Here is a 56,476-nt window from a genome sequence, read left to right as displayed (position 1 = left end):
AGGAAGCTTTACATGCTGTAGTTCCACCACAGCAAAAGGAACGGCAGCTGAGAAGACAAAGTGAAAAACCAGAGAGGAACAGAAAATGGGAAATGAAAGAAATAGAATTAATTTTTTCTGAGTTCAGCTAGCAGTGCAGCCTGGGAAAGTTGTCCTCACTCCATATGCAGAGTTCAAGCCAATTCTGCATCCTGAGTACAACTACGTCACTGGTATTGCAATATTCCTCTTAATTATGAAAAATCTATTACCCAGCACTGTCCTGAAGGTAGCTCTGGTCACCTAAATGTCACAACCACAAATTGACCTGCCCACAAAAAGTTTTCAGATGATCCCGGACGACATGGCTGCCCAGCCGACGTGGCACAGTGGTTGAGCATCGACCTATGAACCAGGAGGTCACAGGTTCGATTCCCGGTCAGGGCACATGCCCGGGTTGCGGGCTCAATCCCCAGTGGGGGGCGTGCAGAATGCAACCAATGCACGGTTCTCTCTTATGGATGTTTCTATCTCTTCCTCTCCCTTCCTTTCCGAAACCAATAATAAAAAAGTATATTATATATATATATATATATATATATATATATATATATATATATATGTATGTATATATATATATATATGTGTATATATATATATATATATATATATATATAAAATTTTCAGCTGAACACATTGGCACAGAAAAGGAAGTAACTTTGATGACATCATTTACAAAACTCGAGAACTATTTTAAAAGATTTACTCAAGAGGATTACACTCCAATAGAAAAAAATAGTGCACCTTACAATGTACCCAATATTACATGGGAAAGTATACACAATTGAAGTCCATATAATATGCAACAGCTCATAGATCTTTAAGGCAGAAACAATCATCCCCATGATTTCACACATACACCAGGAAGAACACATAACAGCTTCAAGTGATATGGGAGTAGAATAACATTAATATTTCCTTCTCAAAAGACTTCAAATGATTTCAATATGAGATAATATTCTAAGTAATTGTACATATGGAAACATCAATTCTTTTGGTATATTCAAGTATACAATTATTTCCTAACTACATTTAAAGTTTGCAATACACTGTGTGTATTAATTTAGAGCAATACCTCAAAGGCCTTTTGGCTACCTATCTAGTGTGAATTCAGTGATACTTTTAAAGTTCATAATCAATTACATACTTGGATAAAGTTTTTACGTCTTTAAATCACATTAACACATAAATTCCTTAGTTTTTTAAACTGTATATTTTAAACAAAAGTCCTTCCTCCTATATCATGAGTATAGAATTTCTAGCCAATTACATTCCCTGATAAGACTGGGGCTGTAGGTCCAACTATATGATTTCCCACATTCTTCACTTTTAAGGTTTCCCCCTAAAATAAATTCCAATGTGAGCAATAAGCTACAGATGCTGATTAAAGACTTCAGGACAATGTTAAACATTTGTATTGTTTCTCCCCAGTATGAATTCTAATGTCAGATAACGTTTGCATACTGGGTAAGCTTTGTCACATTCTTTTTTTTTTTTTTTAAATATATTTTATTGATTTTTCACAGAGAGGAAGAGAGAGGGATAGAGAGCTAGAAACATCGATGAGAGACATCGATCAGCCGCCTCCTGCACGCCCCCCACTGGGGATGTGCCCGCAACCCAGGCACATGCCCTTGGTTGGAATCGAACCTGGGACCCTTCAGTCCGCAGGCCGACGCTCTATCCACTGAGCCAAACCGGTTAGGGCTGTCACATTCTTTATAACTGCTGGACTTCAATCCAGTAATAATTATCACATGTTGTATGAGATATAAATGAGGATATACACTTTGAGATATGCCTGCTAATTTGTAAGACCTTATTTTATCATTCTCAATGTAGCTTCAACAATTGAAGCTTAAATCCTTAGATGAAAACTTTGTATTATTGCTGTTTCTCTTTACAATGATTCCTAAAAAGTTGAGTAGGTTAGATCAGAGGTTAAAGGCTTTCTCATATTTTCTACAGTGTAAGGCTTTCCTCCACTATAAAACATGTGATGTTCAGTAAATTTTGAGCTATGGGTTAAGGCTCCAGCCCATTCTCTACATATGTAAGGACTCTTTTTAGCATGAAGTCAGTCTCTCAGGTACAATAAGACATGAATGGTTTTTAAAGCTGTTCTACATTTTTCACATTCAGAAAGCTTCTCGGAAATATCAATTCTGTGATATTCAGAAAGTTCTCACAGCTGATGAAGTACTTAAAACAATCCTCACATCTGTAAGACTTCTATCAAGTATGAACTCAGCTGTACAGTAAGGCAGGAATATTGATGAAAGGCTGTGTTACATTCTCTACATTTATAAGGCTACTCTCTATGGTGAACTCTCTGATGAAAAGTAACAGATGAGGACTGGCTAAAGGCTTTGCCACATTCTCTACATTTATAAGGCTTGTCTCCAGAATGTATTCTCTGATGCTTAGTAAGGTCTGAGGACCAGCCAAAGGATTTGCCACATACTCCACATTTATATGGCTTCTCCCCAGTGTGAACACTCTGATGGTTAATAAGATATGAGGAGTAGCCAAAGGATTTTCCACATTCTCTACATTTATAAGGCTTCTCTCCAGTGTGAACTCTTTGATGAGAAGTAAGTGATGAGGACTGGCTAAAGGCTTTGCCACATTCATTACATTTATAAGGCTTCTCTCCAGTATGAACTCTCTGATGCTTAGTAAGTTCTGAGGAGCTGCCAAAGGATTTGCCACATTCTCTACATTTATAAGGCTTCTCTCCAGTGTGAACTCTCTGATGCTTAGTAAGTTCTGAGCAGCTGCCAAAGGATTTGCCACATTCTATACATTTATAAGGCTTATCTCCAGTGTGAACTCTCTCATGACAAGTAAGGGAAGAGGAGGTGCTGAAGGATTTGTCACATTCTCTGCATTTGTAAGGCTTCTCTCCAATATGAATACTCTGATGACGCTTAAGGGATGAGTAATGGGTAAAGGCTTTGCCACATTCATTACATTTATAAGGCTTCTCTCCAGTATGAATTCTCTGATGCTTAGCAAAGTATGAGATATCCCTAAAGTCTTTGCCACATTCATTACATTTATAAGGCTTCTCTCCAGTATGAATTCTCTGATGATAATTAAGGTATAATGCCAAACGGAATCCTTTACCACATTCTGTACATTCGAAAGATTTCTCACCAGTATGAACTCTCTGATGTTGCTTAAGGGATGAGGACTGACTGAAGGCTTTGCCACATTCTCTACATTTATAAGGCTTCTCTCCAGTATGTACTCTCTGATGCGTAGTAAGGTGTGAGAACCGTCTAAAGGATTTGTCACATTCTCTACATTTATAAGGCTTCTCTCCAGTATGAATACGCTGATGACGATTAAGGGATGAGTAATAGGGAAAGACTTTGCCACATTCATTACATTTATAAGGCTTCTCTCCTGTATGAATTCTCTGATGACAACTGAGAGATAATGCCAAAGTGAATTCTTTGCCACATTCTCTACATTTGAAAGACTTCTCTCCAGTATGAATTCTCTGATGTTGATTAAGTGATGAGGACTCGCTAAAGGCTATGCCACATTCTCTACATTTATAAGGCTTCTCTCCTGTATGAACTTTCTGATGTCTATTAAGAGAGGAGGAATCGCTAAAGGTTTTGCCACATTCTCTACAATTATAAGGCTTCTCTCCTGTATGAACTCTCTGATGTCTATTAAGAGAGGAGGAATCACTAAAGGCTCTGCCACATTCTCTACAATTATAAGGCTTCTCTCCTGTATGAACTCTCTGATGGATAGTAAGGTGTGAAAACCGTCTAAAGGCTTTGCCACATTCTCTACAATTGTAAGGCTTCTCTTCAGTATGAACTCTCTGATGATTAGTAAGGGATGAAGACTCGCTAAAGGCTTTGCCACATTCTCTACATTTATAAGGCTTCTCTCCTGTGTGAACTCTCTGATGCTTAGTAAGGGCTGATGATGCAGTGAAGGCTTTGCCACATTCTGTACATTTATAAGGATTCTCTCCAGTATGAACTCTCTGATGATAATTAAGGGATGATGCTGCACTGAATGCTTTGCCACATTCTCTACAATTATAAGGCTTCTCTCCAGTATGAACTCTCTGATGCGTAGTAAGGTGTGAGAAACGTCTAAAGGCTTTGCCACATTCTCTACATTTGTAAGGCTTCTCTTCAGTATGAACTCTCTGATGATTAGTAAGGGATGAGGAATTGCTAAAGGCTTTGCCACATTCTCTACATTTATACGGCTTCTCTGAAGAATGAATTCTCTGATGAATACTAAGTGTTGAGGGCCAGCTAAAGGCTTTGTCACATTCTGAACATTTATAAATCTTTTCTCCCATGTGATTTCTATGATGTTGAGTATGTCCTGAGGACTGACTAAAGCCTTTTCCATTTTCCCTGAGTTTGTTAAGTTCTGCAATAGTATGAATTCTTCCCTTATGTATAATAAGAGATGAATGACATTTAAAGGCTTTGTCACATGCTTTACATTTGTAAGGCTTCAAACCAGTATGTACTTTCTCATTTAACGTACAACCTGAAGGCCAATTAGATGTTTTACCAGAATCTTGACATTTATAAGGTTTTTGTCCACTATGGATTTTTTTCACGTTATTTGTATTGACTATTTGACTGGAGATTGTACCACAATGGTTCCACTTATAAGCTTCCTCCCCTGTATGAATATTCTCTTTTTCAGTGTCATTTGAAGACCAATGAAGAGACTGGACACATTTACTTCCTTTGTGTGTCTTCTCCACAATAGGAACAACTTCACGTATTTTCTGATTGGACCTTGGGTCACAGACTCTTACACTTTCATAATGGTCCTCTGCAAGTTGGCTTCTCCAAGGATTAAGATATGACTCTTGCTTAAAGGTTTTCCAATGTTCAATCCATTGATAACTTCTGTCTCCAATATGTGTTCTCTGGTAGTAATGGAAAATAGAAAGGCCTTACTGACAGTTATAATTTCTCTTTTTTTCTTCTTAAATTTGTTTTTAATTTTATTTTTTTTAATAATTTTAAAATATATTTTATTGATTTTTTACAGAGAGGAAGGGAGAGTCAGAAACATCGATGAGAGAAACATCGACCAGCTGCCTCCTGCACACTCCCCACTGGGCATGTGCCCGCAACCAAGGTACATGCCCTTGACCAGAATCGAACCTGGGACCCTTGAGTCTGCAGGACAACGCTCTATCCACTGAGCCAAATCGGTTAGGGCAATTTTATTTTTTAAATATATTTTTATTGATTTAAGAGGGGAAGGAAGAGGGAAAGATAGAAACATCAGAGATGAGAGAGAATCATTGATTGGCTGCCTCCTGCACACCCCCGCACTGGGCATTGATCCTGCAACTCAGGCATGTGCATTTGACCAGAATTGAACCTGGGACCCTTCAGTCCACAGGCTGACGCTCTACCCACCCAGCCAAACAAGGTAGGGCTGACAGTTATAATTTCATTAAACATGTACACTTGTTCCATTAAGAACCATTTTGTGATACTCACTAAACCAAGATGGTTGTATAACAAAAGCTCTCCTAATTTATTAAAATTATAGACAGATTAAATACAAACCAATAATAGTCAGGGGAAGAAGAATGAATCCGTGTTTAAAAGATTGCCAGCCCTGCCCTAACCAGTTTGGCTCAACAGATAGAGCATCGGCATGCAGACTGAAAGGTCCCAGGTTCGATTCCGGTCAAAGGTATGTACCTTGGTTGCGGGCATATCCCCAGTAGGAGGTGTGCAGGAGGCAGATGATTGATGTTTCTCTCTCATCAATGTTTCTAACTCTCTATCCTTATCCCTTCCACTCTTTAAAAAAGCAGTAAAATATATATTTTTAAAAAACAATACGAAAAATCAATAAAACTAAGACCTGTTACTTAAAACAATAAAATAAAATAAAAAATAGCCAGCCGTAACCAGTTTGGCTCAGTGGATAGAGCGTCGGCATGCGGACTGAAGGGTCCCAGGTTCCATTCTGGTCAAGGGCATGTACCTTGGTTGTGGGCACATCCTCAGTAGGGAGTGTGCAGGAGGCAGCTGATCAATATTTCCCTCTCATCAATGTTTCTAACTCTCTATCCATCTCCCTTCCTCTCTGTAAAAAAACAATAAAATATATTAACAACTACAAAAGAAGATTGTCAAATTGCCTAGTCAACATGGTTTGATGGTTGAGTCTCGAGTTGAACCAGAAGGTCGGTTCCATTCCCTATCAGAGCACAAACCCCAGCCTCAGAATCAGTCTCCATTGTGAGGAATGCAGAAGGCAGCCAGTCAATGATTCTCTCTCATCACTGATGTTTGCCTCTCTCTCTTCATCTCCCTGCCTCTCTGAATTAAAAAAATATATATTTTGAACAAAATAAATAATAAAAGCACTAGCTGGTTTGGCTCAGTCAATAGAGCTATTGCAAGAAGACTGAAGGGACCTGGGTTTGATTCCAGTGAAGGGCACATGCTCAGGTTGCGGTCTCCATCCTCAGTGGGGTGCATGTAGGAGGCATCCAATGATCCTCTCTCATCACTGATGTTTCCATCTCTCTCCCTCTCTGAATAAAAATATATTTAAAAGAGTTAATAACAATGATTGCCCAATTGAGCATATTTAAATTTATAGGTATACGAGAGGCCCAGTGCACAGATTTGTGCACCAGTGGAGTCCCTCGGCCTGGCCTGTGCCCTCTCACAATCCGGGACCACTCGGGGGATGTCACAGAGCCGACATCCCAATCTCTGCAGGCCAGGCCAAGGGACCCCACCGGTGCATGAATCCGTGCACCGAGACTCTAGTATGCATATAAGATCTTTGTTTAATCTCTTCCCGCTCTCCCCACTTCCCACTGAGATTCATCAGTCTGTTGCATGTTTCCATGCCTGTGGTTTCCATTCCTGCATTGAATGTCTGCCCTCTGGTGGTCAGTGCGTGTCACAGCTACCAGCCAGTTGGCCAGTCGCTTAGGCTTTTATATATATAGATCGTAAATCTCTACACTTTAGAAATGATTGCAAGTAAGATTAATCCCACCCTACATTTTATAAAATTCAAATGATTATTTACACTACAGACTGTGAATTCCTACTTTATCCAGATTTCCTTTCTAAGAATGCATACCATTAAAAGTTGTTTTCAGCCTTCACATGCAGAAACACACTGATCTGCCAATGTAACTGACTTTAATGACTTTAAAGTGGAAGGTTTCCCAAATGCATACTACACTTGACCTCTTTAGGTAAAAACAATTTTATTATGATAACTGCTCCAGATTAGTTCTATTTACATTAATAACCTCTGTTCTCCTCACTCTCTTCCTCAAATACCAAGACTTTCATTAAGTGTACATAATCAAAGCGACACCTTTTATATCTTACCAGTATTATTTCAGAGAATAAATCTTGTATTCCAGTATTCGGCATAAAGGCCTGGTCATCTTCAGATGACATAGCTGAAAGAAAACAAATTTTCAGTTTTGATAATCAGGTGAGTGCACTTTGAAGTTACCTGCAAGTACTGACCAAATGACATTTTTTTTATTAACGCACACTTTTTTTATTTATATTAAAATCAGGCAATGGTCTGACAATAAAAAGGCTGCTTATGTAATACTGTTATGTTAAACTTTACTTACAGAATGTTAAATCCTTACATCTAAGGTTTTCCCCAGAAAAAGATTAATGAAAACATCAATTGCTTTTCAGACTTGATAGTTGCTGCTTCGAAAGGTGCTTTTACACAAATACTAAATTACAACAACAAAAAATCCTTTATAACACAATGGATCACTTTTATTTCAGTATTCATCCACATCTCAGCAATTAGTGGTCCTGAACAGAAAAGTGGAAAAATGCAGCCATTTGCCAGGAAGTCAAGCCTGCCAATTTTGGGGTTCTGCCATGCACATCGAGTTCTTTCTTTCTTTCTTTCTTTTTTTAAAAATATATTTTATTGATATTTTACAGAGAGGAAGGGAGAGGGATAGAGAGCTAGAAACATCGATGAGAGAGAAACATCCATCAGCTGCCTCCTGCACACCTCCCACTGGGGATGTGCCCACAACCAAGGTACATGCCCTTGACCGGAATCGAACCCGGGACCCTTCAGTCCGCAGGCTGACGCTCTATCCACTGAGCCAAACCGGTTTCGGCTCGAGTTCTTTCTTAATCCATGCTGAGGACCATGAGAAGCTGTAACACCAAAACCAAAGTATGCACCAAATTCAAGGTTCTTTTTGTTCCAGTTGTCAGATTCCAAACTAGACGCAAATGGATTGCAAAGATGACCAAATGAGAGCTCTGTTTAAAACTTCAATTTGTAAAAGCAAAAGCAATGATAGGAACAACAACAACAAAATTCATTCAGAGGGATCATATGTGCTTACAAGTGTCTTCAGTGGCCTTCCTGAGCTTAAAAAACAAACATATCAGCTGATGATGACAGCAGAGTGGCAGGGCTGTGGACCCAATTTTCATTTCCTGGGCTGCTGGAGAATAAATGAATGTGGTTCCAAAACTAAACAAGGGAGGTCAGAGACTCTTTCCAACCTTACCTGATGGCTTCTGGCCAAAGCAAGGGAGTGTCATGGAAAGTGTTGGGTGGTAATGGTGCAAGAAAGGGACTTGAAGAGGAGGAAGGAGGAAGCAGCATCCCTCGATATAAAGGTGGTGGGGGAAGTTATGGGGAAAGCCCTGAATTCCTCACCAAAGGTCAATTTTGGAGGGGAGCAGAGAGGGTTACAATCTATGCTTTGGCCAAGGGTGGTAGTAGAGTGGGGAAAGGATGTTGGCTTGGAAGGAGGAGGGGCATCATTTAAGACTTAAAAAAAAGAAACCAGGGGTGCAAACGAAGCACCCACACACACCCAGCAGTAGTCCCACAGGCTGTGACCTGAAACCTTCACATCTACTCTAACAAGCCACCCCAAGTTGGAGGGCTATTGTGTGGAGGAGGGGCGGCGGGGAGAAGGCAGAGCCCCCAGGTCATGTAATCAGCAGCAAGGTGATTGTGTGATCTGTATTTTCAGTCGAGTTAGATGTATCCTACCAGTTATGATGGGAATCAATTTAAATATACTTTCTTGATCCCAGAAGTTCAACTAAGTGGACAGTGGTTACACTTGACAGGATGATTTGTTATAGCACAAGTTATATATTTCAAATGGACAAAAAATTAGTATCATTTACAGTATCCTTAAGATAATAAACTGCCTTTGAACGGGAGCTTCCTTTCTAGTACTTTGAGGTCTACAAGACGTGTCTAGAAAATTTACTACTGTGGAAGATGAAGACTGCTTAAATCGAATGGGGGAGGGGTGGGCCTATGCTTTTCTTTTTAATTAGTTGCTGTAACACTGTCCTTCAGGTGGCTGAGGGAGTTTCATATTTCCTTTAGACAACATTAGGCGCCAAAGCTCCTGCAGACAACTTTGATACTATATGAATTCTGCCATTTCACTAGCAGATATGGCTCTTGGGGCCATCACTCCATTAGAACTATTAACTCCATTCATATTAATTTGTGTTACAAATCTTACAAAGGGGGGTGCTTCTGGGTATTTAGGTCCACATTCTATTTTAAGGCTGTATATTTGGTTTTCATAAATTGTTCTTGGAGGCCCAATTATCATCCCTGCCCATCTTGTAAGTGTCAGGTCTTCATCTTCTAGACCCCAGCTAACTGTGCCATCTCCTACTGCTTTCTGGCCTTCTTCGAGTTCTTCCAACAGTCGAAAATTGCAAGCGACTTTTACGCCCAAGCCCGTGGTGGCTGCCATCTTGCGTCGCTGTTGCTCCCAAATGACATTTTTGAGTACTCCAAGACCCAGTGAAGGATTCAAGGAAAGCTCAAGATAGGTACAATGAGCAAAACTCACATCAAAGAGGGACAAAGAGTTGCTTATATTTGCAGATCATATCTGCTCAATTCCCCTGGCATACAATGGCAATATTATAAAAACAGTACCAATTCCCAGTTTCTTCACTGGAGAGAGATGAGTGAAGTGCATGTTCAATAATCTCCCTGTTTAGAAGCATCTTGAATAACAAGTGTCTGTTGTGCATGACACAGAGTACACGGTGAGTGCCCTATAGTGGCTGCTACAAAGAAATAATGAGAAATTGTTCGAGTACCACGAAGGCTGTGGTACTGAAGATGTCTATCAAGCCTGAAAGATGCCGTGTGCCTGAGAAAGAAAGACATTTCCAACTGGGAAATTAAAAAGACAACCAAGCCAAGAAAACAGATCCTGAAAACAGTGTTGACTGAAAGAAGAATTTGTTCCACAGATGGGTATTAGTTTCCTCCTACAGAAAGCATGTTCAAAAGCCTGCTACTTTACAATTCAGGAATCTCAACAAAAGATATCATGTCATGAAAAAAAAAAAAACACAGGAAAAGTGTACCATCAGGAAAACAAAATAAATGTAATCAAACTGGCACTACATTAATGGAACTACATTAATTAACTCAAAAACGAATGGAAAATCTTAAAGCCGAAAAGGAGAAAATAAAAAGAAAACTATACAAAATCACAAAATATTATGTAACCAAAATAAAAATACAATGAGAAAGTACTTTATAAATACCACACCGAAAGGGGAAATTGAAATACATAATACCTGAATTAAAAAATATAGAATCATGAATGAAAGACATAATCAACTCAAACTATCAAAGAATTTTCCTGGCAGTGGTGGCTCAGTGGTTGAACTTCAACCTATGAACTAGGAGGTCACAGTATGGATCCACATCAGGGCACAGGCCTGGGTTGAAGGCTTGATCCCCGATCATACAGGAAGCAGCCGATCGATGATTCTCTCTCTTCACTGATGTTTCTATCTCTCCCCCTCCCTCTCCTTTCCTCTCTGAAATCAATAAAGATACATTTAAAAAATAGTAACTAAATAATCAAAGAATTTGTACATAAATCATTAAAATTTTAATTCACTAACATTTTGATTCAGAGAAGCCAACAAACATGTGGAAATGTGAAGAGAATTTAAGGAACGCCTAAGATACTAACAAATAGACCACCAAGGGGACCCCATAGAGACAGAATAGTGAAAAGGAGAAGGTAGCTTATATAAAAAATTAATTGTTTAAGATCCTTACAATTAGAGAAAGTGACATACAAATGCAAGCAGCTCACTGAATTCTAAGTGGAATGAATATAAACATGAGAACAGATAAAAAACAATGAAAATATCACAAGTCCCAGAATACTATCTAAAAACATATAAAAAATAATTCCTCATGAAAAAGACAGCTCCTCTAAGATCATTAGGGGGTTTCTAAGCCGGAAAATATTGTGGGTAAAAAGGGCATGAAATAAAACTTGGAACTGATAAGTGAACAAAAAGTATCCAACAAGAATATTGACAGAACAGATGATAAACAATGGAGAGGAAAAAACTTTTCCAGCTCCAAAACTTTCTCATTAGACCATCTCATTAGTAGACCTGCCCTATAAAAAAATCTTTAAGAAATATACTTCTGGAGATAACTTAAAAATTCTACACAATGCTAACATATGAACATATAAAAATGCCTTGTATGTGGAAAAATATACAGAAATATAAAAATTTGTAGTGTTCTATTAAAGAAACACATATCACTTTGATTTCTCTTGTGGAACTTTAGAAAATAAAAGGAATCATCCCACCTGAGTGGCTCAGTAGTTAAGCGTCTATCTATGAACCAGGAGGTCACAGGTTGATTCCTGGTCAGGGCACATGTCTGTATTGTGGGCTCCTGCGCCAGATGGGGTGTGCAGGAGGTGGTCAATCAATGATTCTCTCTCATCATGGATGTTTCTATCTCTCTCCCCAACTCCATCTTCTCTAAAATAACATAAAAAATGTATTAATAAATAAAAAGAATAAAATCTTAAATCTCTTCTATAAGACAAACAACATTAAAGATAACGTGGTATCAACTTATGTGGACACATGGGTAGAAATGGCAATCAGCAGAGATTTTGTATGAAACTGACACTATGAGTTTAACATACACAGTTATAACCTTAAGATATTTTGAGTAGTTCCCATAGTGACAACAAAAAATAAAAAATAAATAAAACAATGTCTGCTAAGAGGTGACAGAATTCTGTATTGGAAATCGCAGACTCCATATTTCTTTTTTTTTTTTTTTAAATATATTTTATTGATATTTTACAGAGAGGAAGGGAGAGGGATAGAGAGCTAGAAACATCGATGAGAGAGAAACATCGATCAGCTGCCTCCTGCACACCTCCTACTGGGGATGTGCCCGCAACCAAGGTACATGCCCTTGACCGGAATCGAACCTGGGACCTCTCAGTCCGCAGGCCGACGCTCTATCCACTGAGCCAAACCGGTTTCGGCTCCATATTTCTTAAAAAATATATACATACGTATATAGAGATATATAAATATATATAATTCATTTCTCAAAATATGGTATATAAAACCAACCAATGAAGTTAGTTAGCTGTGTCCCTGTACAGGAACAAAAATCAATACAGAATAACAAATTAAATATGTGTTAATATGATTACCAGCATAATGGAAAATAAAATATTAACAGTTTACTTCCTAAGGTGCATGACTTGTATGCTATAAAGTATAAAATACTACTGGCTACCCTCTGCAGTGTGTCTCAGTGGTTAAGCATGGGGCCCTTCACCAAATGGTTGTAGGTTCGATTTCAATTCTGTTTGGGATGTGTGAGAAGCGAAACAAACAATATGTCTCTCTCACATCGATATTTTATTCTCTATCTCTGTTTCTACCTCTCTCCCGACCACTCTCCTTAAAACTCAATGGAAAAAAACCATTTTGTAAGGATTAACAAAAGAAAACATACACACACACACTGATGGCTGTAATTAAAGAACAAATCAATAAGTTGGAAAACACATTCCATGAGCTTACTTTGCAATGCTAACAATATCAGCTGTCATTAGTACCCAAAGTGACCTAAACAGTCAAAGCAATCCCTATCAAAGTCCCAGTGACACTTTTGCTGGAAACAGAAAAACTCTTTCTAAAATTAATGTGAAAGTCACAGGACTCCATGTAACCAAGTCAATCGTAAAAACAATGTATGAAATTAAAGGCTTCAGGCTTCCTAATTTTATTTTATTATTTTTTTAAATGTTTCTTTATTCATTTCAGAAAGAAAGAGAGAGGGAACAAGAGAGAGAAAAACATTAATGATGAAAGAGAATCACCGATTGCCTCCTGCACGCCTCCCACTGGGGACTGAGCCCACAAACAAAACATGTGCCTTTGGCCGGAATCGAACCTGGGACCCTTTAGTCCACAGGCTGATGCTCTATCCACTGAGCCAAATTGTCTAGGGCCAGGCTTCCTGATTTTAAAACATATTCAAAACTACTGTTATCAAAACACTAACAGAGCCCTAGCCGGTTTGGCTCAGTGGATAGAGCACCGAACTGTGAACTAGAAGGTCCAAGGTTCGATTCCTATTAAGGGCACATGTCTGGGTTGCAGAATTGATCCCCAGTTGGGGACATGTAAGAGGCAGCTTATCAATGATTCTCTCTCCTCATTAATGTTTCTAATAATCTCTCCCTCTCCCTTCCTCTCTGAAATCAATAAAAAAAAAATTATAAACAAAGAAAAAAAAAAACCCTGTGATACAGACATTACCAGAAATAATGAAGCAATATAGAATAAAAGGCCTACATAGAAATTCTCCTGGATGGGGTCTAAAGATTTTCAACAACGGTGCCTACACCACACATAAGAAAAGGACATTCTCACCTTGCCCGAGTAGCTCAGTTGTTTAGAGTGTGGTCCTCATACCAAAACATTGCAGCTTTGATATTTGCTCAGGGCACACTAAAAAAACCAATGAATGCATAACTAAGTGGGGAAATAAATGTACCTCTCCCTCTCTCTCTGTCTCTCCCCCTCTCCCCCCACATTGCTCTCTTCTTCTAAAATCAATAAAAATAAAGTAGTGCTGGCAGTAATTAAAGAACACAATAAATGAACTACACATGCAATGACCTTAAACTGGAATGCTAACAGTATAAGCTGTCATGGGTACCCAAGGTTGACATAAACATTCAAAGCAGTCATTATCCACGTCCCAATGACACTTTTCACAAACTTAGCAAACCTCATCCTAAAATTGATATGAAATGACACAGGAACCCAGGAAACCAAAACAAACATGGGAGAGATAATATAACCTTAAAGGCATCATGCTTTCTAATTTAAAAAAAATTTCAAAACTGGTGTTACCCAAAAGTATCATCTACACATTAAGACAGAGGTAAATAAAGGAGCATGGCAGGCCCTGGCCAGTGTGGCTCAGGGTCAGAGCATCATCCTGTGCACTTAAGGGTGGCGGGTTCAATTTCCCTTAAAGAGCACATACCTTGGTTGAAAATTCCCACCCGACCTGGGTTGAGGCACATGCAGAAGGGGGCCAGTTGGTATGTCTCTCTCACATAGATGTTTCCCTCTGTCCCCAGTCCCTGCTCCCACCCTTCCACTCTCTCTGAAAAGCAATGGACAAAATGTCCTCATGTGAGGATTAACAAGTACAAAAAAGAAGCACTGTAGAATAAAAAGTCTACTTACATGCATGTGGTAAAATAATCTTCTACAAGGGTGCCTATACTGACACATAGGCACTCCATCTTGCTACTGTAATCTCTATTCTGTAAAAACTGCTATTTGAAATTTTAACCCTGCTATTTTGGCTTCTATAAACGCTTGCTTACTTAATCGGGAAAATAAGTTCAACTATCTGACCTTGCAAGTCACTCTGTTGCCACTTCTTCCAGGTGTTGCTTAGTTATCTGAAATGTACTGTGCTCAAGGTTACAAGCTGCCTGCAAAAATAACTTACATAGAGCTCTTTGTAAAGTCTACAGAAGGTCCGGAAAAACCCTTATTTGGGAGACAAAGGGCTGTAAAGATATAACAAGGAGAAGCTTCCTCCATGTTTTTGCACAGATTTGGGAGGTTACTCCTCTGAGACCACTAGCGTAATAAAGGCTCCAAAATTCGGCTCACTAATTGATTAAGGCATCTTCTGTCTAGCTTGCTGATTTACAACATGACAATACCACCAACGAAGTAAAGGATATTCTCACATATGCGAATAGTGTTGACATACTTAGATGTCTGTGTGTAAAGGAATCAGTGAAGTTGGACTGTTATTAAACACCATACACAAATATTAAACCAAAATGAATAAAAGATTGAAACATACAGCTAATAATAACTCAATCTATTAAAAGAGGAGGTACAGAAAAGTTTTTGTTCTTGTTTTTAAATACATTTTTATTGATTTCAGAGAGGAAGGGAGGAGACAGAGATAGAAACATTAAGAGATTCACTGATTGGTTGCCTCCTGCATGGCACCTACTGGGGATGGAGCCTGAAACCTGCTCATGCAAGCTTTATCAGAATCAAACCCAGGACTCTTCAGTCCACAGGTTGACACTCTATCGACTGAGCCAATCCGGCTAGGTTATATAGAAAAGTTTTTATAATATTTCATTTTTTTATTATAGCACTAAATGGAAAGGCAAACAAAACAAAATAGTCAAAAGGCATTACACCCCATATATAAATAACTTCACATCAAAGCAAATTGTCAGTGTATTCAAAATACAAGGTGTGAAATGGGAAAAAATGTCTGCAAAGCATATTATCTGATAAGTCCTTAATATCTATAATATATACAGAACTTCTACAAGTCAAAACATGAAAAAAGAAGTAACAGAATTTTTAAAATGTCCAAAGCTATATGGGTAGCTAATCTATAAGATAGAAGGCAAAAATACACAATAGGTAAACAGAGATTCTTCACCAAGTAGAAGAATCTACTTGTGAGAAAAACAGAGCAGATACCATACAAAAATAATAAAACTAGAACCTGTTTATAGACCATGAACCAAAATGAACTCAGCATGGATTAACAACTAAAACAGAAGATCTGATACCATGAAAACACAGGAGGAAAGCATAGCCAATGGACCTTGCCTGCCATCACTCTTAAAAATGCTGGTTTGGATGTATCTCCCTAGGCCTAATAAAGAAGCCAAAAAATAAAGAAATGAGACTACAGAAGAGTAAGTTTGGCATACCAAATAAACCACCAAGTAATAACAACAACAAAAGCCCAGCAATGTTACATCCTCAAAAACTAAATATCCAAAATATATAAGGAACTCGCACAACTTTACAGGAAATAGACAGTATAATTGAAAAATGGGCAGGGGACCTCAATATACATTTTCCAAACAAGACAAAAAGATGCGCAATAGACATATTAAATGATGTTCAACTCATTCATCATCAGAGAAATGCAAATGGACACCACCATGAAATACCACCAAACACCTAACAGGATGCCAATCATCAGTAAATCAAAAAACGATATGTATTACCAATGAAGTGGAGAAAAGAGAACATTCATACACTGTCAGCATGATTATAAATACACTGGTGCAGCCACTAACAAAACACAATGGAGGGTTTTCCAATATTTACAAACAAGTACCAGATAACACAATGATTCCATATCCGGCGATTTATACAGAGAACACGAATTCAAAAAGTTATACCCACCCATATGGTCAGGGGACATACAAAATAATCAATTAATGCCCATTTGAAGTTTGTATGTCTCTCTCACACTCCCTTCCTCCCTGAAATCAACTAAATCTTAAAAAATAAAAAAATAAAAGAAAATAGAGTGTTAATTTTGAGAGAGGCTTTCCCATATCCAATCCAGTTTGTCCTCTGGCCAGAAGACATGGTAGAATGTTAGAATATTCTACAAAATTATTTTCCAAAATATTATTTCCTGATAGTACTTAATTAGTATAGACAATATGTAAAGTGTGCAAACACTGAGTTCCTAATTCATATACATCACAAAGTTTTCTACACACAAGGACCCCGAATTTGTTCCTTTTTAAAAATATATACTTTTTTATTGCATTCAGAGGGGAAGGGAGAGGAAGAGATAAAAAAATCAAATAATGAGAGAATCATTGATAGGATGTCTCCTGCACGCCCCCTACTGGGAAGTGAGCCAACAACTCCGGGAATTGGCCTTGACCAGAATTGAACAGGGACCTTTCAGTCTGCAAGCAAGTGATCTATCCAATGAGCCAAACCAACTCGTGCCCAATTTGTCCCTGGAGAGTAAGAATCTACCACAGGAAGCAGAAGCCCCTCCAAGATGTTAAAATAATAAAGGAAACGAAACACTGAGGATGGAGTAGGAACTCAGGAAGGAAGTCAACCTCACCCAGGGAGGCCAGGTTGCTGTAGTTCTCCACCATCACATCCAGGTACAATTTCCGCTGAGTTGGGTCCAGGCACTCCCACTCCTCCTGAGAGAAATCTATGGCCACATCCCTGAAGGTCAACAGTCCCTGAAAGATAAGACAGTAACCAAGAGGTCACCAGAGGAGTTCACAATGTCACCCAACATGAAAACAGTGTCAGGAGAAGACGTTTGGACTTAGGGGAGTATCCTGAATCACCCAATAAGATCACTTTGCCCCAGTAACATTCTCTGATGTGTTTTCTGACACTGACACATGCTCACAAATCCAGAGTAGAGATTTTACTTTAAAAGAAAATAAATTTTGCTGACTGGTTTGGCTCAGTGGATAGAGCGTCAGCCTGCAGACTGAGGGGTCCCAGGTTTGATACCAGTCAAGGGCATGTACCTTGGTTGTGGGCACATCCCCAGTGGAGCGTGTGCAGGGGGCAGCTGATCGATGTTTCTCTCTCATCGATGTATCTAACTTTTTGTCCTTCTCCCTTCCTCTCTGTGAAAAATCAATAAAATATATTTCAAAAAAATAAATAAAAGAAAATAAATTTTAAGATTAAGGCATGGCCCTAGCTGGTCTGGCTCAGTGGATAGCATGTCAGCCTGTAGACTGAAGAGTAGAGGCTTTGATTCCGGTCAAGGGCACATGTCTGGGTTGCAGGCTGGATCCTCAGTAGGGGGAGTGCAGGAGGCAGCCAATCAATGATGCTCTCTCATCATTGATGTTTCTCTCTCTCTCTCTCTCTCTCTCCCCCCCTTCCTCTCTGAAATCAATAAATATATATTTCAAACAATAAATAAAATTAAGGCATGGAAAGAGGCATATGGATTTCTGAGTACTGCATTTGCCTTGTTCAGAGTCAGTGGTATATATTTCTCAGCTGGCAATATCATGCTGCGTTGGAAGTATATGGACTTAGTCTCACGTGTAAACCAGACTACAACAAAAAAAACTTCTGTAAAGACACAGATTCTGATTCAGGTTCTGAGATGGGCCCTGTTTCCACATGTGTAACAAGCTCACTTCTTACTTGTGATGCCAATGTTTCCGCATCTTGCGCCACACTTCTGAACACACAGAAAAAGGAAACACAAGGGAAAATTCATACAGAACTTTGAACTAAAAGGGTTTGCTAATGGAATAGAGTTCTCATGGAATAGGACACATAGGAACCACAATTCTAGTTGGAACTTTACTATGAGCAATCGTAGAACAAGATTCTGTCTGGTCCAGCTGGTGTGGCTCAGTGGTTGAGCACTGACCCATGCACCAAGTGGTCACTGATTCAATTCCTGGTCCAGGCACACGAACAGATTGTGGGTTCAATCCCCAGGGTGGGGTGTGCAGGAGGCAGACAATCAATAATTCTCTCTCATCACTGACGTTTCTCTCTACCTCTCCCTTCCTCTCTGAAATCCATAAAAATATACTTGGGGAAAAAATAGCTAAAATGTTAACAGTTTAAGCAGGGACACATATTTTACTATGAAATCAAGTTGGTTTAGTGATTCCATAAATCTCATGAATCTATTTGTGTATGATCCCCTAGTGTTTTATAAGCAAAATAAGGATAGAAAACAAGGTAGACCTATTGTTTCCTTTGTGTGGTTGTAAATCCTCACCTGGGAAGATTTTTTCCATAGACTTTTCAAGAGTGGAAGGCAGGGAGGTAGAGGCACAAAGTGGGGGGGGGGGGGGGAAAGGAAGAGAGAGAGAGAGATCAACATGAATGAGACATAGAGACACATGGATTGGCTGCCTACCTCAGGTACCTAGGATCTACTTGCCCTGGACCAGGAATCAAACCCTCCACCACTGATCCACTCCAGCCTGGGGGAACTAATTTTTCTTAACTAGATTATTTCTTTCAAAGTTTTTATGTATCATTAGTGGGGAGCTATGTCGTAGAAATTTAATGAATTTGAACATACATTAATAACTTCAGTCTTGGAAACATTCTAGAAAACACAAAAAGTGATCATGTAGGAAGGGTATATCCATGATATGAGTACAGAATATAATGAAAATTGAAAGAATCAAGGCCTGATTGTTTAAAGTCCCATGAAAAAAACCAATGATCTGTAGGAAATAAAAGTCCTTCATTTTCCAAAGCAAACACAAACTAACAAGAAGGACATTTCCAGAAGTGAAGGGATGGTCTTTGCACAACTTTCATTAAATCCCTACTACACCCTTGTTACTAAGAAATGGAGACTATGAACTCTACAGTGAGGGGAGCACCTCTGCCACGTGAACATCAGGTGGACTGAACAATGGGTATCACCTGACTGAGGCACACGGAAGGTCAGGTCACCACTGCTGTGACATTCTTGGCAAAAATACCTCAATAAATAAAGAATTATGTGAAAATGCTCACAAATAAACATTAACTTTGCAAGTGTCAATCCACGTGTCTCTCTCATGTTCTGTAAGCTAACAGAATATTTACCTAGCAATTCTTTCATACTAATCTAGTGAGCAAGTCTTATTTTCTCTTCTTTCAGAAATTTGAGCTATTCCGAGCAGTCAAATGTGCATTTTCTCACCCCTGTTCAAGAGCTTCTGCTGCAGCCACTTGAACCTAAAACTTACATTTCCCTTCTTCAAGGCACAAGAGCCCCTGACCCCATCCCAATAGGAATGTTAGACATGGCTGCCTTCCCAGGTGGATCTGTCACAAAAGGAATGTTCTGAGGAGTTGCAAGTCATTAATTAAAGGTGGGAATGCTTCCTGACCTGTGGAACCTGCATAAAATGAAGGCAGAGAAGGCTCTGGGAAAAAGGAGAGAAGTATATTCCGGCCAGAGTGGCTCAGAGGTAGAGCGCTGACCTAAGAACCAGGAGGGCAGGTTTCCATTCCTGGTCAGGGCACACACCAGGTTTCAGACTCCATGCCCAGAGGGGGGTGTGCAGGAGGCAACTGATCAACAATGATTGTCTCTGCTCACTGATGTTTCTATATCTCTCTCTCCCTCTCCTTTCCATTCTGAAATCAATAAAACATATTTTAAAAAAAATATGTTTTATTGATTTTTTACAGAGAGGAAGGGAGAGAAGGATAGAGAGTTAGAAACATCGATGAGAGAGAAACATCGATCAGCCGCCTCCTGCACACCCCCTACTGGGGATGTGCCCGCAACTAAGGTACGTGCCCTTGACCAGAATGGAACTTGGGACCCTTCAGTCCACAGGCTGACGCTCTATCCACTGAGCCAAACCGGTTTCAGCTAAAACATATTTTTAAAAAGAGAAAGGGAAATTTAGAAACTGCTGACACTGACTATCATAAGAAACAAGGAAAAAAACCTAGAAAGGCAAGAACAGCAGAAGTAGAGAAATATGGAGGAGAGGAAGGAGCCCCAGAGAGATGAAGGGGAGCTGAGAGGAAGAGGAGTTCTGGTGAACAGAAGTGGGCCAACAAAGGGGGAGGTATTTCAGATAGAGAGACTGATTCAGAGGAGAAGAATTGGGGGAAGCGAGTGCAGGCACAGAAAGGGGGGTTTAGGGATGATGGAGCAGAGGGAGAAGCAGCACTGAGACAGCTGTGGGGAGCAGGACAGACTGTAACAGGAGCAGCAGAGGGGACACAGGCTTGGGAAGAAAATGAGAAATATATCAACAGATATTCAAGGAAAAGCTAACAGCCTCTGACCCAGGACACATCTTTTACCTGAGGAGCAGCCATGTGGTCCTGGTCCTGATGGGGTCTGGGTTGTTTCCTCAGGTGACAGTATGTTGAGGAGTCACAGAATGTGCCTTCAAAGACGTCAGCACAGCCTGTTAATCAGCTCCCCTCACACTCACAGTCAGAAGGACCTGGAAATGAAGAAAAGGCCACCCCTCTTGTCCTGGGTCACAGGAGAGACTCAGGAACAATGAGCTCCTACATGGAGACCACACTGGGAATTGTCTAGGGCAGTGGTTCTCAACCTTCCTAATGCCGCGACCCTTCAATACAGTTCCTCATGTTGTGGTGACCCCCAACCATAAAATTATTTTCGTTGCTACATCATAACTGTAATTTTGCTACCGTTCATGAATCGTAATGTAAATATCTGTGTTTTCTGATCGTCTTAGGTGACCCCTGTGAAAGGGTCATTCGACCCCCAAAGGGGTCGCAACCCACAGGTTGAGAACCGCCCGGCTAGTGTCTGTCTTCACCTGTCTCTCCTTCCAAAGGCTTCCACAAACTCCTACAGCAATGAGTGCATGTACTGCTTGGCTCCACGCCCAAACTCAACAAACACCCCTTACCTCCCCTGAAAAAGCCTGCACTGGGTCTTGTGACATAGCATCTTCAACTAGTTCCCTCCTGGGGCCTGCGAGACTCCCCAGAGCTGTTTCAGTAGCAGCTGTGTACCAGACATCACACCCAGCACACCTGAGACCTGTGGGTAGTGGCGGGGGGTAAAGCAGGAAGTTGTACACCTGCAGGTTTCCTAGGTGGATTTCCTTCCTCTTGTCCCAGGAAATTACGGAGAATAGATCTTCATGGTAAAGCCTTTGGGGAAAGTTAGCTACTGAAATATGCTCATCAAATGATTTCACCATGAATAGAGGGGCTCTGTGGGAACCCCGTTCCAGTTCAACCCAATCCATCTTTCTATATTTTGAGAGAATGGTCAAGCAGGACTTAGGGGAACAGCTCCTTTATGGCTCACAGACACTAAATAAACAAATCACATAAAGGGAAGGAAAGAGGTGCTGAACTTGAGGCCAACTCTGTTAAGATCATGGGCATCCTGCCCTATCTCATTTCACTCAATGGAGAGAGTGTCCACCTGCAGAGTGAAGGGTCTCTGGTTCAATTACGGTCAAGGGCACATGCAAGGGTTTCAGGCTCGATCCCCAGTAGGGGGCGTGCAGGAGGCATGTAATCAGTGATTCTCTCTCATCATTAAGGTTTCAATCTCTATCTCCCTCTCTCTTCCCCTCTCCAAAATCTATAAAAATCTATATTAAAAAAAAAATCACTGACATCCTTACCAAGTGCACACTGAGATCCCCTCATAGTGCCAATGGCTGTCCCCAGGTATGACAGACAGTAGGAAGGATGCGAGCTCAGAATCTGAACTACACACAATATATTTAAAACCAAAAACAATTAGGGTTGTTTCTTTTTAATGTAATTATTTCCAGGTTTAAAGCTTTAAAGAGGTGGAGACCACATTATACTAAGAAAAGAATTATAAGAGGTGAGTGTGAGATGTCACCAATGCTGATTTCAGAAATTAACGACCATTTACATGAATTAAATATCAGAAATAGAAAAAGCAAATCCAAGGGTCAGAAAAAAAGATTGATGCTTCTAATATTCCTTGATAAAGCACCATATGGGGCCTGACTCAGTCATTTCTTGCCCCAGGTCACCTCCTTCTTGCCATCCCATGAAATGACAAGGGACCCATCAGGAACATACCAGTTCCTCCCTCTGTGAGAATAAAGGTTGCAAATGGAAGCAAATAATTATACAATTTGCAAGCCTTATGAACTGGAGATTTGTAATTCTCATTCAAATCTGTTTAAACAATTCCGTTGTTAAATTAAACATATAGAGCCACAAGCGAATATATCAAACTTAACCACCCACATCCCATCAGCTCACCTCTCACCCAGACCAGGGTTCCCCTCCTCCCACTGCTGTGTATTTCTGTCTATGGATCTGTCTCTGTCTCCCTGTTCCCTTTCTCTCCACTGCGGTCCTTTCCTGTGTCCCCCTCTTCCCTCCCTGCTCTTTCCCCCCTTTTCTCTCTGTCTGTCCCTACACCTGGACCATGAACCTCCTGAAACCCATTTCCCTTCAGGTGCTCTTTCTCCTGGTCTCTGATTGCTCCCATCTCCACACACGTCTGCGTCTTTCCCTCCCCACGCCCGTGGCCCCGCTGCTGCCTGTTACAGTCTGTCCTGCTCCCCACAGCTGGCTGACTCCGTGCTGCTCCCCCCTCTGCCCCCTCATCCCTGAGCCCCCCTTTCTGTCCCTGCACTCGCTCCCCCAACTCTTCTCCTCTGAACCAGTGTCTGTCTGACCTGCCTCCTCCTGTGTGGCCCCCACTTCTGCTCACCAGGACCCTCTCCCTCTCAGCTCCCCTTCCTCTCTCTGGGCTCCCCCTCCTCCCTATTTCCCCACTTCCTTCCTCCTCAGGCTCCTTTCCCGAGTTACCCCCTCACTCCTACCATCACCGTCCAGTCCCTCCCACACCCCCGATGGGCCCCTCTCTGTGGGCCCCTCACTGCCCTTTTTCCCTCCCACGTGTCTGTCTCTCTCACTCCCTCTCCTGACCCCCCAGCCCGGTTCCCCGCCCCCCGCAGTCACCGCTCCCACAAAGCCCCCCCCCTGCGGGCAGGTCACCTCTTCTGGGGGCACCGCGTTCTTCCCCCTGAGCCCCACCCCATGGGAACTGTGCTCCCCTGGCATTCAGACCCCTTATTAATGGGGGTGGGCCTAGGAAGGCGGGGTGCAGACCCCCAGGCCGGGAGCCATCCGGGCTCTTTGGGCGGAAAGCTCCGGGAGGGGGGAGGGGCCCAAAGGACGGGAACCCCCTGACCCAGACTCTCAGCCCCGCGGGGAGGACCGGCGGCCCCGGGAATGGTTTTCAGCAGGAAAACCCCGCGGCAGGCGGTGGCCCACAGCCAAAGGCGGACAGACCGCGGGCCGGGGCCTCAGTTTCCTCCCGAAGGAACGCGGCGCCTCCACTGCGCAGCCTCCCGGGACGCGGACTCACCGCCGTGAGGGGCTCCGGGGCGGGGACCTCAACAAGGACTTCAGCGCCTGCAGCGCCCCTCAGCCTTCCCTGCTGGGAGGAGGACGGAGAGCAGCAGCTTTAAAGCACAAACACCTCCTCAGGGGGAACCGCCACCTTCCCCTCCACAGCCGCTTCCGCGTCTGCCAGAAACTGCGCATGCTCCTCCCTGCGGGATGGGCGGGGCCAGAGCCTGAGCAGAGCGACTCCGCGATGGGGGCGGGGCCGAGCTGCAGGGACAGAGGGAGGGAGGGCGGGGCAGGAGCAAGGGGGCAGCCCTGGTTCCCTCACCTCCTCCCACAGGGACAGCCCTTCCTGGTGGAGTTTCCACGTCATTGTTGGGGGTTTGGCTGGTGACACGGCTGTGAAAGGATTCACAAGGGAGAGAAGAGACAGGAGCAGAGAGAGGGCGTTTATTTTACTTCTTTAAAGGGAGGAAAGGGCCAGGTGCCCTTTGATGGCACAAGGCTCCCCAGGTTGAGGGGCTGCTCTTTTATTAGGGTGCTAGCGAGTAAATGGCAGCTGTGGGAAATCATAAAGAGGGGAGGAGGAATCTGGAATTCACACAGAAGTTTCCAGATCCCAGAGGCTGTGCTTAGAGCTACTGGCTGGCCTGCCCTTCAGCTGCAGATGTCCCAGGAGGAGTCTTTCCCAGGATCTTCACAGGCCGGTAACACATTCTTACAGTGAAGGTACAGAGAATTCAAAAGGCGGGCAGATTGGGTTTGAAACCAGAAACTTCCTGCATCCGATTTCCCTGGATCCTTAAACCCTCAGTGAGGAGGGGGGAGGGGAAGGGCAGCCTGCTCTCTCAGTCCCTCCCTGTCCCCCCATCTGAATGGAGAGGCAGCTTGAGTTAGGGAAGCAGATGGATAGGGTGTCAGAGACAGACCCAGATATCCATTCATTGTTAGGCACCTGATGAGATAAGGTCCCATCCATCACAGTGGGAACAGATTTTAATTTATGTATTTTTCAAGGGATAAAAATTTTCCGGTTGTAATTTGTGGTCTTTGAAGTCTTTGTGTTCTGGGAATGCATTTTTAAATGAATATTTTGACTTTAGCAGTCCCTATAACCCATTAATGGGACTTTGATATTAATGTAGAATGTCTCCTGTTACTTTTCCTTATATTTGGGAAACAAAACAATTTAAAAATCAACATTTAAAACAGTTATCAGAATCATAACTATTATAACTTTACTTAGTCCCATCACCATTTTTAAAATTTTATTTTCCAGTATTTTCATGAATATAGGTATTTCTTTGAGTTTTATACATCTTTTTTAAAAAATTTAATAAATCTTTATTGTTCAGATTATTACAATTGTTTCTCCTTTTCCCCCCCATAGCTCCCCTCCACCCAGTTCCCACCCCACCCTCTGCCCTTACCTCCCCCGCACTGTCCTCATCCATAGGTGTACGATTTTTGTCCAATCTCTTCCTGCACCCCCCCTACCCATTCCCCCTGAGAATTATCAGTCCACTCCCTTTCTATGCCCCTAATTCTATTATTTTCACCAGTTTATTTTGTTCCTCAGATTTTTAATTCACTTGATTTTTAGGTTCACTTGTTAATACATATGTATTTGTTGTTCATAATTTTTATCTTTACTTTTTTCTTCTTTCTCTTCTTAAAGAATACCTTTCAGCATTTCATATAATATTGGTTTGGTGGTGATGAACTCCTTTAGCTTTTTCTTATCTGTGAAGCTCTTTATCTGACCTTCCATTCTGAATGATAACTTTGCTGGGTAGAATAATCTTGGTTGTAGGTTCTGTTTGTTCATCACTTTGAATATTTCTTGCCACTCTTGTCTGGCCTGCATAGTTTCTGTTGAGAAATCAGCTGACAGTCATATGGGTGCACCCTTGTAGGTAATCAACTGTTTTTCTCTTGCTGCTTTTAATATTCTCTCTTTGTCTTTTGCTCTTGGCATTTTAATTATGATGTGTCTTGGTGTGGTCCTATTTGGATTCCTCTTGTTTGGGGTTCTGTGTGCTTCCTGGAATTGTAAGTCTATTTCTTTCACCAGGTGGGGGAAGTTTTCAGTCATTATTTCTTCAAATAGGTTTTCAGTATCTTGCTCTCTCTCTTCTTCTGGCACCCCCATAATTCAGATGTTGGTACGCTTGAAGTTGTCCCAGAGGCTTCTTACACTATCTTCAACTTTTTGGATTCTTTTTTCTTTCTGCTTTTCCAGTTGAGTGTTTTTTACTTCTTTGTTTTTCAAATCTTTGACTTGATTCTTGCATTCCTCTAGTCTGCTGTTGGGTCTCTGTATATTTTTTATCTCAGTCAGTGTATGTTTAATTTCTAGTTGGTCCTTTTTCATATCCTCGAGGGTCTCGCTAAATTTATCGGCCTTTTCTAGGATATTCTTGAAAAGCCTTATAACCGTGGTTTTGAATTCTATATCCAGTTGTTTGTTTTCCTCCATTTCTTTCATTTGTGATCTGTTTCTTTGCCTCTGCATTTTCGTTGCTTCCCTGAGTTGGTAGGGTAGCTTTGTGGGCTAGGTTTTCTATATGGCCCAGTGGGTCGGCCTCCCCAGTTAACATGAGGTGGACACTCTTGGTGCACCCCTTTGTGGACTCTGTGTACAGCCCTGTTGTACTTAAGTCTTGATTGTTGTTGGTATCACTGGGAGGAATAGACCTCCAAGCCAGTTGGCTGTGAGGATCAGCTGTGTCTACGCTGGGAGAAGTTTGGTGCTGGAGACAGCCTTATAGGATCAGAGTTGCAAAATTGCAAAAGCCTCCGTGCTCAGCTTGGATGGGGTGGAGTCTCAGGGCGGAGCAGACAGTCTTGGCTTCCTGTCAGCCCTGCCCTTGAGTGCGCGCCCCCAGACCTCTGCCTTCCGCGACTCCCCTGAGTTTCCGCCTGACAGTCCAGATTCCCCCTGTAAGAGCGTGGGTCCCCAGGGGCTCACCCGGAACTGGGGTTCAGTGCAGTCGGAACTAGGGTTCAGTGCAGTCAGGAGCTTCCGACACCCTTCCACTAGGGAATGCCTGCGGCAACATCTGCATTCAGCTTTCTCTGAGAGCACTCGCGTGCGCGCCTCCAGACCCGCCGCAGCTCCTCCGGGTCTCCAAGTCTCCGTGTGCCTTTCTCTCTACCTGACAGTCCACACTCCCCCTGTATGAGCCTGGGTCCACGGGGTTTCGCCTGGAACTGGGGTTCAGTGCCGTCGGGGGCTTCCTCTTCCCTCCCACCAGAGAAATTCAGCCAGGCACTCAATCGCCCTTCCTCTCTGCACGCGTCTCCGTACCTCAGCCCTTTGCCGCTCCTCTGATTCTCCGTGAGCTTTCCTCTTCCCTTCTAGTTGTAGAATTTCCACTCAGCCAGACTTCCTGTGGTTCTGGATGATGTCCATTCTGTCTTTTAGTTGTAGTTTTGAAATTGTTGTGCAAGGCAGCAGTTTAGGTGCTTACCTATGCCGCCATCTTGGTTTCTCTCGAGTTTTATAAATATTTACTTCAAAGATATGACCTGTTTAGAAACCTCTCATTTACAATAAGTCAGACCAGAGGATTATGTTTAACCTATATAAGTATTTAATTGCTTTAGGCCAGTAAAATATCACATCTTAGTATTGTCACCCAAAGTCAGAAAACACACCACATATAGTAAGCAGATAAACACAAAGACAATCCATTGTACTAAGACGATGAAAGACATACTGAAAATGACACAACAACGCTAAAGAAAGGAGATACAAATAATCTGAAAGACATTCCTTAATATGTCCAAGTGTCTACACAATAGATTCCCTATAGAAATTCCAAGACAGTTTTGGCTGTAATTTAAGCAAAAGAGATTCAGGAGAGGTGAAATTCTTCAAATGTAGGAAAGTTGGAAGATTTGCTTTTTTTACATTGAAAAACATTTTACAAAGCAAGAGTAACCAAGTGGGTGTGATCCTGGATTAACACAGATCCATACACCAATGGAACGGAGGGGAATGCCCTGACAGAAACCCCGATGAAGCCTCACCTGCATCAAACAGGAGCCTTCTCTGTGGCAGAGGATACAATCCACAGGAGCAAATGCAACCTCCAGAAATGACGTGGTAAATATGCTCTCCAACTTTCCGACATTCCTCTGAATTTCCTCCTTAAAACTGATTATGGAATGAAACACCCTCTGGTGGTAAGGTCTGCTGTCCACATCCTTCTCCATTCCCAATGGTGAAATTTGCAAGTCAGTGACTCACACATTTAGCTTCAAATCTCTAATAAAGAAAGTGTAATATGCTAAATAGACCGGAAGTCCTTCCAGGACAAAGTCAGAAGAAGCCAGGGCTATGAGAGCAGAGGAAGCCGAGCCCTTGCACTAATTTCATGCATCGGGCCTTTAGTATATTATAAAAACATTCAGAAAGACTTCCATTGGGTGTTGGAAACTAACAGTTGAAAAGGGTTATATCAGGAGCTAATTTGCCCCCCCCACTCCCTACCACCCACCATGCGGGCAGATGCTAGTACTGAGGCTGAAGCAACTCTGTAGGAAGTGGGATCTCAGTGAGGGGTTGGAAGTGGGGAGGGGCTTGAACCCAGGAACATGACTGCAATTGGAATTCATGTAAGCACTTTCATTAAACAAAGAGTTGCAATGGTCTGTGTGAGGATGAAGAACTAGAAGGTGAAACCACAACTCTCGCTGGGTAGATGGGCAATTTCATGCTCATACCAGCAGCCTTTCCTGCTCCCTTCCTCATTCCCTGGGAGACCAAGACTCAACATGGCTGAGTTCCAGAGTCCTTCAGAGAAACATGATTTGGGATATGAGACTTGGAGGACTAAAATATGTGATCATTTAGGACAATAGCATTGCTTAAAAATAAACCTTTTAAATAACATTGTTATAAACTGCATTACTAAAACAAATGTTGTGTCCAACACTTGAATTAAATTACCTTAAATACTGTTATTTCATGAAGCATTTGAATGTAACACCTGCTCCAAAATTAAGTAAACACATAAAAATAAACATTTCCAATTCAGTTCAGAAAAAGGCACTGAACTATCCTTCCTTGGCAATATTATCTCTATAAAAATCCAAGAATATGTAAAGACAGGTTATTCTATCTCCTTTTATAAGGACCCCACTTCTATCAGATTAGAACCCCCTGACCTCATATAACCTTAATGACTTCCCTAAACTCCCTATCTATTGAAGGTTAGGGCTTTAAAATACCTATTTTGAGGCGAAACAATTCATTCCTTAAGAGTCTCAAGTTCATTATCTGTTATATAAAACCACCTCAAAAACGGATTCTCTTAATGCAACAATATTCAATATTTCTTATGAGTCTATGGGTTGCCCAGGTGGTTCTTCTCCTTCATGTGCTATCGGCAAAGGTTTGTCCACCTTTTCCCTAGATCAGAACATGATTTCCCAAATCAAAACAAAACAAAACAAAAAAACAGATGATTTCCTGCCCCTCCAGACTTCCATCCTATTTCCTTCGCTTGCAACATCCACTAACAGTCTCCTTCCAGCTTCTTTCCACCAGTCAGTCCCAAGGCCATGTCACATGCGTTAGGTTTTTATTACGGGGCACCTCAATCTCAGGAACTCTTCCTCTTACAACTAGTCTTTGTTGTGGAACAAAACACCCCAAAGTTTAGTGGCTTAAATCAACCAACACTCATCCTTGCACGTAATTCCGGGTGGCTGAGCCCTTCTCTGCTGCTTTCCCTTAGGCTCATACATGCAGGTGCCTCCAGCTGGGAGAACAGCTGTCTGGGGCCTCAGGGAGCTGGGAAATACTTTGGTTTGAAGATTTTTTTAAAATATATATTTTATTGATTTTCCACAGAGAGGAAGGGAGAGGGATAGCGAATTAGAAACATCAATGAGAGAGAAACATCGATCAGCTGCCTCCTGCACACCCCCTACCGGGGATGTGCCCGCAACCAAGGTACACGCCCTTGACCGGAATCGAACCTGGGACCCTTCAGTCCACAGGCCAACGCTCTATCCACTGAGCCAAACCGGCTAGGGCTGAAAGTATTTTTAAAGGTTTTTTTTAAAAAAGTGAATTTAGAGGAAGGCAGAGATGGAGAGAAACATCCATGTGCAAGACAAACATCCATTGGTTGCCTCTCGAAAGCGCCCTGAGGAACTCTGGAATCACACCCCCAGTCCGGGTATTTGCTGGACCAGGAATCAAACCTGCAACCTTTTGGTGGAGGGCACTGCATGCAGACAGATGAACCAAAGGGGACAGGGCTGAAATACCTCCAAGACAAACTTCCTTACATCATGACATGTTTATGTCAATCATACCTCATAAAATGTAACTTCAAATTTATTATATGTCCCTTCAAAGAGAATCTATAGCTCAGCAGGTGTGGCTCAATGGGTTAGAGTGTCCTCCCTCACACCAGAAGGTCACAGATTGGATTCCCATTCAGGACTGGTACCTGGGGGGAAGGTTTGGTCTTCACCCTGCCCTATGTGCCTGAGGGAGAAACCAATTGATGTGTCCCTCATATCAATGTTTCTTTCTCTCCTTACCCACTATCCCTCCCACTCTCTCTAAGATCAATGGAAATAATATCCTTGGATAAGGATTTTATTTTATTTTATTTTATTTTAAACATCAATGTATCATTGGTTGCCTCTGGCACGCACCCTGAGCCAAGCCGGCCAGGGCTGTTTTTTTTTTTGAGAATTTTTTCTTTTTAAAATATTTTTTTGATATTTTACAGAGAGGAAGGGAGAGGGATAGAGAGTTAGAAACATCGATGAGAGAGAAACACCGATCAGCTGCCTCCTGCACACCTCCCACTGGGGATGTGCCCGCAACCAAGGTACATGCCCTTGACCGGAATCAAACCTGGGACCTTTCAGTCTGCAGGCCGACGCTCTATCCACTGAGCCAAACCGGTTTTGGCATTGGATAAGGATTTTAAAGAAAGATAAACTACATTTGTTTTTTGAATATTTTACTGATTTCAGAGAGGTAGGGAGAAAAAAATCATTAATGATGAGAGACAATCAATGTTCCATTGACTCCGGCATGCCCCCTATTAGGGACTGAAGGGGAAACCCGGGCATGTGCCCTGACCAGGAATCTAATCTCACCTCCTGGTTCATAGGCCCATGCTCATCCATTAAGCAACACAGGCCAGGCCACAATGTTTAGTTCTTACATTATACTAGAATCCTGGTGGTGTCCCTCCGGCTGGCCTGCGGGGATCTGGCCAAAACCGGCTCTCCTACATTCCCCGAGGTGGCCCGGAGTGTGAGAGGGTGCAGGCCAGATCAAGGGATGCCACCATGCACAATCAGGTCCTGGGAGGAACAGCGGGAGGGCTAAAGGGCGTGTTCACCCATCTTGCCCAGTCCCCATCAGCTGGACCCCAGCACCAAGCTAACCTACCAGAGCGTCAGAGTGTCTGCCCCTTGGAGGTCAATGCGTGTTATAGCGACCCGTCAAATAATTGGTTGCGCCAAAACCGGTTTGGCTCAGTGGATAGAGCGTCAGCCTGCGGACTGAAAGGTCGCAGGTTCGATTCCGGTCAAGGGCATGTACCTTGGTTGCGGGCACATCCCCAGTGGGAGGTGTGCAGGAGGCAGCTGATCGATGTTTCTCTCTCATCGATGTTTCTAACTCTCTATTCCTCTCCCTTCCTCTCTGTAAAAAGTCAATAAAATATATTTTAAAAAAACAACAACAGCAAAAACCAATTGGTTGGACACTTAGCATATGTAGGATTACAACCTATTTGACCGTGCATCCTGACTCCTGAATCCATTTCTTTTGTTTTCTATTTGCGAATGATCTGTCAGGTATGGATAACAAACCTGCCAAATAGATACACTGAAGAAGACACTGGGACATATTGAGCCTATTTCTGGATGGCAAAATAGGTTCAGCAAGGGCTTAATCCAGCTGTGGGCAAACTACGGCCTGCGGGCTGGATCCGGCCTGTTCGGCTGTTCTATCCGACCCGCGGAGCCGAAAGAGCAGAGGGTTCTCTTGCTCTCCCCACCGCTCCTTTACTTTGAATTTATATTAGTTCACACAAACACTCCATCCATGCTTTTGTTCCGGCCCTCCGGTCCAGTGTAAGAACCCATTGTGGCCCTCGAGTCAAAAAGTTTGCCCACCCCTGGAATCAATTGACTTTAAACCGACCATGTTTCTTCTGTGCCCAGGGAAATTGAGTAGCAAGCCTGCAAGTATTCAAATGCAAAAATTGTCCTTAAAGAATGGCTACCGGCGGGAAGCTGATTTCAAACAAGCCACATGTAAATTAGCATACTGGGAGAGTGCGCTTCTATATTGGATTGCCTTGTGTCTCCCTTCCCCCACATCCTGCTTACTTCGGGGAAGCAGAGGAACAGATCTGGCTGCGTATTTTTTCATGCTTAATAGATAACACAGATCTTAAATTTTTTCTTTCTTTTTCGCTTTCTGAAGTAATAACTAGCACCCAATTTGGCCAAATTTTGCATTTCCCTGGGAGTTCTTCTATAATTTTTAAACAAAACTTTAAGTAATCTCATTGCGGGAGAGCGGATAGCCCTGCCCTCTCCTGCCACCTTTGAATTTCTCCGCACCGGAGGCGGTTTCAGTAGTGGAGTTTCACTTCTTATTACAGATTCTAGATTCCAAAAAGAAATTAAGATTTTAATTTGAACAAGAAACCACATTCCTTAAGCATGCAAACCAAAAGTCTAGAATAAAATACTTTATAACCTAATTCTGCCCCATTAGCCTTGCTGAAAAAGACATTCCCACCCTACTTACAGATTGCAACTTCTGCAACTGATTGTAGGATTTTGTGCGGTGAATTTCCCTCATCTATACGGTGATTTCTTCCCCACCTTTTCGGTGAAATCTTCCTTTCTTCGCTCTAGGCGAAAATATCTTCCCCTCCAGATGTCCCACACCGAAGGTGCCAGTTGCGAGTGTCCCCCCCCCCCGCCCCCACTTCCTGGGTGGTTCAGGGGTCAGGTTCAGGGTTTGGGCTCTGGAGGAGGCCTTACACAAATGAAATAGACAACAAAGTATAAATTTGGCAATTGGGGGCCAGGCGGGAGCCCAACTCAAGGGGAAGGACTTCACCCTGCTCTGGCCTTGTGGTCCCTTTTATTCAGGTTTTGGGATCCACCCATAGCTCAAGGCAGGCAATTCCAGTCATAGCCAATCAGCAAGGATTTACATAAAACTAAAAGGTGTAAGTTGCTTTAGCTACCATTGTCTCAACTAAACAGTGGGTGGTTGGCTCTGACCTTTCAAAGCTTCAAGGTTGACCAGCCTTCCAGGTTCCTTGTCCACACCTCTCTGCTAGTGAGGACAATGGGCGGCTTTCAACAACCCACAATAATTTTTACAATATGTGTTAGTGAATATCGAATATGAAGTTATTTTTCATTGAAAAAGGTTCCATCTAGCCCTGACCGGTTTGGCTCAGTGAATAGAGCAACGGCCTGGGGACTGAAAAGTCCCAGGTTCGATTCCGGTCAAGGGCATGTAACTTGGTTGCGGGCACATCCCCAGTAGGAGGTGTGCAGGAGGCAGCTGACCGATGTTTCTCTCTCATCGATGTTTCTAACTCTCTATCCCTCTCACTTCCTCTCTGTAAAAAGTCAATATATTTAAAAAAAAAATCAATAAAATATATTTAAAAAAAAAAAGTCCCTGGTCCAGATCAGTCCCAGTCACAAAATATCAGAAAATACATATACATAAGAATGCCCCATGGGTATGTCAGAAAGTAGAAGAATATTGAACATCTTGTTTCTGTAATGAGTTTATCAGCCCTTTGGATGGGAACATGCATAGGAACTGATGTTTACAACCTTGTCCAAATTCAGCACTGGACACCGGAGAATAAATGTGGGGCTTTCATTTTAATCTGTTTACCAGCTGTCCCCAGAACTTACAGTGATGGCTTGGGAAACACTGAGCGGACAGCTAATGCCAATGGACATACCTCTGCTCAGGCTGTGAATATACAAAATACCTTGGCATCCAAAATCATAAAAGTTTTAAACTGCAAAGCTGCCATGGTCTCTGAGGTTCCTCTAGAAACAATGACCAACATTAGGCTGCATTCAAGAAATTGAGATTAAATTCTCTCTCATCATTGATATTTCTAGCTCTCTCCCTCTCCCTTTCTCTCTAAAATCAGTAAAAATATATAAAAAGTAAATAAATAAAAAAAAATATATATATATATATATAAAAAGTGAGAATAAAACCTGTTTAACAAGGGTTAATTTCATCCCAATAAATAAGTTAACAGGATAACAATGAGAAATTCTTAAAGTTTCCAATGAAAATCAGGACAAGAAAAATCATTCCAATTGCTAAGTACACAGATGCCAATTTGTGGTATTCCAAAACTTCATATTCGTATTAAAAACTATAGGTGTCCGCATGAGAACCCGAATGGTGGGCTACCTCCTTCATGAAAATAAAGCAAAATATTTGCCAAATTCTGATGTCAGTCATTGCATTATAAATTCCAAACTACTGAGTGGAAGTTACAGGGGCTTGAAAGGCTGATGTGGGACAGGAAGCTTCACATGCTGTGGTCATAGCACTGCAAAAGGAATGGCAGTCTAGAAGATAGAGTGAAAAATGAGAAAAACAGGAAATAGGGAATGAAAGAAATAGAATTAATTTTTCTGAGTTCAGCCAGCAGTGCAGCCTGGGAAAGGTGTCCTCTCTCCACCTGCAGAGTTCATGCTGATTCTGCATCCTGGGTACAACAATGTCACTGGTATTGCAATATTCCTCTTAATTATGGAAAACCTATTACACAGACAGCACTGTCCTGAGTGTAGTTCTGGTCACCTAAATGCGATAACCACAAATTGACATGCACTCAAAAAGTTTTCAGCTGAACACAGTGGCACAGAAGAGGAAGTAACTTTGATGACATCATTTACAAAACTCAAGAACTACTTTAAGAGATTTATTCAATAGGATTATTCTGTAATAGAAGAAAATAGTGCGCCTTACAATGTACCCAATATTCCATGGGAAATTGTACACAAGCGAAGTTCATATAATATACAACAGCTCACAGATCTTTAAGGCAGAAACGATCAACCCCATGATTTCACACATACACCAGGAATAAAACAGCACCATCAAGTGATATGGGAATAGAATAACATTAATATTTCCTTCTCAAAAGACTTCCAATGATTTCAATATACATGAGATAACATTCTAAATAATTGTACATATAGAAACATCAATTCTTTTGATATATTCAAGGATACAAACATTACCTAACTACATTTAAAGTTTGGAGGACACTGTGTAATAAACCTTCTGATGTAGAACAATACCTGAAACAAATTTTGGCTACTGATCTAGTCTGAATTCAGTGATACTTTAAAGTTCATAATCAATTACATACTTGGATAAAGTTTACATCTTTAAAGTCACGTAAGGCATAAATTCCTTGGAGTTTTATAAACTGTATATTTTAAACAAAAGTCCTTCCTCCTATATCATGAATGTAGGATTTCTACCCAGTTACAATCCCTAAGACTGGAGCCAAAACCGGTTTGGCTCAGTGGATAGAGCGTCGGCCTGCGGACTGAAGGGTCCCGGGTTCGATTCCGGTCAAGGGCATGTACCTTGCTTGCGGGCACATCCCCAGTGGGAGGTGTGCAGGAGGCAGCTGATCGATGTTTCTCTCTCATCGATGTTTCTAGCTCTCTATCCCTCTCCCTTCCTCTCTGTGAAGTATCAATAAAATATATTTTAAAAATAAATAAATAAATAAATAAATAATCTATTAAAAAAAAAAAAAAGACTGGGGCTGTAAGTCCAATTTCCCACATTCTTCAGTTGTAAGGTTTCCCTCCTAAAGAAATTCCAATGTGAGCCATAAGCTACAGATGCTGATTAAAAGACTTGAGGATAATGTTTGCTTTTGTAATTTCTCCCCAGTATGAATTCTGATGTTGGGTAAAGTTTGCATACTGAGTAAGCTTTGTCACATTCTTTATATCTGCTGGACCTCGATCCAGTAATAATTATCAGATGTTGTATGAGACATGATGATATACACTGATATCCTCAAATGTCTGATAATGTGTAAGATCTTATTTTATCACTCTCAATGTAGCTTCAACCTTTGAAGTTTAAATCCTTGGATGAAAACTTTGTTATTGTTTCTCTTTAGAATGATTCCTAAAATTTTGAGTAGGTTAGACCTCAGGTTAAAGGCTTTCTCACATTTTCTACAGTGTAAAGCTTTCCTCCACTATAAAATCTCCGATGTTCAGTAAATTGTGAGCTGCGTGTAAAGGCTCCAGCCCAAACTCTACATTTGTAAGGACTCTATTTTTTTTAAATATATTTTATTGATTTTTTTTTTTATAGAGAGAAAGGGACAGGGATAGACTTAGAAACATCGATGAGAAACATCAACCAGCTGCCTCCTGCACACTCCCTACTGGGGATGTGCCCGCAACCAAGGTACATGCCCTTGACCGGAATCGAACCCGGGACCCCTCAGTCCGCAGGCCGACGCTCTATCCGCTGAGCCAAACCAGTCCGCAGGACTCTCTTTAGTATGACGTCTCTCAGGTACAGCAAGACATGAACGCTTTTTAAAGGCTCTTCTACGTTTTTCACATTCATAAGGCTTCTTGCCAGTATCCATTCTGTAATGTTCAGTAAGTTCTCACTTCTGGTAAAGGACTTATGACACTCCTCACATCTGTAACTCTTCTCTCAAGTATGAACTCTGCTGTACAGTAAGGCAGGAACACTGATGAAAGGCTGTTATATTATCTACGTTTATAAAGCTTCTCTCCAGTGTGAACTCTCTGTTGCTTAGTAACGGATGGGGACTGGCTAAAGGCTTTGCCACCGTCTCTACATTTATAAGGCTTCTCTCAAGTGTGAACTCTCTGATGCCTAGTAAGGCCTGAGGAGTTGACAAAGGATTTGCCACATTCTCTACATTTATAAGGCTTTTCTCCTGTGTGAATTCTCTGATGTGCAGTAAGATTTGAGGACCTGCTAAAGGCTTTCCCACATTCTCTACATTTATAAGGTTTCTCTCCAGTGTGAACTTTCTGGTGATTAGTAAGGGTTGATAAGTGGCTAAAGGCTTTGCCACATTCCCTACATTTGTAAGGTTTCTCTCCAGTGTGAACTTTCTGATGATTAGTAAGGGATGTGTACTGGCTAAATGCTTTACCACATTCTCTACATTTATAAGGCTTCTCTCCAGTATGAATACGCTGATGACGATTAAGATATGAGGAGTAGCTAAAGTTTTTGCCACATACTTTACATTTATAAGGCTTCTCTCCAGAATGAACTCTCTGATGATAAGTAAGGTGTGAGAACCGGCTAAAGGCTTTGCCACATACTTTACATTTATAAGGCTTCTCTCCAGCATGAATTCTCTGATGATAAGTAAGGTGTGAGAACCGGCTAAAGGCTTTGCCACATGCCATACATTTATAAACCTTATCTGCAGTATGAATTTTCTGATGGCGAGTAAGTTTTGAGGACTCACTGAAGGCTTTGCCACATTCTCTACATTTATAAGGCTTCTCTCCAGTATGTACTCTCTGATGTAGATTAAGGGAGGAGGAATATCTAAAGGCTTTGCCACATTCTCTGCATTTATAAGGCTTCTCTCCAGTGTGAACTTTCTGATGACGATTAAGGGAGAAGGACTGGCTAAAGACTTTGCCACATTCTCTACACTTATAAGGCTTCTCTCCTGTATGAACTCTATGATGTGTAATAAGGTTTGAGCGCCACCTAAAGGCGTTGCCACATACTTTACATTTATAAGGCTTCTCTCCAGAATGAACTCTCTGATGATAAGTAAGGTGTGAGGACCGGCTAAAGGCGGTGCCACATTCTCTGCATTCATAAGGCTTCTCTCCAGTATGAACCCTCTGATGATTAAGGTAAAAGGAATCGATAAAGGCTTTGCCATATTTGCTACATTTATAAGGCTTCTCTCCAGTATGAACTCTCTGATGTATAATAAGGTTTGAGGGCCAAATAAAGGCTTTCCCACATTCTGAACATTTATAAGTTATTTCTTCCCTATGATTTCTATGATGTTGAGTATATCTTGAGGACTGACTAAAGCCTGTTCCATTTTCCCTGAGTCTGTAAGGTTTTGCAATAGTATGAATTCTTCCCTTATGTACAATAAGAGATGAATGACATTTAAAGGCTTTGCCACATGCTTTACATTTGTAAGGCTTCTCTCCAGGATGAATTCTCTGATTTACAGTGCAATCTGAAGGCCAAATAGATGTTTTACCAGAATCTTTACATTGATAAGGTTTTTCTCCATTATGGATTTTTTTCATTTTATTTAGATTGAATATTTGACTTAAGATGTTCCCACATGAATTCCATTTGTAAGCCTCCTCCTTATCATGAATATTCTCTTGTTCAGTGTAATTTGAAGACTGTTGAAAAGACTGGACACATTTATTCTCTTTGTGTGTCTTCTCCACAATAGGAAAAATCTGACGTATATTGTGATTGAACATTTCGTCAAAGAATCTTCCACTTGTATAATGGTCCTCTGCAAGCTCACTTGTCCGATGATTAAGATGTGACTCTTGCTTAAACTTTTTCCAATGTTCAATCCAATGATAAATGCTATCTCCATTATGTGTACTCTGGTGATAATGGGAGATAGAAAGGCCTTTAGTGACAGTTATAATTTCATTAAACATGTACACTTGTTCCGTAAGTACCATTTTGTGATACTCATTAAACCAAGATAGTTGTATAAAAAAAGCTATACTAATATATTAAAATTATAGACAAAAAATAAGCACAAAGCACTGTCAAAGGAAGAAGGATGAATCCTTCTTTAAAAGATTGCTTATTTTCCCAGCAAGCATGTCTCAGTATTTGAACTTCGATGTCTCAACAAGAAGGTCATGGTTCCATTTCCAGTGAGAGCACATGCTCTGATTTTGGAATTGGTCCCCCATAGGAGGCATGCAGGAGGCAGCCAAGGAATGATTCTCTCTCATAATTGATGTTTTCCTCTTCCCTCTTACTCTCTGAAATCAATAAAAATATTTTTTAATAAAAAAAACATAAAAGATTGCCAAATTGAGCACATTTTAATTTTATAGGTATATTATAAATCTACACATTTTAGAAATGATTGAATGAAAGTTTAATCCCACCCTACATTTTAAACAATTCAAATGATTATTTACTCTACAGACTATGTGAATTCCTAGTTTATCCAGATTTTCTTCCCAAGAATGCATAACAGTAAAAAGTTGTTTTCAGCCCTCAAGTGCATAAACACACAGATCTCCCAATGTAACTGAACTTAAATTGGGAGGTTTCTCAAATGCATTAATACACATAACCTCTTTAGGTAAGAAGAATTTCGTTATGATAACTAGAGTGCTGGTGCACGGTATCGTGCATGGGTGGGGTCCCTCGGCCTGGAGGGCGATAGCCCAGTCCCGATGGGGATGGATGGGGGCCAGCCAGGAAGGACCACAGCCAGGGAGGTACCATTGGTAGATCAGTGTGTTTCTCCAGGGCGTGTCCGGCCCTCTCACCCAGTCATCGGCCGGACCCCAGTAGCAAGCTAATCTACTGATCGGAGCATCTGCCCCTGGTGGTTAGTGCGTGTCAGAACGACTGGTTGAAGGGTCGACCAAATGGTCAACCAATTGGTCGGACACTTAGCAGATTACGCTTTTATTACATCAGACTATTTCAGATTAGTTCTGTTTATATTGATATCCTCCATTCTCATCACATTCTTCCTCAAATTCTAAGGTTTTCATTAAGTGTACATTGTCAAAGCGACACCATTTATATCTTACCAGTATTATTTCAGGGAATAAATCTTGTATTCCGGGCTTTGGCATAAAGGCATGGTTACCTTTAGGTAGTAGAGCTGAAAGAAAACAAATATTTAGGTTTTGACAATTAGGTGAGTGCACTTTGAACTTACCAGCAAGTATTGACCAAATGACATTTTGGAGTCCTCTAAGAGCAAGTGCAGAATTCAAACAAAGCTCAAGACAGGTACAATGAAGAAAACTCACATGAAAGAGGAACAAAGAGTTGCTTACATTTACCAATGGTACCTGCTCAAAGCCCTTGGAACACAATAGCAATATTACAAAAACACTACCAATTCCCAGTTTCTTAGCTGGAGAGAGAGAGAGGAAGGAAGTGCGTGTTGAATGATCTCCCTGTTTTGAAGCATCTTAAAGAACAAGTGTCTGTTGTGCGTGACACAGAGTGAGAACAGAATGGTGGTACACGGTGAGTGCCCTGTAGCGGCTGCTACTAAGAAACAATGAGAAATTGAGCACCACAAAGACTGTGGTATTGAAGATGTATATGAAGCCTGAAAAGATACCGTGGGTCTGAGAAAGAAAGAACATTTCAACTGGGAAATTAAACAGAGAACTGAGCCAAGATTACAGATCCTGGCCCTAGCCGGCTTGGCTCAGTAGATAGAGCGTCAGTCTGCGGACCGAAGGGTCCCAGGTTCGATTCCAGCCAAGGGCACATGCCTGGGTTGCGAGCTCCATCCTCAGGGCGGGGCGTGCAGGAGGCAGCCAATTAATGATTCTCTCTCATCATTGATGTTTCTATCTCTCTCTCCTTCTCCCTTCCTCTCTGAAATCAATAAAGAAATATATTTGAAAAAAAAAAAAAGAATACAGATCCTGAAAACAGTGTTGACCGAAAGAATTTCTTCCACAGATGGTTATTATTTGTTTCCTCCTATAGAAAGCATGTTCAAAAGCCCACTACTTTACAATTCTGGAATCTCAACAAAAATATCATGTCATTCAAAAAAGTGTACCATCAGGAAAAAAAAATAAATGTAATCAAACTGGCACTACATTAATGGAAATATATTAATTACCTGAAAAAGAATTAAACTAAATATCTTACAGCCCAAAAGAAAACAAAAAGACAACTAAATAATATCACCAAAATATTACATAAGCAAAGTGAAAATAGAATGAGAAAGTATTTTGTATTTTATAAACATCACATTAAAGGGAAAATCGAAAACTATAATACCAGAATTAAAAAATACAGTAGTGTTAGAAGCCACCCATTGTCTTCACTAGCAGGTGTGGACAAGGAACCCGGAAGGCTGGTCAACCTTGAACCTCTGAAAGGTCAGAGCCTCCACCCATTGTTTAGGTGAGACAATGGTAGCTGATGCAACTTCCACCTTCTAGTTTTATGTAAATCCTTGCTGATTGGCTATTACTGGAATTGCCTGCCTTGAGCTATGGATGGATCCCAGTCTTAATAAAAGGGATCGCTAGGCCGAAGCAAAGTGGTGTCCTTCCCCTTGAGTTGGGCTCCCACCTGGCCCCCAATATTTCCAAATTAATATTTTCTAGTCTCTTTCATTTGTGTGAGGCCTCCTCCAGAGCCCGAACCCTGAACGTGAACCCTGAACCACGCGAGACGTGAAAGGGGTTCACTACAAACTGGAGCCCAAACGTGTTACACTATACAGTAGAATCATTAGTGAAAGATATGTTCAACTTAAAACATCAAAGAATTTGTCTGGCAGCAGTGGCTCAGTCGTTGAGGTTCCATCTATGAATTAGATGGTCATGGTTTGGTTCCATGACAGGGCATAGGCCTGTGTTGAAGGTTCAATCCCCGATCATGCAAGAGGGAGCCAATTGATGATTGTCTCTCTTCATTGATTCTTTCTCTTCTATCTCTCTAACCCTCTCCCTTCCTCTCTGAAATCAATAACGACACATTTTTAAAAAATTAAATAATCAAAGAATTTGTACATAAATCATTAAAATATTAATTCATTAAAATTTTTATTAAGAAAAGCCAACAAACGTGGAAATATGAAGACAATTTAAGGAATTTCTAAGACACTAACAAATCGACCTCCAAGAGGATCCCATAAAGACACGATAGTGAAAAGGAGAATGTAGCTTATACAAAAAATTAATCTTTTAAGATCCTGACAATTGGAGGAAGAGACATACAAATGCAAGCAGCTCAATGAAGTCTAAGTAGAATGAATAGAAATGTGAGAACAGATTAAAAAAACAATGAGAATATCATGAATTCCAGAATACTACCTTAAAAGCATAAAAAAAAAACTTCTCTTGGAAAAAACAGCTCCTCTAAGATCATTAGGAGGTTCCTAAGTGGAATAATATTGGGGGTAAAAAAAGGGCATGAAATAAAACACGAACTGATAAATGAACAAAAACCATCTAACAAGAATACCAAAAAAACAACTCATCAAGAATGGAGAGGAAAAAACTTTTCCAGTTCCAAAACTTTCTCATTATCAGACCTTCTCATTATTAGACGTGCCTTATAAATAATCCTTAAGAAATATACTTCTGGAGGTAACTTATAGTCTACACAGCACTAAAATGTGAAGATTCCTTGTATGTAGAAAAGTTAGAGAATATAAAAATTTGTGGTGTTCTAAAAGAACACACATATCCCTTTGATTTCTCCTATGGAACTTTAGAAAATAAGGTATTTTAAGTAGTTCCCATGGTCACAGCAAAGAGAGAAAATCCTTAAAATGATCACATTAACAGGTGGCAGAATTCTGTATTGCAAATCACAGACTGCATTTCCAATCCTATCTAATAAAAGAGAATCATGCAAATTGACCGTACCTCTGCTACGCCCACCAGCCAATCAGAGTGAGTATGCAAATTAACAAAACAAGTATAGTGGCAGCCACAGACCAGAAGCTAGCAGGAGGCTTGTGTTGCCCCCAGCGATGGAGGAAGCCAAGCTTCCCGCCTGCCCTGCCCGACCCTGGCCTCCACTCAAGGCCACAAAGTTTCAATTATAGAAGATAAATAAATCCCAACAAAGATGGCGGCAGCCATGGAGCTGGAGCGAGCAGGGGGCTTGGGTTGCCCCTGGCGATGGAGGAAGCCAAGCTTCCCACCTGCCCTGGCCAGCCCTGACCTCCGCTCAAGGCTACAAAGTTTCAATTACAGAAGAAAAATAAATCCCAGATACCTGCTTCCAGCCGGCCCTGGCCTCTGCTCAAGGAGGCGCTGAAAAAAAAAAAAAAAAAAAAGGAGGGGCTGGGAGCTTGGGTCGCCGGGGGGCGTGGTCAGCCTGCAAACAGCCATCAGCTCCTCACCCAGGTTGGCCAGGAATCCCAGCGGGGACCCTCACACCATGAGGGTGTGGCTGGCCTGCAAACCACCACAGGCCCCTTGCCCAGGCCGCCACATGCCCCAAGGGAACCCCCACCCTGATCCAGGACACCCTTCAGGGCAAACCAGCCAGCCCCCACCCATGCACCAGGCCTCTATCTATACTAATAAAAGGGTAATATGCTAATTAGACTGGGAGACCTTCCAGGAGACCTTCCAGACGTTCTTCTGGACAAAGCCATGGTGGCAGGGCGGAGGTAGAGGCGGTTAGAGGCCAAGAGGTGGAGGGCAGTTGTGGGTGATCAGGCCAGGATGGGACGGCAGTTGTGGGTGATCAGGCTGGTGGGGGGCAGGGCCGTTGAGGGTAAGCAGACCAGCAGGGGGGCTAGTTGGGGACGAGTAGGCTGTCAGTGGGGGTCAGTTGGAGGTGATCAGGACAGAGGTGGGGGGGGGCAGTTTGGAGTGAGCAGGCCAGCAGGGGGGCATTTGGAGGTGGGCAGGCCAGTGGGGAGGGAAAGTGGGGGCAAGCAGGCCAGCAGGGGGTCAGTCGAGGGTGAACAGGCTGGCGGTGGGGGGCAGTCGAGGGTGAACAGGCTGGCGGTGGGAGCATTTGGGCGAGAGCAGGCCGGCAGGCATAGTGGTTAGGGGCAATCAGGCAGGCAGGCAGGCAGGTGAGTGGCTGGAGCCAGCAGTCCCGGACTGTGAGAGGGATGCCCAACTGCCGGTTTAGGCCCGATCCCTGTAAACCGGCAGTAGGACATCCTTCAAGGGGTCCCAGATTGGAGAGGGTGCAGGCCGGGCTGAGGAACACCCCCCCCCCTTGTGCACGAATTTCATGCACCGGGCCACTAGTCTATACTAATAAAAGGATAATATGCTAATTAGACTGGACACCTTTCGGACATCCAACCGGATTTTCTTTCAGACAAAGCCACGGTGGTGGGGCCGAGGTATAGGTCATTAGGGGCGATCAGGCCAGCAGCAGAGGGCACTTAGGGGCGACCAGGCTGGCAGGGGAGGGAAGTTAGGGGTGGTCAGGCTGGCAGGCAGAGGCAGGTAGGGGCGATCAGGCAGGCAGGGAAGCAGTTAGGGGCAATCAGGCCGGCAGACGGAGTTGCTTAGGGGTGATCAGGCAGGCAGACAGAGGCGGTTAGGGGTGATCAGGCAGGCAGGCAGAGAGGTTAGGGCACCAGGCAGGCAGAGTGGTTAGGGGCAATCAGGCTGGCAGGCAGAAGTGGTTAGGGGCCATCAGGAAGGCAGGCAGGAGAGCAGTTGGGAGCCAGCAGTCCTGGATTGAGATAGGGATGTCCGACTGCCCATTTAGGCCCGATTCTGGTAGGAACGGGCAGTCGGACATCCCTGGAGGGGTCCCAGATTGGAGAGGGTGCAGGCTGGGCTGAGGGACACACAACCCCGTGCACGAATTTTGTGCACTGGGCGTCTAGTAATATATATGCATATAATTAATTTCTCCTAACATAGTACATAAAACTAACCAACAAAGTTAGCTGTATTCCTGTACATTAAAGAAATTAATACAAAACAACAAATTAAGAATGTGTTTACATGAATAACAGCATAATTGAAAATGAAATATTAATACTTTACTTCCTAAGAAGGTGCATGATTTATATGATGTCAATCATAAAATACTAATGGCTGCCCTCTGCAGTGTGCTCAGTGGTTTGAGCATGGGCCACCCACCAAATGGTTGCAGGTTGGATCCCAACCCCATTTGGGACGTGTGAGGAAGCCAAACAAACAATGTGTCTCTCTCACCATCGGTATTTCTCTCTCTCTCTCTCTTTTCTTTTTTTTTTTAATATATTTTTTATTGATATTTTACAGAGAGGAAGGGAGAGGGACAGAGAGCTAGAAACATCGATGAGAGAGAAACATCCATCAGCTGCCTCCTACACACCTCCCACTGGGGATGTGCCCGCAACCAAGGCACACGCCCCTGACCGGAATTGAACCCGGGACCCTTCAGTCCGCAGGCCGATGCTCTATCTACTGAGCCAAACCGGTTTCGGCTCTCTCTCTCTTTTTCAATCCACCCAGCCTGTCCTTCCCACTCTCTCTAAAACTCAATGGGAAAAATATAATCCGGTGAGAACTAAGAAAATAAAACATATATATATATATATATACACACACACACACACACACACACACACACACAAACATACACATTGCTGGCTGTAATTAAAGAAGAAATCAGTAAGTTGGAAAACACATTCCATGACCCTACTGTGAAATGCTAACAGTATCAGCTGTCATTAGTACCCAAAGTGACCTAAACCTTCAAAGCAATCCCTATCAAAGTCCCAGTGACACTTTTGGTGGAAACAGAAAAGCTGTTTCTAAAATTAATGTCAATATCACAGGACTCCATGTAACCAAAGAATCGTGAAAAGAATGTGTGAGATTAAAGGCTTTAGGCTTCCTGATTTTAAAACATACGTCAAAGCTTCTGGTCAGCTCTAGCCGGTTTTGTTCAGTGGACAGAGCGCAGGCCTGTGAACTGAAAGGTACTGGATTCCATTCCTCTCAAGAACACAGGCCAGGGTTGCTGGCTTGATCCTAAGTAGGGAATATGTAGGAGACACTATCAATGATTCTCTCTCATTATTGATATTTCTAACTATTCCTCCCTTTCCCTTCCCTTCTGAAATAAAATCCTATATAATAAAGAGGAAATATGCAAATTGACCGTCACTCCACCACAACTATGGTGGTGCCCACAGCAGAGGCCAAGTTCCTGAGGCTGTGCCCCCAACCTCAGGCTGCTTCCCCTGCCCGGCGGGTCTTGACGGGGGACCTCAGGCCGCGCCCCCGGGCCCTGGCACCAGGCCAGGGAACCTGAGGCCGCACTCCACGCCCAGTGGAGCGTGATGGGGGACCTCAGGCCATGCCCCCGCCCCAGAACCAGGCCACAGGACCTGAGGCTGCACCCCTTGCCCTGGGGGACCTGAGGCCATGCCCCTGCTCAATGGGGACCTCAAGGTGCACTCCCTGCCCCAGTGCTAGGCCAAGGGACCCCAGGCCGCGCTCCCCGCCCAGCGGGGCTTGACAAGGGAGGGACCAGCCGGGTCTGGATCTAGCCCAATGGGGGGGGGGTGGCTGGGTCTGGGTCCCGCGCAATTTTGAGGCACACGTGGGTGGGCGGGGACTTGACGCAGGATCCTGTTGTGCTACCCAGACTCTGACAGGTGGAGGATTTTCATATATATTTTACTAATTTTCTTTCATCTCTGACACTTGTATTATAGAGAAAGGGCAAATAGCAATATTAAAATATTTCTTCTAATTAATCCCCTTTTAATGTGCACAAATTTCATGCACCGGGTCACTAATCCTATCTAATAAAGAGAGTATGCTAATTGATCCTCACGCCATCACAAAGAAGGTGGTGCCCACAGCCAATAAGGAAGGAATATGCCAATTGACCCTCACGCCATCACAAAGAAGATGGCGCCCACAGACAATAAAGAGGGACTATGCTAATTGACTGCAACGGCCTCAAAGATGGCAGCACCCACAGCCACAAGATGGAGGTGCCCAGTCCCCTCAGCCCCACCACGTGCCTGCCTCTGGAGTTCCCCAGGCCCCTCAGCCACCCCAGTCCCCCAGCCGCCAAGGGCCAGCCCGAGGTGCAGGCAAGCCTCGGATGGTGGCTGCCCAACTGCTTAGGCCGCCCGAGGCTCAGGTAACCAGGGCCGGCGGAGGCTTACGCTGCCGGCAGTGGCAGCAGCAGAGGTGTGATGGGGGTGTCGCATTCCCCTGATCGAAGGGTTGCCTCCCGCCTCTGAGGGCTCCTAGACTGTGAGAGGGGGCAGGCTGGGCTGAGGGGCCCCCCTTTCAGTGCATGAATTTTCATGCACTGGGCCTCTAGTAAATAAATAAAAAATTATAAACAAAGAAACAAAAAATACCCTGTAATACAGAGATTAAGAGAAATAATGAAGGTAGAATGAAAGGCCTAAAAAGAAATTCTCCTGAATAGGGTCTAAAGATCTTCACCAAGGGTGCCTACACCACAGATAAGAAAAGGACATTCTCACCATGCCCCAGTAGCTCAGTGGTTTAGAGTGTGGTCTCTCTCTGTCTCACTGTCTCTCTCTCCCCCTATTGCTCTCTTCCTCTAAATTGAACAAAAATAGAGTATAAAGTAGTGCTGGCTGTCATTAAACAAGAACTCAATAAATGAACTACACATGCAATGACCTTAAAGTGGAATGCTAACAGTATAAGCTGTCACGAGTCCCAAGGTTGACATAAACATTCAAAGCCGTCACTATCCATGTCCCAATGACACTTTTCACAAAATTAGCAAACCTCATCCTAAAATTGGTATGAAACGACACGGGACACCAGGGAACCAAAACAACCATGGGAGAGACAATATAACCTTAAAGGCATCATGATTCCTGATTTAAAAAAATATATCAAAACTGGTGTTATCCAAAAGTATCATCTACACTTTAAGACACAGGTAAACAAAGGTGCATGGTAGGCCCTGGCCAGTGGGGCTCAGGGTTAGAGCATCATCCTGTGCACTGAAGGGCGGTGGGTTGAATGCCCGTTAAAGCGCACATAGCTCAGTTGCAAGTTCCCACCCCACCTAAGTTAAGGTGCGTGCGGAAGGGGCAGTCTATGTCAGCCGTGGGCAAACTACGGCCCGCGGGCCGGATCCGGCTGTTCTATCCGGTTCTCTTGCTCTCCCCTCCACTCCTTTACTTTGAATTCACACAAACACTCCATCCATGCTTTTGTTCCGGCCCTCCGGTCCAGTTTAAGAACCCATTGTGGCCCTCGAGTCAAAAAGTTTGCCCATCCCTGGTCTATGTGTCTCTCTCACATCAATGTTTCCCTCTCTCTTCCCCCCCTCCTTGCTCCTACCCTTCCACTCTCTCTGAAAAGCAAAGGAAAAAATGTCATGTGAGGATTAACAACAAGTACAAAAAAGAAGCACTGTAGAATAAAGAAGCTGCTTACAACTTCTCCCGCATGAGGTAAAATAATCTTCTACAAGGGTGCCTATACCACCAAAGAAGTAAAGGATAGTCTCACATATATGGATAGTGTTGAGATACTTAGATGTCTACGTGGAAAAGAATGAGTGAAGTTAGACTGTAATTGAACACCATATACAAATATTAAACCAAAATGGATAAAGATTGAAACATACAGCTAATAATAACTAAATCTATTGAAAGAAAAGTTACAGAAAAGTTTTCATTATTTTTCTTAAATACATTTGAATTGATTCCAGAGAGGAAGGGAGACGTAGAGAGAAACAGAAACATTAAGAGAGATTCATTGAGCCAAAACCGGTTTGGCTCAGTGGATAGAGCGTCAGCCTGCGGACTGAAGGGTCCCAGGTTCGATTCCGGTCAAGGGCACGTAACTTGGTTGCGGGCACATCCCCAGTGGGAGGTGTGCAAGAGGCAGCTGATCGATGTTTCTCTCTCATCGATGTTTCTAACTCTCTATCCCTCTTCCTTCCTCTCTGTAAAAAATCAATAAAATATATTATAAAAAAAAAAAAAGAGAGAGAGAGATTCATTGATTGGCTGCCATCTGCATGGCCCCTACTAGGGGGTCGAACCTGCAACCTGGTCATGTGCCCTTGACTGGAACCGAAACCGGGACTCTTCGGTCCACAGGTTGACACTCTATCCACTGAACCAATCCGGCTAGGCCATAGAGAAAAGTTTGTATGATATTTGATTTTTTTTTATTATAGCACTAAAAGGAAAGGTAAATAAAACAAAATAGTCAAAAGGCATTACGCCCCATATAAAAATAACTTCACATTAAAGCAAATTTTCAGTGCGTTCAAAATACAAGCTGTATAAGGGGAAAACATTTCTGCAAAGTATATTATCTGATAAGTAAATATCCAGAATATATACAGACCTTCTATAAATCAACATGAAAACAGAAGTAACACAACTTTAAAAATGTCCAAAGCGCCCTAACCGGTTCGGCTCAGTGGATAGAGCATCGGCCTGCGGACTGAAGGGTCCCAGGTTCGATTCCGGTCAAGGGCATGTACCTTGGTTGCAGGCACATCCCCAGCAGGGAGTGTGCAGGAGGAAGCTGATCGATGTTTCTCTCTCACCGATGTTTCTAACTCTCTATCCCTCTCCCTTCCTCTCCGTAAAAAATCAATACAATATATATTTTTTTAAAAGAAGAATACACAATAGGTAAAGACAGATTCTTCACCAAGTAGTGTGACAAAAATGGAACAGATACATGCAAAAAAAATAAAACTAGACCCCGTTCATAGGCCATAAACCAAAATGAACTCGGCATGGATTAACAACTAAAATAAAAGACCTGAAAACACTAGGAGAAAACAAAGTCAATGAACTTTACCATCACTCTTAAAAATACTGGTTTGGATATATCTTCCTAGGCCTAACAAAGAAGCCAAAAAATAAGGAAATGAGATGACAAAAGAATAAGTTTGGCATACCAAAAGAAACCACAAAATAACAAGAACAAAAGTCCAGCAATGTTACAGCCTCAAAAGCTAAGGAGCCAAAATATATAAAGAACTCTCACAACTTTACACCAAAAGTCAATATGATTGAAAAATGGGCAGAGGACCTGACTAGACATTTCCCAAACAAGACATAAAGATGCCCAATAAACATATTAAGTTATGTTCAACGCATTCATCATCAGAGAAATGCAAATGGACACCACCGTGAAATACCACCAAACACCTAACAGGGTGGCCATCATCCATAACTCAAAAAACGACAAGTATAAACGAAGTGGAGAAATGAGAACATTCATGCACTGTCAGCAAAATTGTAAAAACACTGGTGCAGCTACTGATAAAACACGATGGAGGATTTTCCAATATTTACAAAAGGTACCAGGTAACACAGCGATTCCATTTCTGGGGATTTATACAGAGAACACAAATTCAAAAAGATATACCCACCCATATATCCACTGCAGCACTATTTGCAATAGTGAAGATATCGGACTGGGAAAAAAAATAACTATTTTATAATGATGCTGTTCCATCTATATATATAAAAGCCTAAGTGACCGTTATGACCAGTCGACAGCTCAACTGGTTGCTGTGATGCACACTGACCACCAGGGAGCAGAAGCTGAACACAGTCAGTGCGCTCCCACAGCCGGCCAAACTCCTGCGATCCCTCCCCAGAGCCGATTGGCCCTGATCGGGACTGGGCGATACAGCGATAACCAGCCGGGCCAAGGGACCACACCCCTGCATGAATTTGTGCACCAGGCCCCTAGTTTAAAATAAATTAAAAGACTTCATTTGACTTGACATGTAAGGAGACAAAATTTATATCTCACCTCATCTCCTTCAAGATATGACTCACTATGTGTTTATTCCAGAAATGACACAATAGCTGCAAATATCAACTTCCATGTTTTTAAATATAAAACTATTAATACATTTCACATTTTTGAAAGGCAAATACATAACGAAGTTTCTATTTCAATCCATTGTATTAAAATGGAAACCCCCAATGTATCAACTCAAACATTAAAGAAAAAAGAACAATAAACATGGCATTCTCAGCAGACAAAAAAACAAAGAAGCTACAGGTTGAGAAAATATATTTGTAACAGTCAACATGGCCCAGCTGGCAAGGCTCAGCAGTTGATCATCCACCTATGAACCAGGAAGTCACAGTCCGATCCCTGGTCAGGGCACAATACCAAGTTGCGGGCTCGATCCCAAGTAGGGGGTGTGTAGGACGTAGCCGATCAATGATTCTCTCTGATCACTGATGTTGCTATCTCCCTCTCCCTTTCTCTCTGACATCAATAAATATATATATATATATTAATAAAAAAGTCAACATGTATAGGACAATTATGCAAAACACACAAAGAAGCCTTCAAACTCAACATGGACAAAAGAACCAACATGACTGAAAAGGGCCCAACACCGTAACGCACAGCACTACAAAACATATGCACACAGAAAATCAGTGTGACAAGATCCTGCACGTCTTAGGTCACTAAGGAAATGTACATTAAAACAATGAGAAGGAATAAAGAGCAGACTCAAGCAACACTCGACCACCACCGAACAGGTCAGAATCCAGAACACTGACCCCTCCAAATGCCTTTGTGATGGTGGAGCAACTGGAACACCAATCACTGCTGCTGAAAATGCAAAATGCTACAGCCCCTTGGGGAGAGAGTCTGGAGGTTTTTATAAAACTAAATATACGCTCATCATGGGATCCAGTAATTGGGCTCCTTACTGCTTAAACCAAAGAGTTAAGCCTTTTATCTACATAAAAGCCTAGAAAGGGGCTGTTTATTCATAATTTACAAAAATTGGAAGCAATGCAGCCCTAACCGCTTTGGCTCGGTGGATAGAGTGTCGGCCTGCGGACTCAAGGGTCCCAGGTTCGATTTCAGTCAAGGGCATGTACCTTGGTTGCAGGCTTATCTCCAGTAGAGGGTGTGCAGGAGGCAGCTGATTGATGTTTCTCTCTCATCGATGTTTCTAGCTCTCTCTCCCTCTCCCTTCCTCTCTGTGAAAAATCAATAAAATATATATTTTTTAAAAAAATTGGAAGCAATGCAGAGATTCGTCAACAAGTGAATGGATAAATACACTGAAGGACGTACAATGAAGTCTTATTCACTACTATAAAGAAATAATACATCAAGCCATGAAAAGACATGATAGAAACCTAGATACATAGAACTAGTGAAAGAATCCAATCTGCCTGCCCAGGTAGCCCAGTTGCTTAGAGGATTATACCGATATAATAAAGTTGTAGGTTTGATCTCTGGGCAGGGCACATACAAATAAATCAATTAATGCCCAGCTGAAGTTTCTATCTCTCTCTAATTCTCCCTTCCTCTCTGAATTCAACAAAATCTTTAAAAAATCAAAAAAGAAAATACACTGTGAATTTTGACAGAACCTTTTCCATTTCAAATCCAATTTGTCCTCTGGCCAGAAGACATGGCAGAATATTAAAATATTTTAATATTTTATAAAATGATTTTCGAAATTTTATTATCTGACAGTACCTTAATTAGTGTAGACAACATGTAAAGTGTACAAACATTGAGTTCCTAATTCACATCACAAAGCCTTTCTCTTCTACACCAAAGAATCCCCAATTCGTTCCTTTTTTAAAAAATATATATTTTATTGATTTTTTACAGAGAGGAAGGGACAGGGATAGAGAGTTAGAAACATCAATGAGAAAGAAACATTGATCAGCTGCCTCCTGCACACCTCCCACTAGGGATGTGCACACAACCAAGGTACATGCCCCTGACCGGAATCGAACCTGGGACCCTTGAGTCCGCAGGCCGATGCTCTATCCACTGAGCCAAACCGGCCAGGTCCCCCATTTTGTTCCTTTTTAAAAATATATTTTTTTTATTGCTTTCAGAGAAGAAGGGAGAGGAAGAGAGAGATAGAAACATCAATGATGAGAGAGAATCATTGATCTGTAGCCTCCTGCATGCTCCCTATTGGGGAGCCAGTGGGCAACCTGGGCTTTGGCCCTGGACCAGAATCTAACCTGGGACCATTCAGTCCGCAGGCCACCGAGCTTATCCACTGAGCCAAACCAGCTAGGGCCCAAATTTGTTCCTCGAGAGCAAAAATGTACCATAGAAAGCAGAAGCCCCTTAGAGATGTCATAACAATAAAGGAAATAAAATAGTGGGGGTGGAGTAGGAACTCCGGAAGGAAGTTATCCTCACCCAGGGAGGCCAGGTTGCTGTAGTTCTCCACCATCACATCCAGGTACAAGTTCCGCTGAGCTGGGTCCAGGCACTCCCACTCCTCCTGAGAGAAATCTATGGCCACATCCCTGAAGGTCAGCGGTCCCTGAAAGAAAAGACAGTTACCAAGAGGTCACCAGAGGAGTTCATAACGTCACTCCAACATGAAAACGGGCGTAGGAGAAGAGGTGTGAACCTAGGGGAGCATCCTGAATCACCCAATAAGATCACTTTGTCCCAGTAACATTCTCTGATGTGTTTTCTGACACTGACAAATGAGGATGACACATGTACACAGATCCACAGTACAGATTTTCCTTTACAAGAAAATAAACTTTAAAATGAAAGCATAGCCCTAGCTGGTTTGGCTCAGTGGATAGCGTGTAGGCCTGCAGACTGAAGAGTTACAGGTTCAATTCCAGTCAAGGGCACATGCCTGGGTTGCGTGCTCGATCGGAAATAGGGGGTGTAAAGGAGGCAGCCGATCAATGATTCTCTCTCATCACTGATGTTTCTATCTCTCTCTCTTTCTCTCTCCCATCCTCACTGAAATAAAAAAATATATATATATATTTAAAAAAATAAATTAAGGCATGGACACAGGCAGATGGATATCTGAGTGCTTGTTTGCATTGTTCGGGTCAGTGGTGTATATTTCTCAGCTGTAAATGTGAGGGTGGGTTGGGAGTATATGGACTTCTTCTCAAGTGTAAAGCAGACACGACGAAATGAACTTCGGTGAAGACACAGATTCTGATCCCGGTTCTGAGATGGGGCCTGTGTTTCCACGTGTCACAAGCTCACTTTTTACTTGTGATTTCAATGTTTCCGCATCAGGTGCCATACTTGTGAACACACAGAAAAAGAAAACAGGAAAAAATTCATACGGAACTTTGAACTAAAAGAGTCGTTAATGGAATTTACAGTTCTCATGGAATAGGACACATATGACCCATAATCCTAGTGGAAAATTTAACACGAGTAATCTTAGGATAAGATTATTCTGCCTGGCCGAAACCGGCTTGGCTCAATGGATAGAGCGTCAGCCTGCGGACTGAAGGGTCCTGGGTTCGATTCCGGTCAGGGGCATGTAACTTGGTTGCGGGCACATCCCCAGTGGGAGGTGTGCAGGAGGCAGCTGATTGATGTTTCTCTCTCATCGATGTTTCTAGCTCTCTATCCCTCTCCCTTCCTCTCTGTAAAATATCAATAAAATAAAAATAATAAAAGATTAAAAAAATGTATTATTCTGCCTGGTCCAGCTGGTGTGGCCCAGTGGTTGAGTGCTGCCCCATGAACCAAGAGGTCAGATTCGATTCCCGGTCTGGGGACACGACTAGATTGTGGGCTCAATGCCAGTGTGGGGTGTGCAGGAGGCAGCCGATCAATGATTGTCTCTCAGCACTCACGTTTCTATCTCTCTCTACCTCTCTCTTCCTGTCTGAAATCCATAAAAATGTACTTGAAAAAAAAAAAAAATACCTGAAATCCTGTTTACCGTTTAGGCATAGAGACAGGGAAATATAGATACTGCTTTCACTGACAATCATAAGAAAAAAGAAATAAGGAATGGAAAACAACCTAGAAAGGCAAGAACATCAGAAGTAGAGAAATATGGAGAGGAAGGAGCCCCAGAGACATGAAGGGGAGCTGAGAGGAAGAGGGGTCCTGGTGAACCCAAGTGGGGGCAACAGAGGGGTAGGCACTTCAGATAGCCTGGTTCAGAGGAGAATTGGGGGGAGCGAGTGGAGGGACAGAAAGGGGGGGTTTAGGGATGACGGGGCAGAGGAAGAAGCAGCACTGAGTCAGCCAGCTGTGGGGAACAGGACAGACTATAACAGGCAGCAGAGGGGACACAGGCGTGGGAAGGGAAAGAGAAATATATCAACAGATGTTAGAGGAAAAGCAAACAGCCTCTGACCCAGGACACATCTTTTACCTGAGAAGCAGCCATGTGGTCCTGGTCCTGATGGGGTCTGGGTTGTTTCCTCAGGTGACAGTATATTGAGGAGTCACAGAATGTGCCTTCAAAGATGACAGCACAGCCTGTTAATCAGCTCCCCTCACACTCACAGTCAGAAGGACCTGGAAATGAGGAAAAGGCCATGCCCTCCTGTCCTTGGTCACAGGAGAGTCAGGAACAATGAGCTCCTCCATGGAGACCACACGGTGAGGGGTTTTATTCTGTCTTCAGGTGTCTGTCCTTCCAAAGACTTCCACAAACTCCTACAGCATTGAGAACATGGGCTGCTCGACTGAACCCCTAAACCCAACACAACACCATTACCTCACCTGAAAAAAGCCTGCCCTGGGGCCCATGACAGGGCATCTTTAACGAGTTCCCTCCTGGGGCCTGCGAGGCTCCCCCAGAGCTGTTTTCAGTAGTGCTGGGCACAGACAGCAGACCCAGCACACCTGAGACCTCTGGGTAGTGGGAGGGGTTGAAGGAGGAACTAGTGCACGTGCAGGTTTCCCAGGTAGATTTCCTTCCTCCTTTCCCAGGAAATTACGGAGAATAGACCTTCATGCTAAAGCCTTTGGGGAAAGTTAGCTACTGAAATATGCTCATCAAATGACTTCTCCATGAATAGAGGGGCTCTGTGGGAACCACGTTCCAGTTCAACCCAATCCACCCTTTAATATTTTCAGAGAATGGACAAGAGGGACTTAGGGGCCCTAACCGGTTTGGCCCAGTGGATAGAGCGTCGGCTTGCCGACTGAAAGGTCCCAGGTTCGATTCCAGTCCAGGGCATGTACCTTGGTTGCGGGCATATCCCCAGTGGGGGGTGTGCAGGAGGCAGCTGATCGATGTTTCTCTCTCATCGATGTTTCTAACTCTCTATCTCTCTCCCTTCCTCTCTGTGAAAAATCAATAAAATATATTTTTAAAATATATATATTTATTTTTTAAAAAGATCATTGACATCCTTACCAAGTGCACGCTGAGATCGCCTCATATTGCTAAGTGCCAATGGATGTCTCGAAGTACGATAGACAGTAGAAAGGATGCAGGGCTCAGTATCTGAACTACATACAATATATTTAAAACCAAAAACAATTAGGGTTGTTTCTTTTTAATGTAATGATTTGTAGGTTTAAAGCGTTAAAAAGGTGGAGACCACACTATACTAAGAAAATAATTATAAGAGGTGAGTGTGATATGTCACCAATGCTGATTTCAGAAGTTAATGACCACTTACATGAATTAAGATAGAAAAAGCAAATTCATGGATCTACAAAAAAGATTGGTGCTTCTAATATTCCTTGATATTAGTCATTTCTTGTCCCACGTCACCTCCTTCTTGCCATTCCAGGAAATGACAAGGGGCCCATCAGGAACAAACCAGTCTCTCCCTGTGTGAATAAAGTTGCAAATGAAAGCAAATAATTATAAAATTTGCAAGCTTTATGAACTGGGGATTTGTAATTCTCATTCAAATCTG

The 56,476-nt window shown here is 42.4% G+C and overlaps 2 protein-coding genes and 1 pseudogene across 7 annotated transcripts in view; all 3 read right to left on the bottom strand.

Annotated features, from left to right (window-relative positions):
- Positions 1-1,545: 1,545 nt before the first annotated feature.
- On the bottom strand, positions 1,546-24,264 carry LOC308235651 (uncharacterized protein). 2 transcript variants are annotated; one of them, XM_080644681.1, is made up of 6 exons: positions 24,088-24,264; positions 21,036-21,181; positions 17,332-17,458; positions 13,815-13,892; positions 7,425-7,498; positions 1,546-4,966 (listed from the first exon to the last, which is right to left on the bottom strand). In XM_080644681.1, exons 5-6 carry the CDS (start codon positions 7,494-7,496, stop codon positions 2,351-2,353), a joined length of 2,688 nt encoding a protein of 895 aa, XP_080500807.1. In that variant the 5' UTR covers positions 7,497-7,498; positions 13,815-13,892; positions 17,332-17,458; positions 21,036-21,181; positions 24,088-24,264; the 3' UTR covers positions 1,546-2,350. The 2 variants fall into 2 exon arrangements, with proteins under 2 accessions (XP_080500807.1, XP_080500806.1); XM_080644680.1 differs by lacking the exon at positions 13,815-13,892 and having other exon boundaries at positions 24,088-24,250.
- On the bottom strand, positions 9,386-9,823 carry LOC308235534 (ubiquitin-conjugating enzyme E2 variant 1-like; annotated as a pseudogene). The gene has a single exon. The product of its transcript is annotated as a ubiquitin-conjugating enzyme E2 variant 1-like (transcript).
- Positions 24,265-36,473: 12,209 nt separating the features above from the next.
- Positions 36,474-56,476, bottom strand: part of LOC308235931 (uncharacterized protein) — a 20,746-nt gene continuing 743 nt past the window's right edge. The window contains exons 2-6 of one of the 4 annotated variants that reach the window (XM_080645179.1): positions 56,234-56,387; positions 54,973-55,118; positions 53,013-53,139; positions 39,945-40,018; positions 36,886-38,762 (exon numbers count right to left, since the gene is read on the bottom strand). In XM_080645179.1, the coding sequence (XP_080501305.1) occupies positions 36,996-38,762; positions 39,945-40,018; positions 53,013-53,139; positions 54,973-54,987 (1,983 nt within the window). In that variant the 5' untranslated portion in view covers positions 54,988-55,118; positions 56,234-56,387 and the 3' untranslated portion in view covers positions 36,886-36,995. Of the gene's footprint in view, positions 38,763-39,944; positions 40,019-53,012; positions 53,140-54,972; positions 55,119-56,233; positions 56,388-56,476 lie in introns of all 4 variants that reach the window. The other 3 variants (XM_080645182.1, XM_080645181.1, XM_080645180.1) reach the window with 3 other exon arrangements.

The sequence above is a fragment of the Plecotus auritus genome, assembly GCF_963455305.1.
Source record: "Plecotus auritus genome assembly, chromosome: 10".
NCBI lineage: Eukaryota > Metazoa > Chordata > Mammalia > Chiroptera > Vespertilionidae > Plecotus > Plecotus auritus.
Note: the sequence above shows the minus strand (reverse complement) of the source record. Positions and strands in the feature narration are given on the sequence as shown.

Coding starts and splice junctions, on each gene's coding strand:
- LOC308235651 (XM_080644680.1), bottom strand. Junction 7,499..17,331: donor CAGCAACCTGGCCTCCCTGG/GTGAGGTTGACT, acceptor GTTTTCTTTCAG/CTATGTCATCTGAAGATGAC. Junction 4,967..7,424: donor TATTCTCTGAAATAATACTG/GTAAGATATAAA, acceptor CATTACTACCAG/AGAACACATATTGGAGACAG.